At 32.8% G+C, this 64,320-nt stretch overlaps 5 protein-coding genes across 7 annotated transcripts in view; 4 read left to right on the top strand and 1 right to left on the bottom strand.

Moving 5' to 3' along the window:
- The first annotated feature begins 32,782 nt into the window (after positions 1-32,782).
- LOC130622449 (uncharacterized) lies at positions 32,783-35,372 on the top strand. The gene is made up of 2 exons (XM_057437909.1): positions 32,783-33,624; positions 33,885-35,372. Exons 1-2 carry the CDS (start codon positions 33,187-33,189, stop codon positions 34,239-34,241), a joined length of 795 nt encoding a protein of 264 aa, XP_057293892.1. The 5' UTR covers positions 32,783-33,186; the 3' UTR covers positions 34,242-35,372.
- A 6,282-nt stretch (positions 35,373-41,654) lies between these two features.
- LOC130622561 (golgin subfamily A member 6-like protein 25) lies at positions 41,655-44,771 on the top strand. The gene is made up of 2 exons (XM_057438030.1): positions 41,655-41,952; positions 42,127-44,771. The coding sequence occupies exons 1-2, from the start codon at positions 41,902-41,904 to the stop codon at positions 42,799-42,801; spliced, it is 726 nt and encodes a 241-aa protein (XP_057294013.1). The 5' UTR covers positions 41,655-41,901; the 3' UTR covers positions 42,802-44,771.
- Positions 44,772-47,990: 3,219 nt separating this feature from the next.
- On the top strand, positions 47,991-51,694 carry LOC130622560 (dnaJ homolog subfamily B member 6-like). Its single transcript, XM_057438029.1, has 8 exons — positions 47,991-48,147; positions 49,148-49,257; positions 49,393-49,440; positions 49,672-49,744; positions 49,822-49,874; positions 50,024-50,180; positions 50,368-50,411; positions 50,782-51,694. The coding sequence occupies exons 1-8, from the start codon at positions 48,077-48,079 to the stop codon at positions 50,991-50,993; spliced, it is 768 nt and encodes a 255-aa protein (XP_057294012.1). The 5' UTR covers positions 47,991-48,076; the 3' UTR covers positions 50,994-51,694.
- A 682-nt stretch (positions 51,695-52,376) lies between these two features.
- On the top strand, positions 52,377-60,083 carry LOC130622559 (glycerol-3-phosphate dehydrogenase [NAD(+)], cytoplasmic-like). Its single transcript, XM_057438028.1, has 11 exons — positions 52,377-52,536; positions 53,000-53,177; positions 53,276-53,344; positions 53,468-53,539; positions 53,948-54,086; positions 56,253-56,365; positions 56,567-56,607; positions 56,696-56,885; positions 57,488-57,594; positions 57,997-58,922; positions 59,351-60,083. The coding sequence occupies exons 1-10, from the start codon at positions 52,487-52,489 to the stop codon at positions 58,082-58,084; spliced, it is 1,047 nt and encodes a 348-aa protein (XP_057294011.1). The 5' UTR covers positions 52,377-52,486; the 3' UTR covers positions 58,085-58,922; positions 59,351-60,083.
- A 2,606-nt stretch (positions 60,084-62,689) lies between these two features.
- Positions 62,690-64,320, bottom strand: part of LOC130622558 (golgin subfamily A member 4-like) — a 15,993-nt gene continuing 14,362 nt past the window's right edge. For 2 of the 3 annotated variants that reach the window (XM_057438025.1, XM_057438027.1), the window contains 3 exons: positions 64,082-64,174; positions 63,636-63,710; positions 62,690-63,260 (listed from right to left, as the gene is read on the bottom strand). In XM_057438025.1, the coding sequence (XP_057294008.1) occupies positions 63,675-63,710; positions 64,082-64,174 (129 nt within the window). In that variant the 3' untranslated portion in view covers positions 62,690-63,260; positions 63,636-63,674. The remainder of the gene's footprint in view (positions 63,261-63,635; positions 63,711-64,081; positions 64,175-64,320) is intronic. The other variant, XM_057438026.1, reaches the window with a different exon arrangement.

The raw sequence follows: 64,320 nt of genomic DNA, 5'->3' as shown, positions 1-64,320 counted from the left end.
TCGAAATTTTTTCGTACTCTCTGCGACATTTTAAACCAATTCGTACAGAAATTAACTACAAAGGAGACGTGACTCAAGAATGGTATTCAACTGAAAAAGAAGGACCTCGCACATCAACAACTAAATGGAGATTAAGATTTGACAATAAACGAAAGTTGATTGTGCCCGTCTCTCTGGTGCGTGAAATTAAAGTCTACCAAATTGAAACTACCTTTAAGATCTTCTATTATGGTTTTCGTGTCAAGAAAATTAAAACAAGAACAGTACTACCTCAAGCATGTCAAAATTTGTAATATTAGCTGAACAGATGTCGTAGATAATACGTGTTTGAAGTCTTTAACTAATACATTGTGGCTGTATTGAAGGTGTGAGTGAGGAAAAAAACCTTGAACATAAAATAAATCTTTTCATCAGCTGATTTTTTTTTTGTTTTCAGAATATCATCCAAGTTATTTTCTTTCTATAAACAGCAATATTGTAATTTAAACTCCGGGGGTTAAATATAGCATATGACATGTTATAATTTCCATTTTGTAAATAAATGTATTGTTTCAAAAAACGACAATAAAAAAGTTAATTTGTTCTTCTACATTCCGCGTAGCGCATTATTACATGGAACGATGTTTAGATTGAAAGCATGGTTTCCTTCTGGCGTTAATTCGCGTTAAGAAAGCAGGCTTAAATATTAAAAAAACATTTCTTTTAACCCTATTTGGTCCGGAGAGGGCCCAAATTTTCTCATTAATTAGAATCCTTCTGTAAGGTTTCGACATGTTGGAAGAGCGATTTCCCAAATTTTGTCGGATTTAACCCGAAAATTGGGACAAGCCGGATTTTCGGGCAATTTTTCGCAACTTTTCATGCGAACTGTGTAAAACCCAGGAAAATATGTTTAATAACTTTTATTCGACGTTTGGAAAATCCAAACAGAGTGTAAAAATTCGCTCTAGAACTAAGTAATTAAATTTTAAGCAGAAAAATTTAGCAGAAAAAAATTAAGAATATTGTGTGTGAAAAATCATTTCTACCAACAAATTTTTTAAAATAGCGGACGAAAAAAATCCCTTTATAAAAGATTATATATTCAGTCTACTCCACATTGCCCTCGTTTTATAAAAAAATACGAATCTTTAATCTTGACCGTTTTCTTTTTTGATTTTGCCCTCTTCTTTAAGCAAATCCGTAACAAATGTTCTCCTCGATGTTATTAGACATATTTTATCAACAGCTTGTAAAGAATGCAACTGCACGACCAAATGTGGCAATAGACGTAAATGCATGAAAAGCGATCTTTCATGCGCGGAGTCTTGTGGATGTAGCGGGGGATGTAGTGGGGGGTGTAGCGGGGATGTAGCGGGGATGTAGCGGGGGATGTAGCGGGGGATGTAGCGGGGAATGTAGCTGGGGATGTGGCGGGGGATGTAGCGGGGAATGTAGCGGGGATGTAGCGGGGATGTAGCGGGAGATGTAGCGGGGATGTAGCGGGGATGTAGCGGGAGATGTAGCGGGAGATGTCGAACAAATACAACTATTATTCAGATAATACTCGTTAATAACTTTTAACTATTTTTAATCATCGCTTTATATGTCTATAAATTTGAATCTTCTTCAAATTTCCTTTTCAATGCTAAAATGATCGTATGCTGAATAGCGAAGAAACCGCAGACGTCAGCATATTTAACTCCCATCACTTTGTAGCTTGAGACATTTCTATGACATGTTTCTAATGTAAGTTTTAATCAGCATCGATTGCTACGAAAAGGTTTGGAAGTAATTTCAAACATTCCAAGTACGTATTTACCCACTGATAAGGAATCAATTATATTATTATGTATGGTTTATCCAAATTGAGGTTCTGTTAAGACAGTACCAGCGTGACCCGTAAGAGTATATTTTGAGGTAGTATTATATAGTTCTAATATAATAAAGTGAAATATGTGATACTACAAAGATACATCCATTAGAAGCCTTTTCAAGGTATCTTATTACAAAGTATGACTGAAAAAAGAATTGCATTCTAATGGTAATGTCATTTAACAGGAATTTTGTTTATTTTCTACAGGTATGAAGGAAATACTTGGTGAAGTTTCAGGTACATCGAGTACAATCAGAGTCGTAGTAGACAGCACGGTAAACCATAGGATTATAAAAGCACTACATTGAAAAGATTGGGAACCGGCGGAGTAAGCGTGATTCTTGACTGAAAGCGGCGTTAGAAAGCGTAAAATTTATCCAGGATGAATATACTACAGGGGCGCACCTAATATACGCCCCTGTGATTTATCCTGCATAAATTTTACACTTTCATTTCCCTTTCCAATTTCAAAAAGTCCTTAAACAAGGCTTTGCGACGTTTTGTTGGCGAAAATGTCCAGGGGTTAAACAAAATGGTATCACTACGACAACAAATGATGATGATGATGATGATGATGACAATAACGAAAGAGACGATGGTGATGTATTACAATTATAGGTGGAGTCAGATGCTGCACACTTGTAAACGAATGATAACAGTATTGTTACTCTAGATTGAAAAATCAAAAAGATTGAAAATATACGATAGCGATTGAAGCGTTTTTTTCTCTTTGTTAATTGGTCAACTATAAACCGGCGTTAGATGCTACCCTAAATGGCGGGTGACCAAATTTTCAGGGTAGCAGAATACGGGCTGGCGGAGAAAGTTCCGGTGATAATATAGGACGGGCTTAAAAATGCCCAAGTTAATTCATTTGACGGATTTTCATAAAAAAATATTGACAACGTCATTGCAGGTAGTCGCTGTTCTTGTTTCATACAATCCCTAATAAAACTCCATGTTGTTTTTTATTTTTACTGTCGATTGGTGAAATAATGTAGTAGGTCAAAATACTCAAATATCATTGGCTATTTGTGAAAAACAATGTTACCAAAATAATAGTGTAAGTTTGGAATTGTAATGTTTTATTACGAATGGTTTATCATTCCTTAAACATGACCTTTCAGAAGGTCTATGAAGATAAAGCAAGTAATCCAAACTGCAGAACGTGACAACGAAAGACATTTTCTATCCATTTCAAAAAACCCTTATTAGCAAAACTGAAATATAAATATACGCTTTTCAAAAATTTAACTTACCTGTTATGTTTATAAACATGAGTACACGAAACTTACTATTTTTAATTTATCTAAGCGTGGGTATCTTCCAACAACGTCCCCAGGGTGTTGTGGCCCCTGAGCCGTTATTGCGAAGGCAAAATGCCCTGGGAACGAGGTTGGGTATCTTTGGCAATGACACTAAGTACAAAATCTAAGTATAAAATAGTTTAAAACTAAGTATAATTTGGGCTGCAGAAAAATAAAATAATAGTCTTTGTAATATGAGTGATAACTTGTCCGATAAATTTTTACAACTGTTTTCATAGGTTTCATAGGTGTTTCGCTATGATTATGTCTCACAGCCCTGAGAGGGGCCTTTGGTTTTCATCTCTTTGTGTTATATCTATATAATACTTTTAGTTGAGTATTTATGTTATATATTCTTTCCACTATATGCTGTATTTCTTCCTCAAAGGTGTATGTGATGTTTTAAATTTATTTATTCATTGTTCAAGTTGTGTTAATAATACACTTCTTCATGGGTGTTCATGTAATGTGGTGTGTATCTCCTTCATTATTTGTCTGTTTATTACTTTTTATATTGTCATGGTATGATTTTTTGTATTCAGTCTATTTTCCTTCTTTATTTTTATATTTACTTTTTATAATTGTTGCATTATTTGGTTTAACGTCTATGAATTTTTTACGTTTTTCCATTTGAAATTGAAAGTCAATAAAACCCATACAACATTATTTTCTTCTTTCTGCATGCATTTGACGCAATTTTATCCAAGGTTTCAAAAGAGACTTTTTCACAAGAATTTGATCTAGTTAACAAACCCATTAAAAAAACTTTAAGAACTAACGATGCAGGGAAGATAAGAATTCATTATAAACATACAGTGTGGAGGAGAGAACTTGAAGATGACTGTTGATGACACGATGTTATAATTTATTTAGTACATCAGCTGTTCACAGAAATCTTAATTGTTTTCAGTTTTAACAAATGTTTTCGAAACGTTACGAAGTAAAAACAAATGCAAATAAAAAATTTATATAGTCAGGGAAATCCCCTTAATCACTTAAATTATACAAAGAATTAAACTTTTAGAAATTTATATCAAATGGCAGTTTGATTATAGGAAATTCCCTCAAGTAGATTTAAGCTGTAGCTTTAGATTCCGTTATTATTCTAGCCACAAGTAATAAAATGACAAATTCTGAAATCATCTATCGGTGAAAGGTAAGTTTGTAAAATTGTGGTCCGTTATCAGGGTCGGTTATCAAAAATTTCGTGTACAATCGTCTGACGAGAGTGCACGACCATGGTCGTCCTCGGGTAAAGGCGGCTCCTAGTCATCCTCGGGTTAAGGTGACAAGGTTTGGTGCTGCCTAAAAGTACTGCCCGACCCTATGCCTGTAAAAGGGATTGACCACATTTTTGCGTCATCCATTATGCTTTTTTTTAAAGTGTAGCAAAATTGTTTCAAAATGTGTTGATATTCTACACCATGAACGGTTACACTACACCATAGTTTTTGTATTTATTATACTGGTCGTCTTTCAAAAAGTGTAATGTCAATCGCCATCTTTCTCTGTCTTTGTAACTTTGTCTTTTCTCCCTACAGCTTCGCCCGTCGTGGAATGAAAAAAAGGTAAATGTTCGTCTGCTATGTAGCTATTCACAAAATGGCTTCTGAACAATTTTTAAAATTAATACGTGAAAAAGTAGAAGAAAAAAAAATATTTAGTGTTTAAGAAAAGTAATGGTAATGTTAATATCCTAATTCTTATAGACCTTTTTACTGTTTTACGCCAAAATTGATCCACAAACTAAAAATGATTGGATTTTGGCAAGATTCAGCACAGTAAACAAAAGGCATGCCGAACACGATGGCACTAAAATATGTTTTTTATTAAAAACTAAAATTATTTTTTTGCATTCTAGACCCTGAAAATACTCTTTGAACTTAGAACAAAACAAAGAATCGTGTGATTATTTGCAAATACAAAGCCATGTAAAGCATATAGAATTCTCTAAAAGCCTGTATTTCTTACCAATAATTTTTGAAAGTTATCATAAAGAGAAGTTGAATCTTAAAAACTTATGACTATGCTTTTTAAGCCTCTTTAAATTTTTAGGGTTAGTGTTTTTTCAATGATTGGCTAATATGGAGGCTAATTTAAAGATAAGGCGGTAAGTATAACTTTGCTAAATAGCGCGTGGTTTTTAATCACGTGTTCTGCGGTTCATTCCATAGCGCATTCGTGGATAAACAATGTCGATGAATGTCTGTTGTATGCATTTAGAACAGACGACTCGCTTTAATAATAGATATTCTTATTTTTAATCCGTCTAGTCGGCAGGGCGTTCATTTATAAGCAAACAAACACAGTAAAATTTGATCTTTTGTCTTTGACCTTACTACGTCCTTACTACGTCCTGAATTGCTTTGAACTAATGAAATTATTTTTGTTTTAACTTAAGCGATGTTTCATTTATCTTAGAATATCGCGTATAACCATGTTCTTGCTCTTAATTAATACTGATGTTATGTTCTTATATTTTAAAGTTAACCTCTATATGTCACCAAGATAACAAAAGAAACTGTATTCTTGAAACTAAAGAAAGAGAAACTTTTGCTTAACAATGATGCCGTTATGTTTGTTTAATAATTTTTATGTACGGTTAGCGATGAGCCTCGTCTGACGCTGTTAGGGGGTCTCTTTTTCATGCATAGGAAAACTTATAGAAATTTGCACCGCGTAACAACATCAAAATGCATAGATCGTCTGTCTTGCAAGTTATAAGAGATGTCGAGTGACTTGTATAATTTCTTAAGAGATTATTATTGTCGCAAAGAAAAGTCGAAGACTGATATCGCTTCTATAACTTCTATACGAGGCACACATAATTCTGCGGCGTTGCTAATGTTCCTATACTCAATTCATCTGCTTCTTTATAGAATTTGGTTTTCATTCTAAACTTCATATAACTCATTGATATTCTTGCAAGTCAGTTAAGGCTATCCTTTTTAACGCTGATATGAAGTTCCGGATCATTTATTCGTCTCTCAACCTCTTTCTAAACCTCCATTTCCGACGAAAAAGGATAAATATCTGCAATATGAAAACTGACTAGTTATTCAACATCCTCTAACTTAAAGATAATTAACTCCTATATATACGGAGGTGTGGCACTCGAGGGCTAAAATATGCTGATATCAGCAGCAAAAAACTGAAAATCATAAGGCAGAACCACATTTTTTCAAAATTACCCAGGGTTCCTCGACGTTGTCCGTCATATTGGCCAGCGCTGAAACTGAAATGGAACTAAGGAAGCCTTAAGTAATTTTTTTTTCATTAGATATACAAGAATTTGAGGTAGCCCATAATGAGAAGTAAAGAACAGAAACGCCTTTCTGATGTCTGATGATGAAAGATGGTCGCACCTGGATAATATTTATTTTGTGATTTTAAGCTAGCTAGTACCATGCCATGTAACATGTTATTAAACAATGACGTGATAAAGTACAAAAGCTACCTAAATATGTTATTTTTATGTAGCTAGCTACACAAAAGATTTTTCAAGGCATTCTGTTATTTTAAATAAAGATAGCTAGCTAGCTATTTGGACTTCCCATAACAGTGAACATTCAAGACTTGAGTATATAGCTAGATAGGTATGTAAGGCATTGCATGTTGGTTAAATATGTTGTCGCAACAAACAGAAACATGTATTTCATAAATAAATTTCTGCAAATGTTCAGGTTTCTTTTATCGAACGGGAACCTATTTTTCATAAATAAATTTTAACCTAACGGTTTCTTTTATGAAATAACAAAATTTGGGAGAGTAGTGATAGCCAGAAGTAATATTCGCTTGGAGCGGGACGACCCAAAGTCTCTGTCCAGGTTAACCCTATTCGGTCCGGGGTTTTTCGAACATACTATGACCGGGGGGGGGGGGGGGGGGGCGGATTCCGCCCCCCCCTCAATAACTTTTCATAAGGTTGTTCAAATTGAATCAAACTTGGCACACTTATAGTACGTCATAAAAGGAACAAAATGGCGGCAAAAAAAATTTGCTTGCGTCAGCACATTTTCTGTGACGTCATCAAAAGCTTGAAAATTGTTAAAAATGCCACTATCTGCTTAAAATATAATTACTTTTGTTCTAGAGCGAATTTTTACATTCTGTTTGAAGTTTCTGATAGCTAAATAAAAGTTATTTAACATATCTTCCGGTTTTTACATGGATCGGATGAAAAATTGCCAAAAATTGCCCGAGAATCCGTTTTTTTCCGATTTTTGGGTAAAATCCGACAAAATCGGGAAATCAGATTAGTCACGTGTTCAAATTATTCAAAATGATTCTTCTTGATGAAACAAAGTTGTGTTGCAAGTTTCAAGTTCTAAGGATAATCCTAACAGGAGTTATTATATTTTCCCCATTATAAGGATTTCATAGAGATTTTTAGGGGTAGTTTCGAGTAATGGCCAATATCAAAGCCTCTGAAAGGTATGGGACCTAAAAAATTAGCATGCAGGTGTCTAATAGATAAATGTTGAAACTCAGTAAGTATCATAGCCATATAACAAAGCAATCAGGAGTTATTAAAAAAAAACCGTCAGGGGGGGCGGAATCCCCCCCCCCCCCGGACCGAATAGGGTTAAGACTCAGTAAAGGGTAAACTGTGTCACATGGAGGACACTTAGTGTAATGTGTTACAAATCAAGTGGAGTGCTTATTGCATTAAAGATACAGTATATTTTTCATAAACCAACATTCACAGGACTTACGATGAAGCATATTGGTACTTCTGCAAAGCAAATACAGTTGAGCATTTTTCATTTTGCATAATAAGTTCCTGTGGAGATTCAAAAATTAATTGTGAGTGGCACTAGGCTGAGCGATTAGTGCAAGTAAACGTGTTTCAGATCCAGGTGGACAAAAAAATAACTTTCTAATCACTTTGTATTTATACGGCATAAAATTTAGATTATGTATATGGCACTGTGCTTTAGAAGCACATTCCTACTTTCTCTGAGCTGGATAAGGTATTTGGTCCTAAACCTGGGACACATTTTATCTGTTTGAATTATTTTTAATCCTGAGAATCACTTTGAATGTTTTCTGTACACATGGCTTGTCAAAATTGATATACTGTCAAAAACAGTTTATCGGCATCTCCAAAAATGGCTAAATTCAGGAACTCAGAAATTATGATAGTAGTAAAAAAAAATATTTGGGTTCATTTCATCAAACTGGTCTAAAAACATATAATACCAAGTTTTAAGTCATTATTTCAATTTTTACTGAAGTAATAGGACTTTTACTTAGTATAGTTTTAGCATAGTTTTTCACACCGCTTACACCAAAATGACTGCAGGGACTAATGGGTTTGAAATTAATTTATAATATTTTAATAACAACCTTTTTTTTCTGATGTGTTTTTATTTTCCTGCAAAAGTTGTTGCATAGCTTATGTATATGACATTAGGATAAGGATGAAAAAGTTACTGTGGGACATGGTTTTTAAACCTTAAAAATTTCCAGCGAGAAAAGCGAGAAATTTGAAAACTAAAAAATATGTGTAATATAATTTTAAAAACTTTTCCTTTTAAGTTTTGACTTTTAACCCAGCCAAAAAGCTCAGCCTTGTCCTTTCATACTTAGTCTAGCTAGCCAGGGCCAAAGAGTTTAATATTCAAACTATTTTACTGAGTATTAAGTAATAAAGGCTAGGACAATCCTAAATCTAGCTATAGGGTAGCTAAGCTACCTGTAAGAACAATATCAAACAACGTCGAGGCGGTTCTCCTTTATAAACAAACCCGGTGGTATTTTGTAATAAGTACCAAATTTTATGTGTGAATTTATTGCACTAATGATTGTAACCAAAGCGCCCTGTACGTAAATCCTAAAAAATTATGTCATTGGCTCACTCTTTACGACTGACACGTAACAAAGACGCCGTACTTTGCTATTTTCCGTAACCTACACCGAGATTTGGGTGTGATATATATCAGAATTAATTGTCTTTAATTTATTCACTAAACATTTATGAATAATTTAGTAGTGGTTGTAACGATTTGTTTCAGCTTGTTACTCACAAACCTAGCAATTTTGTAAAATACAGAGCCTTGGGTATTAATAAGTCTCACTTTAAGTAAGTTCTTATGAGCTTTTAAAGTTGGTCTAGCACTTTATGTATTCGGTGTTGTCTAATTCCGAATAAAATTTGGTAAAATTACTTATTAACTTTATTTGCTTTATTTGTTTCTTCTTTACTGTTTCTTTCATCTCTTGGAGTGGTTCTTGACAAGTTTTTTGCAATATTTTTCGTGTAAACGGTGATGGGGATCTTCATCGGTAGGTGATTTTAATAATGAGTTTTATTTGAATATGTAGTTAGGAAATAAAGAAATTTTTAACTGTACTTTAACAAGCTTTTTTAACAATTTCGTGAGATATGATCGATAAAAATTTTCGTATCAAAAAATCGTTTTTTCCATTAGCAATTTATAGAAGCGAAAAGAAGCGAAAAGAAGCAAAAAGAAGCAAAGAAAGGGAAGAGGGGCGGAAAAAAGGGGTAAATACTGTTTCCCTTAAAATGTCAATTGTAAAACTACTTGGTTGTGTGAAAGTAAAGTCAAGGGATATTATGGGGCCAAATTTACTTACCGTTGACGGTTTTTTTTTAATTCTCAATGAAACATCTTTTGCTAGAAATACTACTTCTGCACCAGGCACTGAAAATGCAACTCTGGGGACCAGATAGGTTTTTCACTACGCCATCTTTCACCCTTGCTCTCATAAACACAAATACTTTTTCATAAAATTGATATGAAAAATTGTTGACATAAATATATAAAATTAAAACAACAATCACTGCATATTAAGATTACTTTCCAACACCCTACAAATATTTCATGCACGCCTTAGTTTTTTTTATCATTTTCTTCTCTTCTGTTTCAATTTCAGTTATAAAGTTTTTACGTCAAGCTATACCGTGTTGCCACACTAGAACAAAAAGTTGTGTTAAATAAATATACTATTTCATACCACCTGGTTTAAAGCTAGTATTGAATAAGAGTAACAGTGTGACTCGGTGTTGAACGCCAGGTTGAGCGCTTAAGTACAGGTAAACAGTTCCAAACATCAGGGTGTGGATTTTAGTAAAGGAATACGGTATGTCGTAAATGCAGTGTGCCGCTTACTTACAGCGATAAATCTATTTTATATAGTTATAGTTACAGCTCCAAAGTTTATAGTCAGTTTAAATAAAAAATACAGCTTACTGTATGCGGGATGTATGTCAACTTTTGCACAAGTTTTTATTGGAATAAAAGTTGTAGTTACATAAGTGCATCACAATTAATGAATCATATATTCGATATTAAAATTTGATATTACTATTTAAAAATTTTGTTCCATCCAACTGTATTTGGTGTTATACTTCCACTAGCTGTAAAAAACGTGACCGGGTGTGGATAAACTAACTCCCCGTTTTTCCAATTATTTTCTGATAATTATGGATTTCGCGCCGACAGACAAAATAGGGCTATTAGTACTCGAGTTTTGTCAAGCTTTTGCCAAACGTTGTAACGACCTAGCTGCATTTAGCATAAGAACTATAAATTAATAAATTTGTTGCAACCAAACTGTATTTGGCTACTTTCACTTTTTAGCCAGGGAGGTAAAAGAGCTAAATATAATGAATAAGGCCAGCTACCTATCTGGATAACTTTAGGATGCTCCCACAATATCTACATTTGCAGCCAAGATCAAATTAGTTTGTTTGAGATTTATATATCATTATAGCGTCACAATATATTTCTTAATATATAGGAAACAAACACTACAAAAATAAAAATAAAACAAAAAGATCAAAAAGCGACCTACAAACCTCAACTCAATACTACCGCACCACTTCCAAACTAAAATCATCTAAGGCTTGCTTTGGAAAAAATACTTTTTTTATGCAGTAATATTCAAATTCCTAATGAGCTAAAATTTAAAAAAGCAGCTTACAGATATTTTCGAACATTGTCGATTCTAAATACAAAATTTAAGAGACGCTTTATGTCTGTAGACTAGCTCCATGCCCTTGGAACCTTTGTATTTCTCATACCATACATAAGATTTAGTCACTAAAAATGCTATTCCTGCATATTAATTTATACAAAATAAAGTTTATCACAGAATTTCCAGAATATGTAATAAAATCTATTAAATTGAAATGTGTTATTTAGTCCAGTGCAAGTTTAGAATCTAATTCTACAAAACATCAATTCTTTCGCCATGTTGGATGATTACTCAAATAATCCTTACTTTGTCAAAAATCGCAGTTTGAACCACATTAAATTTACACACAAAATTTCGTACGAACAAAATTTGGCGATTTGTAAAAGTCATGACCTTGTGGAAATTTCAGATTTTGCAAAAAAAACATTAATAATTCGTGAATTTTAATTTGAAGATTTTGAGAAAAAAACGAAACTTCAGAATTTTCTTCCTGCAAAAAATTTCAGACAATAAATCGCATGCAATTTATACCAAATATAAAGAAAGGGCTCACAAGGTACGAAAATTAGTTCTTTCGGTATACTTGCATATACTTTCCACATAATTCAAAAACAATAACACATATATTACACATATTACAACAAATTTATGTAATGTATGCAATATAAGAACAACCATACCTTCCTCTCCTGCACAGTACTTGCCCAAATTGTCAGAACCGGCATAAATTTGCAATATAAGAATTTTCAAATTTGGAACATTAGATCCTATACTTTCTCGCAAAGGTTCAACACGAAATGACAAAAATAAAACATCTAAGTCGTAATATTTAACACAAACAAAAATCACATCATGTTGCAAGCTGTCCTTTTCCATGTAAATTTACACAAAATGCGAAAAAACTATACATAATATCCTTAAAATTTTAGTTACTTTTTTAGTAGACACCCGGTAACTCGAACACCGGTTAACTCGAACTTTTATTAGCTCGAACTGTTTTTACGGTTGCTTGGACATTTCTGAATAGTTTCTTATAAAAACTACTCGTTAACTCGAGTCCTGGATAACTCGAACATATGTTTTCTCGAACCATTTTTTAATCAACCTTATGTTAATTTCTTCGGATAACTCGAATCTTATTAACGTCTTTAATGAAAAACATCCTGCAGAAGAAGACACAGTTGACGATGCTTCAGACAATTCGCTTACAATCTAATGGTGTGTGTCAAGCTCAGGAGTTACTCCGGGAGTATATATTGTTTGGTGAAAACGGAGCCTGTGTTTACAAATACATCAACCTAATAAGTCGAGTTGTTGAACAAGAACTATCAACAAGGTTAAGTCAAACCGACATACCAAATTTCTTAAAAAAAACTTACTAGATTGTAACATTTTATAGAGGCTGAAGAAAAAATTGCCCAACTCGAACTAATATCTCATTTTTGTCTAAGTTCGAGTTAACGAGAGCTTCGCTTAAGTCGAACAATCGTTAAATCGAACTGCTTTTCCTGGTCCCTTGGAGGTTCGAGTTACTGGGAGTTAACTGTAATGTTTCGCAAAAATCATCTTCAATACTTCATTCTGCTCGATTCAAACAATTTATAGCTATATTCTTAACAAAGACTACTATGATTATCTATAGGGGAGATAATAGCCGAACACATTAGGTTAGCCGTAGTGGAGATGTTAGTTTAAGCTTACATTACCTACAGCAGCTAATAGCCAGCCATCCAAATATAAAACTTAGCTACAATCTTAGACAAAAATATTGAGATTAATGCAGTTTTTCCCTCATATTAAATATGGAAAAAAGTGTCAAACAGCCAATGCTTTGCAGCCGATAGGCTGCAAAGTCGCTGCGTTTGCACGCACGTAGGCCAAGCACACAGCGTTAAAAATTTGCTAGTCACATTCTCTATAAAGATCGTACACCGAATCTTGGCTGTAGACAAGACAGCTAATTTCGAAAACCGCCACCACAAGTACCTGAGTGGCCTATTTTTCTATCACAACCAATGATTGTAGGTAAATATATTTTAGGTTTGGTGAAAGTTTTAGTTTTAAGTTCGGATAAAAACGGCTTTATCATTTGACCAGAGCTTTGAAATTTCGCCAATTTTAAGTGAATATCTCTTTTAAGGAATTTCCTATATTACTGTAGTCTGTTGTTTATATTTTCAATCTACTAAAATGCATGTGTATTTTCCAAATGCACAATCACAACATCAGGTTTTTAATATAACCAACACTTTTTACCAGATTGAGATGTATTTGTAACATTCAACAAGTACAAAGTACATGAGGGAAGGTTCAAACTAAACAAAGAGTATAATTTAACATAAAACTCACAAATATTTAAGAAAGGTTAAACAAAAAAGAAAGAAATATAAATATTTTACCAGCTGGCCAAATATACTGGTTAGCTAATGATATTGTAGTTAATATAAACTTTGACATATAGATTATAATAATATTTTACCTAAAATTTTATTAATATGTTATTTATCAAAGTAACTGTTTTGAGAAGTGATTTAATACTTGAGAAATGGCTTTACATTTGAAGTTAAAACAACTGAACTCACTAAAGTCTATATGCAAGTTTTGTGAACTTATCAAAGCTTATATATGGTAATTAACACAAGGTGCATTATACTATAAATCCCTAATGAATACACTATATAAAGACTAAATTATAAAAGACTTCGACTAATAAATACATAAATGAAACTGATAATTTACAGAACAGCTGTACAAAAATAAACTTGGGGCAACATGAGGCAGTATGGAACAAATATGGACTAACATAAAACAATAATGGACCAACATGAAACAAATATGGTACAACAAGAAACAAATATAGGCTAATATGATACAACATAGGATAACATGAAACAAACATGGAAATCAACTGTATTTGAACATGAATTATGAAAAAATATAATACAAACCCAACAACGTTGATAGAAAGTTATCTATGCATAAAATGAATGCATAAAGCCATATATCAAATCTGCATCCGCCCACCCCTGACGTTCTTTTTAATAACTCGTTAACTACCGCTGCATGGCTTTTGATACTTACTGAGTTTCAATATTTATCTATTAGACACCTGCATGCCACATTTTTAGGTCTTATGTCTGTCAGAGGCTTTGATATTGGCTATTACTCGAAACAACTCCTACAAATCTCTATGAAACCCATATAATGGGGAAATTATAATAACTCTTGTTAGGATTATCCTTAGAACTTGAAACTTACAACACTACTTTGTTTTACCAAGAAGAATCATTTTCCATGTTTTGGACACGTGATTAATCCGATTTCCTGATTTTTTTAGATTTTACCCGAAAATCGGAAAAACCCGTATTTTCGGGCAATTTTTGGTAATTTTTCATACTATCTATGTAAAGAAAAATTTTGCTATTTTTCTTCTTTTGTGACGAAGTATTAGTGTGCCAAGTTTGATATAATTTGAACAAGCCTATGAAATAATATGCCCCGGAGCGTTCAATCAATAATTAAATGATACTATATCATTTCTTCTCAATCTTTGGGCGACTATAATGAAGCAAAAAGGGAGAATTAACATGTCAAAAACAACAAAAAAAGTGAAAACAAAATTATTTTAAAAGTCTTTGCAATTAAGTGATCAACTCTAGGAGCAGGAAATTTTGTAAAATGGACTAGAACACCTGAACGTGATGCAATTTATGTATTTTTAAGATTTTTAAAACATTCCATACTCCATATGAAAAATCCTTTTACCATTCTTTATAACTACTTATGGTTAATTAAACTTAAGAATTCCGAAGCTTAGAAAGTAACCATAGTGGACATAAAAATATGTACTTTTTCTATTTCATTTTTTTTTTTCAACTTTTATAAATATTTACATGAGACAGAATTTATCATACAAAGAGAAAAAAAAACATATTTTTGTTATAGCCTATAAAAAGTGTTTTCGATGTTCTGTTGCGATCGATTAGATTATGGACAAAAACTTGGAACAGTAAAAAACGATTCATCTTGTGGTCCTGTGATAAATTCTTCACCATTTAAAATACGTCTGAAGAAAAATGATGTCGAGCCTGGAAATTGAAATGTTGTATTTCTCTGTAACGGTTCTACTTGATCGTTTTTCGAAGTAAATTTTAAACGCCAAGTTTCTGTTATCGCCATGTCAATAGCTGACCAATCTTGAACAACCTCTTTGTCCTTCTTTTGTTCTACTGTCGTCGGTGAGAATAACAATTGACGAAGATTGGACAAGAAACTTCTAAACTCAGGAAGTATAGACTTCGTGCAGGATTGTATTACATCGAGTCCAATATACTGTAAAATTAAGTTAAATGCGTTAATAAAAATAAAATAAAATATTAATTATAGTTTCTTGTGTATTAGAATCACTTAGATTCATACAGATATTTATAAATAACAGTTTTAAGTTTAGTTTTAAGTTCGGATAAAAACGGCTTTATCATTTGACCAGAGCTTTGAAATTTCGCCAATTTTAAGTGAATATCTCTTTTAAGGAATTTCCTATATTACTGTAGTCTGTTGTTTATATTTTCAATCTACTAAAATGCATGTGTATTTTCCAAATGCACAATCACAACATCAGGTTTTTAATATAACCAACACTTTTTACCAGATTGAGATGTATTTGTAACATTCAACAAGTACAAAGTACATGAGGGAAGGTTCAAACTAAACAAAGAGTATAATTTAACATAAAACTCACAAATATTTAAGAAAGGTTAAACAAAAAAGAAAGAAATATAAATATTTTACCAGCTGGCCAAATATACTGGTTAGCTAATGATATTGTAGTTAATATAAACTTTGACATATAGATTATAATAATATTTTACCTAAAATTTTATTAATATGTTATTTATCAAAGTAACTGTTTTGAGAAGTGATTTAATACTTGAGAAATGGCTTTACATTTGAAGTTAAAACAACTGAACTCACTAAAGTCTATATGCAAGTTTTGTGAACTTATCAAAGCTTATATATGGTAATTAACACAAGGTGCATTATACTATAAATCCCTAATGAATACACTATATAAAGACTAAATTATAAAAGACTTCGACTAATAAATACATAAATGAAACTGATAATTTACAGAACAGCTGTACAAAAATAAACATGGGGCAACATGAGGCAGTATGGAACAAATATGGACTAACATAAAACAATAATGGACCAACATGAAACAAATATGGTACAACAAGAAACAAATATAGGCTAATATGATACAACATAGGATAACATGAAACAAACATGGAAATCAACTGTATTTGAACATGAATTATGAAAAAATATAATACAAACCCAACAACGTTGATAGAAAGTTATCTATGCATAAAATGAATGCATAAAGCCATATATCAAATCTGCATCCGCCCACCCCTGACGTTCTTTTTAATAACTCGTTAACTACCGCTGCATGGCTTTTGATACTTACTGAGTTTCAATATTTATCTATTAGACACCTGCATGCCACATTTTTAGGTCTTATGTCTGTCAGAGGCTTTGATATTGGCTATTACTCGAAACAACTCCTACAAATCTCTATGAAACCCATATAATGGGGAAATTATAATAACTCTTGTTAGGATTATCCTTAGAACTTGAAACTTACAACACTACTTTGTTTTACCAAGAAGAATCATTTTCCATGTTTTGGACACGTGATTAATCCGATTTCCTGATTTTTTTAGATTTTACCCGAAAATCGGAAAAACCCGTATTTTCGGGCAATTTTTGGTAATTTTTCATACTATCTATGTAAAGAAAAATTTTGCTATTTTTCTTCTTTTGTGACGAAGTATTAGTGTGCCAAGTTTGATATAATTTGAACAAGCCTATGAAATAATATGCCCCGGAGCGTTCAATCAATAATTAAATGATACTATATCATTTCTTCTCAATCTTTGGGCGACTATAATGAAGCAAAAAGGGAGAATTAACATGTCAAAAACAACAAAAAAAGTGAAAACAAAATTATTTTAAAAGTCTTTGCAATTAAGTGATCAACTCTAGGAGCAGGAAATTTTGTAAAATGGACTAGAACACCTGAACGTGATGCAATTTATGTATTTTTAAGATTTTTAAAACATTCCATACTCCATATGAAAAATCCTTTTACCATTCTTTATAACTACTTATGGTTAATTAAACTTAAGAATTCCGAAGCTTAGAAAGTAACCATAGTGGACATAAAAATATGTACTTTTTCTATTTCATTTTTTTTTTTCAACTTTTATAAATATTTACATGAGACAGAATTTATCATACAAAGAGAAAAAAAAACATATTTTTGTTATAGCCTATAAAAAGTGTTTTCGATGTTCTGTTGCGATCGATTAGATTATGGACAAAAACTTGGAACAGTAAAAAACGATTCATCTTGTGGTCCTGTGATAAATTCTTCACCATTTAAAATACGTCTGAAGAAAAATGATGTCGAGCCTGGAAATTGAAATGTTGTATTTCTCTGTAACGGTTCTACTTGATCGTTTTTCGAAGTAAATTTTAAACGCCAAGTTTCTGTTATCGCCATGTCAATAGCTGACCAATCTTGAACAACCTCTTTGTCCTTCTTTTGTTCTACTGTCGTCGGTGAGAATAACAATTGACGAAGATTGGACAAGAAACTTCTAAACTCAGGAAGTATAGACTTCGTGCAGGATTGTATTACATCGAGTCCAATATACTGTAAAATTAAGTTAAATGCGTTAATAAAAATAAAATAAAATATTAATTATAGTTTCTTGTGTATTAGAATCACTTAGATTCATACAGATATTTATAAATAACACATTGATAACAAATTATATCTTTGTCTTATAATCTACAACGTGCAACTCAAAACATATATAAATATACGGTGGCCGATTACTATATACAGGATACAACATAGATTAGTTCTGTCTCATGTAAAATAGGGAAAAACATACCCTGCAAATTGTTCCTGTTGCATTTGGTCGAATAATGTCGAAAAACGTGGAGCCGTTTATTACGTCTTTCTGAATAAACATTTGCTTATTAAAATCCTGTCTCACTTCCCCTTCAACTATGCTTATTGATCCTGAAGCAAATTCTCTAACTCCAGAATATCGCCAGTAAAAACTTTCATTTGCTGGAAATGGCGACACATTGTCTCGACAAATTGATGATGTGGGTACTTCGCATTCTTGACCAAAATAACAAGTACATCTCGTTCCTGTTGGACATGTGACTGAGTTGCTGAGATTTTTTGATTTACAAAAATGATAACTGCTTAAATCTTCTGCACAGTAAAATCCTTTCTGACCAGGTAAGCATGACGAGCCATCCGTAGGTTGCAGAAACATTATAGCAACGACAGTTACTAAATAATAGACGTCCATGGCTGTTTTAAGTGATGTTTTTCTTCCCCTTGTTATGTTTCAATATTTTGTCCACTCTGTTCACTGGCAAATCAAACATTTTCCCTTCATATATATACTCAAAAATTGGCGCCATATCCTAATTGAGGTCAACGCCCTTTTATTTGTTAAGGATCAGGTTACCTTATTAACTGATTCATCATTTGTTTCCTCTTCTTATTACGTGCTGGTGTGTGAGGTTTCGTTTCCAAAGGCTTAGATCAGTGTGTTTTAACTAGTGGTTTCACAACCATAGTAATAATTTCCAGTAATTAGTTAGAATTTTTCTATAAACTTCATCCCGGAAATGTAGCTTCCGTTATCATATTACTTTTTCTTGCATATGAAACCAACAAAACATGCATTAAAAAAAGTTTAAGGCTACGTTTTCTCTGAAATAGCTGAATTTTTACCCGAAACACTTTTAATGTGTTCTTCTTTTGGAATTAAGAAGAAAGATAAAATATTTTCAATAAAAACGTTTTCAAACAAAAAATCACAACAGCATAAACCTTTTAGTTGATTGGACAGCCTCTAGATGTGGCAGAGATATTCGTTAGATGATGATTAAAAATGATTGATTAAAATGATGATTAAAAAACCACAGTCTTTTCCTGTACAAAGCTTATCATGCTGAATACGTTATTTTGTTATTAAAAATCATTATTTACAGAAATAGACCTATATTTTTCACAATACTGTTTTTATTTTCTGTTACTGCCATCCCTGCCCTCCTTCGTCCTTCCTCCCCACCCTGTTTTTCTCACCAAATACAAGGTTGACATTTGTTATATACATTCTTTACTTTCCGATCTCGTTTCACATTGAGGTGGTGAAACGAGGGGAAGAGGGAGAGAGAGGGGGGAGTGACATCATACAAAAGCACAACTTATGGAACAATTTTTTAATTGCAGTCTTTGAAATTCTTGTGAGAGCTAGCTGCTAACTAATTGTTTTAAACTTTTTATAAACATTGCATGACATTTTCTATCAGAAAACATCACCAACTGTTCCATTGACCCGTAACTTATTGAAGATTAGAAAATTGATGCTAAATTAGATACAAAATAAATTCAAAGTCGTGTGCTACATGACGAAGCAGATGATCTTATCGTTAGACTAAGTGAACAATCTGATAGTAGACGTAAGGCTGACCCCCCCCCACGCGTTTAATTCTCTGGTATGTTCTGCATAATTACAAGTGATTTGAAGGAATGTAAAAGTGGTTTTGGTGTATGCATGCAATGTATTGACGTTTTGGGAGGGTCATGACTTGTATGCAGGATCATGCACGACTTTCTATCATGTTAGATGTACATCCATTTTTGAAATCATACGTGACAGTTGCTTTTTACCTCAAGCATTTTTGCGGGAAGATGTTTTAGCGAATGAAATGTTTACAATTTTTTCTCACGAATTAATTTCCGCAAATAAAAAGAGGGAAAATGAGTAATGATGCAAACACTAGTAGTGAGAAAAAGAAAACTATTTAAATCCCAAAATGTGAATAGCGTGATTGTATTGGATTAGTATGGTTAAGGAGATATATTCGCGTGAGTTATCTCCGATCTTCGCAATTATTACGAATTTGGCAATTTTAAAGGTTTTTATCGCGGGAATTAATTTTTGCGAATAGCGGACTTTGGCATATTTTGCGTGAAGAAATGTTTGCAAATCATATCGACAAATCATAAAATTTTGCGAATTCTTAACATTATCCACCTGCAAAAAATTTCTTCCCTAAAATTCTTTCCTCCTTCTGTTCGTTTTTAAAAAAGAAAATGCCATCGCGTGACCATTAAAAACAAAATGACAAACTTTAACGAAGAAGTTGTATTTATTTGGATAATACCACCAATATAAATTAGGATACTAGAAGCAAAAACTATTACATGTCTGTTGTGAACATATATATATTTCTTCCTGATGTTGTAAAACATCGCAAAGAATTTTTCATTAAACTAGACAAATTATTTAAAATTACAGTAATTTTTAAAACAGATTTTCACACGTGAAATCGCTTTTCATTTGTAAGCAAAAATTGAAATGCTATATTGGAGTGCATTCATTTAAAACAACCCTCTGCATAAAAATGTTGTGTGGATGGTAGAAAAATTACTATTTAAACAAGAAAATGTTGGTTAGAAATGTTTAAAAAAAAATCGTTTCTTTTGGCTTATGTTTTTACTTCGTTAATTTCTAGTTTAAAATCTTGGCTGATATACTTTTTTCCTACAACCACAACTCTTTTATTGCATTTTCACATACTAATTTTACACAATAGAAGAAATAAATTAATGTCTCATAAGACTGGTAAAGATAAAGAAAATCACAGTGACTCAATATTCTCTCTAATTAACAAAAACACCAAAAAGCGGACTGATCAAGTGAAATAAGTATTTTCAAACGTATGTTCTTCTAATTAGCTAGCGAACATCCCCAGAAAATTCCTCCTTAAATTGCTTTCTGGAGAGAAGTAACGAGCGAAAAACAGGGTTTTTACTAGGATTTTTATTATAAAAAATTTTTAGAAATGATTTCCTTCTTTTTCTTATTTTTTTAGCTTTTTGGTTTTTAATTACTATAAAAACGATACTGAACCAGTAATAAAAGGTTCACATTATTATTGTTATCTGGGTTTTTTTTGGAACAACTCTACAGCTCCTAAAATCCTCGAAAAAAGACAGAAATACACGATTTATTAATAATAAAGATATCAACCTTCCAAAAGCAGACCACATAAGATAGTAATTTCCTACATCGTTCATCGTATCCAGTTACGAAAGTTTTCTGTCATCATTGAACCTGCGTCATTTCAATTTTGTGCAATGTGGGGGCGAAAAATTCGTAAATTTGGCCATAATCATTTTAACCTGTCATGAGGAAAACGCTTACGTAACTCAGACGAGAAAGTCTTGCCAATTTTTTTATTTAAAAAAGCCTGTCCCCATAACGACTAAAAATATAATTAAAGAATTTCAAACGAAAAACAAGTGGAATTCTAACTACAAACTCACTAGCCATGTTTGACAATTTAATGGCTAATAATAAGACATAATTGCAGTAATAAGGACATAAATTGATTATTAATCCAAACCTTCCGTTAACTATAAATGCATCTTGTTTAAGTAAACAAATGTAATTGTCACATCCTGAAGTTGCTTTTTTTTAATATAGGGTGTTGTTTAAGAAAGAGCTAAACGAGCAAAGCACAGCAAATCTTCGCTAAAATTAAAGAAGCAATTTTGATGGTTGCATTCCCACTCTAAGTGACAGAGATTATTTTTTTTTGGGCTTATATGTTTTAAAAAAAACATTTTTTCAAAGTCATTCATGCTTTTAAAGAGATTTAACGTTACCTTTCACGCAAGTCAGAAACATCTTCACATTGTAAAGTCAAAAACACTTGAAGTTTGCAAAAAAAAAATTCTTTCGGTTTATACAAATATTTACAAAATATATAGAAAGCAGAAAATAATCGTGTTCAATATTTATATACAGAAAGCTGGAACAGTAAAAAATGATTCATCCTGTGGTCCTGTGATAAATTCTTCACCATTTAAAATACGTCTGAAGAAAAATGATGTCGAACCTGGGAATTGAAATGTTGTATTTCTCTGTAACGGCTCTACTTGATCGTTTTTCGAAGTAAATTTTAAACGCCAAGTTTCTGTTATCCCCATTGCAATACCAGACCAATCTTGAACAACTTCTTTGTCCTTTTTTCGTTCTACTGTTGTCGGTGAAAACAACAATTGGCCAAGATTGAACAAAAAACTTCTAAACTCGGGAAGAACAGTCTTCCTGCAGACTTCTGCTTCATTGTTCCCGGTATACTATAAAACAAAAGAAGAAAATACATCAATAAATATGAAAAAGATTAGCACTTAAAAGTAAGGAAGTGAATATTTTGCTTCCTGAAAAAATGTGGAAAAACATACCCTGCAAACTGTTCCTGTTGCATCTGGTCGAATAATGTCGAAAAAAGTGGAACCGTTTATTACTTCTTCTTGAATAAACATTTGCTTATTAAAATCCTGCCTCACTTCCCCTTCAACTATGCTTATTGGTCCTGAAGCAGCTTCTCTTATTCCGGAGAATCGCCAGTAAAAACTTTCATTTGCTGGAAATGGCGACACATTGTCTCGACAAATTGATGATGTGGGTACTTCGCATTCTTGACCAAAATAACAAGTACATCTGGTTCCTGTTGGACATGTGACTGAGTTGCTGAGATTTTTTGATTTACAAAAATGATAACTGCTTAAATCTTCTGCACAGTAAAATCCTTTCTGACCAGGTAAGCATGACGAGCCTTCCGTAGGTTGCAGAAACATTATAGCAACGACAGTTACTAAATAATAGACGTCCATGGCTGTTTTGAGTGATGTTTTTCTTCCCCTTGTTATGTTTCAATCTTTTGTCCACTCTGTCCTGAGATGCACTGATAAACCAAACTATCCCCTTTATTTATACTCAATAATTGGCGTATTTATACTCAATAATTGGCGCCATTTCCTAATTGAGGTCAACGCCTTTGTTATATAAGAAATAAAAATCATCTTTCGTTGGCAAACAACCTATTTATCATCTTTTAGATTTTTAAACTTTGTTTCCGTCTCTTATTATGTGCGGTTTTAGGTAGCCCGACGTTTCAATTAGCATGTTTTAATTTGAGGCTTGTTAATCGTCTCATTAATTTCCAGTAATTAGGTATAATTTTTTTCAAATTATATCCCGGAAATGTAGCTTCCGTTACCATATTTCCTAGATGAAAAATGAAAACCTTATCTTGTTTGAAAAATTAACAGAATACTCATCGCATTTGTTAGGAATCAATATTTTTGAATTCATCTTCAAGTTTATAAAAAATTTCATGTGCATTGATATCAAAATCCTTTTAATTAATTGCGCAACCTTTCCTATTCTTTTAAAGGGGAAGAAACTGAATATATGTAGTATCGTATGTATGTTATTGGTAAAACTGAATTGAAGTAAAAATGTGACATTTAATTAAATATGTAGCTATGATTTTATATAATATATAAAGGGTTTGTTGAATCTTGGAGGAAAGAATCCGTATTCTTTCCTCCAAGGTTGAATACAAATGAAATGTTGACTAAGGTGAGGTAATTCTATAAACTCTGCGTTGAATCATTTTAAAATATCTACTTTCTAATAATAGTCATCATCTGTCTGTTACGCAACCATTTTCGTGCTAAAAATGCACGAAAAAGGGATGCCTGACTATGTGCGTCGTTTCAAAATCTGATCCTCAAAATAAGTAAACATGTCGGTCATTCTTATTATCGTTTAACGTTCAGCATGTTAAATTCTTTCTTTCACTTTAAAAAATCACATGTGATATTTACAATAACATTTATAAAACACAGCTAATTTTAGAGGAAAATAGAACAGCACTGGGAGACCTTGGAGGCCTCCAAGGGGAGACCTAGTTTAAAGTTGACACCGTATATAGCTATTAATACTAGCGGAATTTCTGAAGAGTGGCTGCTGTTAGCGAAAGCTATAAACTGGTAAGCTGGAAGAATCAAAACGGTCAAAAAAAAAATTAATGTTATATTTTGAACGTTGGTGTAAAGAAATCTGTAAAAACCTCTTATTTTTTAACTTTTTCGGCTGAACACTAAACAAACAGTGTCTCTTTTTTTTATTTTAGCTGTATCAAGGTTTTGGTTGCTTTTCCTATTTACTCAATTATATTTGCTGTTGTCCGCTAAAGCCATATCCGGTAATTACTTGTCTGCTTATTAGAAAGCTTCAACAGTAATTTCCCTGCGAAAAATTTGCCCGCTAAGCAGTTTCTCTTAATTAAAAAGAGTAATATTTTTATACTGCATACCATTTTGTGCACTTTCTATCTATAATAATAATAGTCCTATTCTGTCTGTCTGTTTGCAAGAAAAACGCCGTGCTACGGAATCACGAAATGCAATTAACCGTCGTCTGTCTGTCTTTGCGCAAAAATGTTACCGCAAGAAGCGAGACACAAGAAATGCGATATATAACAGGCGACCACGTGGATTTATCCAAGGGCAACCGGTTTGTATTTAATAATAACCATCTCTCCATCTCTGCGCAAAATAGTATCGCAGTAGCAAGACACTTGAAATTCAGTATATAAAGGACAGGCGATTAGTTTATCTGATATTAGAAGAATTAACAGAATTAACTCAAATGAAATGGGATAGATGACAAAGCAGATTAGTCTATCGTTGAGTTGTCAATCTAATAGCACACCTTCCCCCACTCGGTTATTTCTCTGTGTTCTGTGTAATTGGAAGTGATTGTTGGGTATGTGAAAATGGTTTCATGTACGGAAGGAAAAGATTGTGCTATAACCATATTTTTAAAACTCCTATTGCTAAAATATTTATACGTTTTTCGAAACATAATATATTCTTTTGTTTAGGGCTCACACACAAAGCTTTTCACCTGTTCAGAAAAGGTATATACAAAATCGAATATGAAACTGAAATAAATTCTAACATTTTATCGCAAAATATGGAAAGACTTAAAAGTCTTGAGGGTTATAATAAGGTGTATTGGACATGATTTTTAGGCCAATAATGAAAAGAAGCATTGATTCAATGTCTGTTTTCTTAAAAGCACGGAATAGCATAAAAATACCTAATACTGTAAACAAATTCAATATTTAAACGAACGACAGCTGCATCCATCTTTATTGTTAGGCTTGATTAGGTGTCGTTGATATGTAACGCTTTCAATATCATTAAATACCTGTTAAAAAATAGGCAGGAATTTGTCCGTCGAAACATAGGCGGGAATTCGTCCGTCAAAAATAGACAGGAATTCGCCTATTTCTACTCGATTCTACAATTTATGTAGCGAGCATCATAATATAGGTGTTGAGGATTGCAAAAATACTGACGCCACTAAGCAGGAGTACTTCTTCGCCAATATTCTCTGTTTCAGGAACGTAAATGTGCTTGTCGATATAGCATGCATTACAGCATGGGCAAATAATACGGTAAACGACCTTGTCCCGCAGTGTAATAATAACAGGTGGCGCTTGTAATAGCAATGCTATTTTCAGGTTTCCTAACATGTGACTAAATCTTTACACTGCTACACCTGCCTATTTTCTGTCGCCTTTTCGAATTTTTCTGTTGCTTCTTCGCCGCTCTATTGTGCAAACACCATCGTCTTTTTCTCGTGTTGGATGTATTAACAAAAAACGACGGGTTTCATGTACGTAAGGGGCACTAAAGCATGGAAATTCATAATCGATTATGTGTCAATTATTTTTGTAGACACATTAAGCTTAGAGAATTTTCTAATCGTGTAATATTTTTATATCTAGGAACGAAATCAACTTATTGATTTCCTCTTGAATAGTAAACTTCAGTGATTGATAAAGGCTGTTGATTTCATTGTTTATTTTGTACATCTTTTCTGGTAATATCCTGAAAATTGTTACATACCCACCATTTCGATGTATGACGCTGGCGAAAGCAACTGATGATGATAAAGATTTTGTATGTCACAATGTTTTTGGCTCAAAGATTATTTTTTTGTTTATTTATTTTGATACTAATGCTGCACTGTTCCAATCAGAAGCAATATAATTTATTGTGGAAATATATAATCTGCCTTTCTTTAATAGAATTCTTTAACGTATGAAATCTTTAAGGAAACAAAAAAGGAGCAAGAAAGAGAACGGACCTCAATATGCTCATAGTTTAGAATAATTCTGTAATTTTTCTAGCGCATCCTACAGGAAAGGTCCTAAGATTTTAAGTTTTATGTGTACAAAAAATCTTTCACCTCTTTATCTGCTTTTTCTTTGGTGTTGGCATCAATGTGTCTGTTTTAGCATTGTTACTGTTTCTCCTGGTACACTCTGGATAAACTAGAATAGAAATTTTTAAAATTTGGGTATATTTTGCTTTTTGCTACATTTTATCAAAAATATGAATATGAATTTAGTATTAGTATTTTTTTTGCTTATCCAAGCCCTGCACGATATGCAAGTTTATACGTAAATCACGTTGTAAGGAAAAGTTTCGCTCAACTTACATTCAGCCTTTTTTTAGCTTTTTATTGCAATAGTGTAAGCTTAATTTTTGTCAAAAAATCATCTTTCCTAAAATTTATCTTAAAATAAATGATCATTACCAAAGGAAGTTGGAGTTCAAAACAGTGTGTTTACTCATTTTAAAAACTTCAGATCTTTTACAGTGATTTTAATTATTTGCAAAGTCGCTGTAAGTGAACTCGCGTTTTTAGTTTTGTTCAAAGCTGCAGCGAAATCTTTTTACTAGGTATGTAAGATTTGAAACAAACCAAAACCGATTACCATAATTACACCGCGGCATAGGATGAGACCTGCGGTTACTACGTCGATAATAACCAGATATTCTCCACAGACGTCTCATCTTGTTTCCGCCATTTTGATTTTGTTTGAGTAAATCAAAACAAGATCTTCATTTTCAGAAATGTCAAGTATGTCTGATTTAAATATGGCGACAATCGTTTTAATTTGTCAGGAGAAAAATGCTGAAAAAAATTGAACGGGAATTGCTTTCCAAGAGAATATATTCTAAAAATATTTTTTTAAATGCTAAATTAATATAAATAAATGCTAAACTAAAAACCAGTGAAATATTAACTAATACACGAAAATTTAATTCCATTATTTCTATCTCATTTGTAATTATGAATATTGAAAAGCATGATAGATAGTTATTTATTAATTTAAAGATGGCGACAACGCAGCCAGACATTTATGATTGAAATGATAAGAATGTTAACCTATCCTTTATTTATAACACGCATGTTTGAATTATAGAAGTCACAAAAAACATGTCAACAAAAATAAAAATACAGGTGTTTATCACAGCAAAAAAGGATAGCATACGTAAAATAGGCATCCGGCCCTTCAGCGAGAATAATGAAGACAGGAGAAACGCAAAATGTGTAAAGTGTTTTAAAAAGCCAATTAGTGTAAACGTAAATTCTAGTAGTATATTTTTATAAACTTTTAAAAAAAAATATTCTTATGGTGTCAAAGAAAAATCTTTTTAAACTGGGTAAACCCAAAGATCTGTTTGAAAAGTTGTTAAGGCAAACTGCAAATTTTCTGTACCACCAATATCACACTTCCTAAAATCAAATTGAATTTAGTATTTCTAGACCTGGATATAGTAAAAACATTTTTTATATCTTTCTACTTGATGGAAGAGGTGGAAAGTACAACAAAAGTCGGTCAGACTAAAATAATGAGCAAAATGCGTCTTTCCTTTTTCAAACGTTTGTGATATCACAAATAAGATCTATAAATCAAGATGTTGCCTTGAAATCAAAATGAATCGAAATTTAAGTGAAAGACTCGTTTCATTATGTTAAAAAGGTTAACAGGTGAGGACTGGGACGTATTTATAAAAGTGGAGGGTGAAGTGACGAAATTGTAAGTTCAAAATCTGAGGGGGTGTTTTTTACAACCGCAGAGTCATTTAATTCTTTAACGGTCAGATGAAGTGGCTTTACTTAAAAATATTACTGTAAGCATTCCTAAACAAATAATAACATATAGATATCATATGCTTCTTTGTGGGTGCAATTCAGAACATAGCTGCAAATACTTTTTGTAATAGCTATCTTTTTTCTCCAGTAATCGAAACCAGCAATTAAGACCAATTGATGTAAAAGTACTAATCCATACAGACGTAGAAAATCGCCCAAAGAGCGGATGTTCTACAAATGGTGTCACAAATTGCAGAATACCACAAATTATTTCATTACGCTGTTTAGGTGTCATTAGATGTCTTTTGAGATTGAACCTTGGATTTCAAATTTTCTGTTGACGCATTACAACTATAATTTGTCACATTAATCGAACTATCGTTTTTAAGACAAATAGTTTTGCACAGGTTACTCTTATGAGAAGTTTTTTTACTAAGGCAGAATGTTGGAGACGTATTTCAAACTGTTAACTTGGACAATGGCGTAAAACATCAACCCTAGTGTCATTAAACTGCAAGAAATCAATGATTATCATCAACAAGATAAAAAACCTCATAACTAAAGATAAAAGCACTAGAAACATTCTCTTTTACAGGCACTTTGCAAGCACGACCTTTATCCATTTTTAAAATGGCCATGCTCCATTGTCTTCTTGTGCCCGACCTCGCAAGTTTTGTTGACATACCGACATTCAGTATGTTCTCAAACTTGAACCTAAATATTGTGTTGTGTATATATCGCCCTACAAAGTAACAACAAGAGACTGATGCGCACGATAAATTTTGTATACTACCTTGTAAAATATTTTATCACGGCAAAAAAATCCTAGTGACAATTTAATTCATTTTCCATTTCGACACCATGTGTTTGAAGAAAGCATAAAACATCGTCACAAGTATATATGTAAAACAATATCCCTTCATTACAGATTGTACCTTTCACCTTTTGCTTATAGCCCCTGGAACCAAATTTACGGACAACTATGCGTTCTATTTTCTAATATCAGTTTTTTGAGCAATAAATAACCTCATTTTTGTAAATAGTTTATTGTTTTTATTGTTTTCCTTGAAATATGTTTTACTATAATGTTTTATTATTTATTACTATCCCAAATTATTAATTTAGGGTAGCCACATCAGGTCCTGTTAATAGTATTATCAATGATGGATTCATATAAATCCGTTTTTGTATATTTAAGTATGATTGTCGTTACGGATTCAAGTGTTTACACTATATGCTGAATCCTCTCTTTATTCTTATCGGTTTATCGTTTTCAGCTGTTTGCAATTAATCTTTAGCTTCACTCCACTGTTTTCTTGCAGGCACAGTAAAAATGTCATTCAAATTCTGCCTTATAACCATTATATATTTGTATCTTATAATGATTTGTGTTGCTCACAAACAAACTTAATTGTTATATCCTATAATGATTTTCAGAACTTAATTATGTCTGTTAAATGAAATGAGGGAGAAGCTATCAACAGTGTAAAATATAGATATCTAATGCACACAATTACATGTACCTGCTTGTCCGAAAAGGTACTTAATGTCATTAAAATTGGGTTCAAATGCATTTACATTATTTGCATTATTTACATTCTAACGTTTTTTTATAGTGCTATAAACAGTGATACTTTTTTATAAGAGTGACCACTCATATAGCTTATGTAAGCAAATGACAAATACAATTGCTCATTCTATGGTCACCTTTGTGCAGTTAAAAATCAGGCAACATTTCTTCTGATGTTTGTTGTTTTTTAACCACAGCCTTATAGAAGCGGAGTCTTTAAAGACAAAGGTGTGTGTATGTATTGAAGAAATGGGCGCCTTAGAGAGGTAACCGTTTTTTAGGGGTGGCTCTTTCGAAGAGGTTTAAGCTTTGGAGAGGTAGCGATTTTTAATAGGTGTCCGTTTTAGAAAGGTATCGGCTTTAGAGAAGCGTTAAATTCAAAGAGGTGGCCACTTTGGAGAGGATTCATCTTACTTAAATTTTTCTACATCTTACTATTTTCTGCTTAGTCATTGCACAAAATTGATTTAGTTTTTTAATCTATTAATACCAGCACTATCACGCTATTTTAACTATTGCTTAATAATGATTATTTTAATTGACAAAATTAACTTGATAATGTAAGAGAGGTGATAAATTAGATGATCCTATCGTTAGATAAGTGGACAATCTGATAGCAGACGTAAGGCTGACCTTCACCCCACTCGTTTAATTCTCTGGTATGCTCAATGTGATTAGAAGTGATTTGAAGGTATGAAAATGTAGATTTTCTGCATGCAATAAATAAATATGATAAGTTGACCTATTGAATGGATATGTATATGTGTATAATTTTAGCAAGACCATAAAATTGCATTTTTGCAAAAATTATCCCATAAAAATTCATATTTTAATAATTATTTATATAATTTTTATAATTAGATTGGCCAAATCACTCCCTTCATACTTGATCAAAGTTTTTTATCGTCCAAAATTGAGATATGTGGTTATAAGAAAAGTTTAGGAAGAAAATCCTTAACCTAACAAGTGTTTCCAGTGTTTCCCCTTTTAACTTTGGGTTGTTTTTCATGTTTTTTGTCCCAAAAGAAGAAACGTTAACTGCAACTTATTCGCGTCCATGGGTTTAGGAATAAACAGACAGTGTGGTTTTATCCTAATAGATATGGGCTTGGTTAAGATAAAATACTAGTGCTGGCGTTGGAGTGATTTTCGCATACACAGCTTATCAAAACTATACAAACAATAATATATAAAAAGCATCTATAATTTGCATGCTTTCAACACGCCCTTTGGTACCTTGTTCAAAAATTAGTACTGAGGATAGATGAACAAATGGATTCAGGAATTGAGTTATGTGTGGTCATAAAAAGTTCAATTACAATATACCTAAGACTTCACACGTGGTGAAATAGTTAAGCGTATATAATAAAAATTGACTTTCTGAGTATTGTGTACAAAACTGGATTTTATTAATCCTCTTGCATGATCATAAATGATTTTTGCGTGTTTTTGTCAGAGTCGCACTAATTAAAAAAAACTGATAGAAAACTGTGAATCATACCGATGTATGGTATCACCCATCAAGCGGATATGTCGCGTCTCTTTTTGATGTACACCACAAATTGATGTTATTAAATTGTCATTAGAAATAAGGAATTGATCGGCTCAATTTAACCGTTAGCATGACTTGCGCGTGACTGAAAGATATCTACAAAATCAAAATATTAAGACTATATTCGTTCAAGAAAATTGTCCCGCGATTTTACAGAATTTGAACCAACTGATTGCTGTTTCAACTATAAGTGTCCAAATTGTATCCTTCTGTTTTCCTTCAATGTTACCTTGCACGTATTACCAAAAGAGGAGAGTGATTCGTGTCATACATTTACAATAAATATTATGTGATGTAAGATTTGAAATATTCTGAATTGTACAGGATGTATTTTTATGTTTATTTTATGTAGAAAACCATACTGAGTCCACAATCTTGGATAAAATTGTTGACAAAGGCAGTTTTAAGACGGTTCTTGAAATATGACTAAAAGCATCAAATAGCCGGTAATATAATCGAAAGATTTGTGGATGGAAATGTCACGTAGACAGCGTTAAAAATGATAACGGGAAACGGGGAAGTTTAACATACTAAGATCTTATATAAATAACTTGAGGGGATAAACATTTCTTGTTTCAAAACATTTATTAGCAAGCATTACAGGATAGTGTTCGTTTTACCCAGCATTTTCTGGCGCCGGAGCTTAAAGGCTATAACTCTCTCACTCACTTTGTGCAGGAGACCGGAGTTCAATTACTATTGGCGGCAATTTAATATGGGCGAGTGAATGTTACCAGACGCCTGGGTTAACCGAAGCCATGTGAGGGGAATTAGGGTAATGGCAGACTGTGTGGGCCGTGAATGTTGCAGGGAGTTGTCTGGTGGAGCGTGGACCCTAATTGGTCTGCGTAGCTCAAATTGAGCATAAAAAACTTTAAGATTCTCTATCTAAGACATCTCCTGGAGATAATAAACAGGGTGTATATTCCTTGATATTTGTGAGGCTAGCCATGTTAAATATGTATGTGAAAAGACAGACCTTGATAGAAAGCTATGGAAAAAAGGAAGCGACAAATTAAGTTTCAAAATTCTTCTTGCTTGCAAGAAAAATATTTGCATGTTTGTTTAATTTAATAAGATTTGTTGATTAATCCAAACAAACCTTGATTACGATTTCCTGATTTTTAACAAGATCTCCGACCTATGACCCTACAATGTCTTCGTACCCTACTAAATATATCTCGTACAACTCTCTCATCAAAAACAGATCTATTATTCCTATTTTGAAAATTGAATTTAATTATCGGAAATTGATGTTAATTAAGTTTGCTATGATCTTTCTAAACAAGAAACGATTTATGAAATTTAACTGCGCGATACTGAAAAAATGTAATCGTTTTTTTTCCGAATTGATGATTTGACAATTTTTTAAATGTGTATCCAAAAATAATAATTTGAATAACATCATCTTTAATTTCAATAGAACCTCTTACCCAAATTTTATTTTAGTTAGATGGCGGGAAAAAGGAATCGAATTATTATGCCACTGCACAAGACTAATAAAAAAATTACAAGACCACATTTATAATACAAAAACATTTGTATCCAAGATTCTCTTTATACGTTTTTAGATAACGTTGCATCTGGTCAAAGGAAGTTAATTTGGACGATTTCATTTTGCAAACTGTTAAAAACATAACTTTAACTTTGTAATTTTACGATACTTAAGAAAGAATGTGAACTCGTCAGCATTGATATGAACCCATCTAAATGACATTTAGGTAGGAGGTCTTCCTTAAATTTGTTATGATCTGTTGCTAAAATCACATGGTCCAATCCATTAATAAGTCACTCATTTGACGTTAATTAGAAACTGGTAATTGGATCAACATATTATAACCTTGGAGTTTTGCTCAACAACCATGCGACAATATGCACAAACAAAGTGTTGTCAAATTAGATATATTATTGATAATTTTCGACATTTGAACTCCACATCAATGCTACTAAGTGTTCATTACGTGTATCCTCATCAAATTAGCTGCAATAACAGAAAAGAGACTGTTCGGAGTAGTTCTTAGGCGATAGGAATAATGGCAACGTATTATTTTATCCTATTTTCCATGGTTATTTTTTGTTACGCACTCCCAAAGCCACCATCTACGTGTTTGGCTGGTCAGAAAGGATATTACTGTGCAGAAGATTTAAGCAGTTATCACTTTTGTAAATCAAAACGTCTCAGCAACTCAGTCACATGTCCAACAGGAACCAGATGTACTTGTTATTTTGGTCAAGAATGCGAAGTACCCACATCATCAATTTGTCGAGACAACGTGTCGCCATTTCCTAATGATCAAAGTTATTATTGGTCCGCCTCCGGTACTCTAAGAACTGACACAGGAGCCTTGTGTCTCGTCAGAGAAGAAGTCAAGCAAGATTTTAGTAAAAAACTCTTTCGTAGTGATCTGACGCAGAATGGAACTAACTTTTTCATCGTTATTCGTCCAAACGAAAATGGAACATTTTGTTGGGTAAGTCTGACTAAACATATGAAGTGTTTGAATTTGGTGTGAAAGCTAGAGATACTAGTGGTAGCTGGATTCTACTAATTATCTTGCACTTTATTGCATCATCTCCCTGAAAGTGAATTCTAAATAAAGTGTTACATATCTGGCCTTGCTAATATTTAGGGTTTTTCTTATTATGTCTGCAAAATAAAATTTTGAGTGACGCCAGTGACATAACATGAAAACAAATAATAAAATCTGCTCGGTTGTTTCTTTATTTTTAGTTCAGCGGAGATAACGTGACGAGAAGTTGTCGTAAGGATGTTACACCAACATTCGACGCAAACAGACCCAATTTAGGAAACATTGCATTTTCGCCAACCACTGTAACAAACGACAAACAAGAAGTCATCCAAGATTGGATGGCTTCTTTTGTTGCTAATTTTGTCTTGACAGAAACATGGCGACTAAAGTTCACTTCTAAAACCAATCAAGTTGAGCCTCTGCAGAGGATTTCAACATTTCAGTTCCCAGGCACGACTACATACTCGTTCAAACGTGTTTTACAGACCGACTTTTTTGCTTTTGGAGCACCAGATGAATCGTCTTTCGATCTACCTGAGTTTTGCAATGACGTTTAAATATTTGACTAGTAAACCAGATTTGGAATTACTTCAACTTTTAAATATATTTACAAGCAACACATGGAGTTGTAATCACTGGCGCCTTGTTGAATAAACAACATTTCACATTCTTCTTTTTTGCTAATTAACAAACATACGATATTAAATCAATTAAGTAACGGATAATATAATATTTGTTTGTTTGTTTGTTTTTGTTTTGATTTCAATAACAAGAATAATTGTCATCGTTTGAACTCTGTCTTAATGTAACATAATTATAATTGATTTACATGATTTAAAATAGTACATCTTTGATCCTTAATGACATCTCTTTAATAATAGCCGTATTATGTGAGCGTGTTTGTGCGCGAGAAAAAAGTCGTGTTATGGAAACACGAAGTGCAATATAAATAAGACGGGCAAACCCGTGTATTTATGGACGGGCTACGGTCTAGTCTCTTTAATGATAGCCGTATTTTGTCTGTCTGTGTGTCCGCGAAAACCGTGTTACGAAAAAACGAAATGCGATATATAAAGAACGGGCGACCCCGTGGATTTTTTTACGGGTTAACGACTAGTCTCTTTAATAATAGCCGTGTTTTGTCTGTCTCTGCGCAAAATGGTACCTGAAGTAGCGAGAAACACGAAATACAGTATATAAAGTAGGGCAAATCTGAGGATTTATTCACGGGCTACGACTAGGCTCTTTAATAATAACCGTATTTGTCTGTCAAAATCACTAAGATATATCGGACATATATCGGACGCACGATAAAATTACGCACAAAATAGCAAATGCCATATTATTTACTGGCTTTGTTGTAATTGGCAAACTCCTGTGGATTACTCCATGGACTATTCTCCTATAGCTAAACCCGTATTTTGTTCAAAATTTGGTTGAATCGCTACTCTGTGCTAAGGATGCACGAAATAACAATGCGCAGGGCATGCATGACGTGCAAACCGTTTATTTGCGTTGAACTAGTCTGTATCAAAATTCATACATTCAACACCGGCCATTTTGACATCAAAATATAAAAATCAACACCATAAAGCGTACTAACCCTAGGTCTTATGTTTTTTGATGAGCGTAGGTAAAGCAAGCTTTATAAACAACCGTTGTTTACACAATTCATCACTACATTACCACAATGTAAGTCCGTACGTGTTGGGACACCAACTGACATACTAATTAAACTATAATTAAAAACACTTCCGCCGTATCCTGTTGTCGAGTCGTCTAGAATAGAAGGGACATTATTATGGATCCTTCAAACAAATTGATAGATCTCGAAAAGGACTTTTAATTGTACGCAGATCTCATATGTATTTTATCATACATTCTCCTGACACAGCCACTTTGAAGTAGCTGTATTCGCAGTCAACAGGCAAAAGCTAGATCTATGGCTTATATAGTGTATGTTTTTACTACCCCATAAGGAGGTGGCAGCATTCTCGAAGCGTAAGATAATTACGCATTAGTGTGACAGAACAGATCTCACAGTTTGTTTTTGCTTCCCTTGCTTCCTTATTCAAAACATACTTCAATCTTTCGACAATGGAGACAAACGATATCATCCCTAACTAACTGTTTATGTGTGTATATTATAGCTGTTCATTAATGGCTAGAAGGGTTTTTTCTTTACTTCTTGCAAGTATGATACATTTTGAAGCACTTTTAAATACTTTGAGCTACATATAAATGCAGAAAAAGTTTATTAGGTTATTTACCAGCTAGGTATCTACAATCGTGTGCATAATATATTGGGACAAATTCAGCTTTTCCCCCATTTCTCAATGTTGGAGATCTAGGGTACCCCGTAACGGTATTTCAACATTGAGTAAGGGGGAATGGGGGTCTGTAAAATATATATAAAAAAATCCATTTGTCCCAATATTTATGCACATAATTGTACCATAATCCATACTGCTGCAAGAATCTTGCCATTAGCTAGCTGGCTATCGATTTTTGTTTATAGGGGCGCCTTCCATACTCATGCTGCCACGTATAACGTCGTTTTTGCACGTTATTTTTAAAACACCTTCTTCACAAAACATCTGTTTCAACGCAATACAAGTTGTTTTTTTACTATAATGTGATAATTGAAGCCGTCGAAATTATCGTATGCGCGGTGAAGGACCGCCATGTTTTCTGTTTACATTTTTCCGTTCAACTGAAAAAATAAAAACAAGGCTTGAAACCCTGGAACTGACTTTAAACTCCTTTAAAGCATGGGCGGCGGATGCTGGGTTTCTCCAGCCAGTATTTTATCGATAAAATTTACTAATGTTTACCTGCAATGTTATCGCTACCTACTGTTATGTTTACCTTGCAAAAACGTTTCCATATTGTGTTAAATTTACACATTTAATTATGAAACTAGCGAACTAGGCTTCAATATTTTTCACTTATATTAATTTCTAAAATACGTTTGACTGTTTCAGCTATGATTAGGTATGTCAGACCAAGTTTCTAGTCTATGTAATTCGTAAGAGACGCCTGAAGGTTTTTAACTCCGTAAAATTGTTTGACTGTAAGGCGATATATATCCACAACCAGTTCTCTGTTTTTATTTTTAAGATAATTTCATATATGTATCACCCTTTTTTTAGGCTCGGCGGAGCAATTTTGAAAGTGGAGGGGCTAAACTATTCAGTATTAAAGGAGGCCCAACCATGTTTGGTCCGACGTGGTAAGAAAATTTTTAACTTTCGGCCCCCTACATTGGCTAAAACATACTTCAAATTCCGAAATATTGAACAACAATAGCACAGAAAAGATCTTGCATTTTTTTAATAAACTTGTTACACACGTATTAGAAGCCCGCCGATTAACTGAAAGCCATCATACACCTCACAATCAGTAATTACAATGGAAAAGACAGCAGTATGGACAGGTATGATGTCCCGTGCAACACTTGATGCAGTTGGTCAGGGTGTAATCCAGCGTTCTTATCCCCCAATTGGAATTTATCCTACATTTACCAATTTATTAGAGGAACTATCAATATACATTAGAGAATATGGAGCTTATTTTATGCAAGTTGTAAAGAATTAAGATTTAAATAATACCTAAGACAACCTTAACGAAATTCCCATTTAAGATTTCACAGCCCTTATTTTACATTTCTGGATTACACCCTGTTGGTGCAAGAGAAATGTGTTTACAAACAACAAGTCAAGAAAAAGTGAGCATATCTATGTGTCTTATTGCAAAGTACCGATGGTACAAAGCTGAAGCCCTTTATAGTTTTAGTGGAACGAAACGGGAAGCAGCTGCTTTCCATAAAGAGTGAAAAAGACGTTGTATTGTTACTTCGTCCTCAAATGCATGAATGAAAGAAGATCTTACCCTTCAGTATGCGGAAAGCGTGATCTCGACCTCGACTTTTAGCCTGAAATTTATTTCAATGTCACTTAACGGGTTTTGTTAAGAAACAGTTGGAAAGCAAAGTTAATTCGTTAATTATACCAGAAAGCTGCAGTACATAAAAGCATCAGATGTATCGTGAAACCAACTCTTTAAGGTTAAGCTGACTGAATTAGACGATGAATGGATGTGTAACAGAATACACATGGTTACGGCAGCTGGAAATCCAAAGTCGCCCCCAAAACAAAAGATGGGTAAATGCGTTCTCAAATTTTGGGTTGCGCTGTCTCAAGATATTATCACAAAATGGAAGCGATGATAGTTTGAGCCATTGTGCAGCTGGTGTTGAGTTGTTTCAGCAACTGTTTTTTCGAGGTAACCCAACTCTTACGTATAACACATTTAAGAACGTTGCAGAAGATATAGAAGAAACTTTTTTAGTGGATCAGGATGACGATAAGGACGATTTTATTAGGATGATTTTATTGACATTTTATAGTGTATTATGTTGTGTTATGTTTTTGAAGACAGAAAGAGAAAATTCGTTGATTTGTCATTTTGAAAATTATTTTATTAGCGCCGCCCTCCTATTAGCGTCGCCCTCGAATTAATGTCGTAACACTTTTTCAGCCAATTTTTAAATTAAAAAGAGGTAATATGATACTCCACTTCATGTGTGGAAAATATACCGTAATGTTGTAAATGTTTTATAAGAGTACCGGGCTGAAATTTCAGAATAATGACTAACCTGGTTAGAATTTTAGTATTCTTATAAAAAGAAAGCATGTATTGTATTTTTTTTATTTTCTCTTGTCAATGGAACCTAATTTTTCGCATAATAGTCACATCATCACCAACATCATCATTATCAGTTACACACAAAAAATGCAACAGTATTAACTATATTTTTTAGGTAATTTGATTTAGAAATTTAAACAAATAAATACTGTAAACAAATAAAAATAAATAAATAAATGTCCAAGTGGGTTGACAGTTAATTTGTAACTGTAAGCTAAATATAACTTCTTTATTACCGGCGCAGTCTGGGCATTAGTAAAGGAAGTCATAATGGTAGCACAATAAGAAGAAGCAACAACATTAACAATGATTTTCCCTGGTAGTTGCGAATACGTACAGGAGTTTGTTTACGCTTTTGCTATGTAATAATTTTAGCACATTTTTCGCACGCAAGTCAGTTTATGCTCTCCAATATTGTTCTCCACCATTGATTAAAAAGCATTCACCGTTTTCAGGTTATATTGTATCCTCGCCCTAATTATCAACCTGCTACTGTACTGCTTTAACTAACTGGAAAGCAGGAATCGCGAGTAATATTTCTCCTTATTCATGCGATATATGTGAAAACAGGAAGACATGTTAAATAGTTTTTATTTGAGGAACTATAGGAACTTTACAAGGAATAATAAAATTCGTTCTAGAACTAAAGTAATTGAATTTCATGAAGATAGTGGTATTTTAAACGAAATTCAATCTTTTGAGGACGTCACAGAAAAGTGCTGGCATAAGCAAAATAATTATCGCTGCTTTGCTGTTCCTTTTATGACGTAATATAAGTGTGCCAAGTTTGATTTAATTTAAAGAAGCCTATTGAAAGTTATAGAGGTTCATTATATGTTCGAAAAACCCAGCGGTTACCATATCCTCAATCCAAGTATTTATGGCTTTGAACGTCGAAAACTTTTCTAATGCAATAATAGACATTAAAAACGGTAAAAAAAAATGTTCAGCTCTATTGAAAAAAAAGTAAACAAACGAAGTGCCAGTTACCATTCCATTTTATCTTCTTTCTTAGTATTTACTTACAGAAGAATATCTTGTCACACAAATAAAACATCAAAGTTGAGCAAAAAACGCCTTACAATCCTTTAACGTTTGATTCCAGGCCATCCGCAGTTTGTTGATTTTTTATTGACAGAGTTTTATGTTTCTATGGTATTTGTTATTTTTTTGCATTTGAGTTACTTGCAAGACAATAATGAAGTTCTTAATGACGACCTTAATGACAAGCATTGGAACTTTCATCAAAAAATAATTTGTCAAGATACTTCACCACGACATACACGCAAGAATGCTTTCACAGAAGGAAATGTTAAAGTGGAAAAAGATGCGCATATCGTCATATGCCCGTTTTTCTGTTGTTATACTTTTTCATTGGCTTAAATTTGGGTTGCGTCAACGTGACACTTTGGGTGTACGTGTCAACTGTTCTTAAAACTAACAATGAAAAGTTTTATTATGGATTGATAAACGCTGCGTTTTATGTACCATTCATGTTTGTTCCAGCCACGATTTCAAGGTTTGTAGACAAAACGAGACGTGTAAAAGTAAGTTTGGTATCTATCATGTTTTTATCTGCAGCTGGACGTTGTTTTTATGCAATCCACTTCTCACCATTTTTTCTACTAATTTGACGATTTTTAGGTGGCTTTAGCATTGCCATGACTCCAGTTATTGTTTTGGAAGTGGCGAGGTCGTACACAAAAGAGGAATTAACGCAGCGAAGCCGTATGCTGGGTTATGCCTTTGGGCCTTGTCCATCAGCATTTTTTATGAAAACTGATTTTTGGATTGGACTAGTTCATATTACATATGCAAATATTGTTGGGTTAATTCTTTTTGGAATATGTGTGTGATTTTTACTATAAACGTTGTATGTTTTTGTTACGATTTGTCACGTGAGTATGATATGAAAGTGGACACAATGATAAAAGAGGAAAAAGTTGTCTACCAACTTTCAAATCAGCAATCGACTCTTTACACAATAACAAAAATACTACAAAGTAACGATGCTTTGCTCATCATGGTGTTATCAACTTTTTTGTGCTTGAACAAGTTATATTTCGAGTACTTATATTAATTCTCAACGCTCTACATTTCGGCTACGAATTTTTAAATGGATCATTTGTAGCTGTTCTTGTTGTTTTTGTTTACTGGATTTTGTCTGATAAGCATATTTTCTACGCTGGTATTGTGGGATTAATATCAGTAATGGTGTCCACATCGCTGTTATTTCCACGTGGTATGCGCTGATAATATTTGCTTTGGTGATGTCAATTCTCTTTTTAAATTCAGATCAAACTTTTGCCGTAGTCGCGTGTGCTAAGCTGGCTTTCTCTTGCAATCAAGCATTTGTGGAAGGTTTTCGTATTTTTTCTATTCAAATTAGTCGTATAATTGGAGGCGTACTTTACCCAGTTCTAAATGTTGCATCAATTTATTTATTTTTCTCCTTTTCTCCAGGAAAAAAACCTTATCAAACCCGGTACCTGTTATCTAGTAGTAATGTGATATGATGTTTTGTCATTTTATCACAGTACGGTTTTTGAAAGTATTCAAAGCAAACAAGAAAGCGAAAGTTATTATTATATACTGCGTTGAAAAAACATCAAGTAAGATTCTCATGAACTTATAAACTGAAGTAAAGACTAATTCGTTGGCAATGGAATGGGATGCAGGGCAAATGGAAATTGCAATGTATGAAATTGTCACTGTTTTTCATGCTGTTGTAGAAAATTTTTATTAGATGACACCTTTTGTACTTCATACTTCATACTCGATAATTATAATACCCGTAGGTCTGTCTGTCACGCAAAATGGTTACCGCAGTAGCGAGACACACGAAATGCGGTAAATAAAGGACGGGCTAACCCGTGGATTCAACCACGTGCTATACTCAATATTATCCGATGTAGTAAATACTTTATTCTTGCATCTAGTAAACTATAAATAAATAAAAATAATAATGTAATAGAAACACCAGTTTTAAGATTGTCTCGAAGAAAAAATGGTGAACCATTAAACTGAATATTAGCTAAAGGATTTGAAAAAAGAACATATCCACGGAAGAGTAAGTGATCGATGCGTTCGTTAATCTCAATGCTGGCAAAGTCATGACCTTTGTAAATATATTTATAGATGTATTTTGCAGATCTATCAGGCATACATACGTCCAAATTAATATATTTCCTACAATGTAATTTTAAATAATACACTTGGCAATACTTTTAACATGTCTCAAATATTAACAAATTAACGAATCTGGAGGTTTCACAATTTAATAAACTTTAATTGTCAATTGCAGTGCTAATTTGGACAATAATCCCCAAGTTTTTCTGCATGGCCGGGTATATTTTATTATTTTCCTGCACATTGTACTTTAAGCTCGCTATTTAAAGGTACGTGGTAGCCATTTTGAACTATTGCGTCAAGGTAACAAATTTGACGTCAAATATTTTTTATACTTTGTACAATAGTCACTGACGGAAGGAAGTGACACTATCTCTCAGAATGGAATATAACACTGATACTAATATTAATGACGTGGAACCAGTAAAAATGGTAAGGAAGTTTGAAAAAGTGCTAACATATCTCCTTCCACGTCACCCCTAATCTTTTCGTCTCATTGTGCGGCACGTAGCAAAATATAAACCAATAGAGATCCAAAATAACCCACGAAATAAATTCATGTGTCTGACTACAGTTTGTTAAGATATGTTCACTCTTACTTTTCAGGAAATAAACGAAGCTTATGAAGATAAGCTTACAACATTATCTCAAGCTATTCAGAAGGAACAGAAACTTCGACAAGAAAGCGAAGAGACAGCAAAGAAGCATCTAGAGAAAATCCAACATTTGGAGAAAATCATTGAAGATTGTAAGAAAAAATGTGATACAACTTTCGATCAGCTAAGCACAAAAGCAAACGCAATACCTGAAATGATTCAGGAAGCAATAAAACCAATGGTAAAAATGGCTACTGACGCCGTTGAACAACAAGAGAGAGAGAAGAGGAGAAGAATTCAAGTTGAAGAATTGCTGGAGAAGGTGAGACATGAAAATGATGTTTTGACAAAGGAGAAAGATGAATTGAATCGATGTGCCTTTAACATGGAATGTAAAATTAAAGAACTTGAAGTCATCAATGCTTATCAAAAAGATGCGGTGGAAGATCTAAAGAGAAAAATGGCTGAACAAAATGAGCAGTACAGTCAATACAAACGGCAAATAAAGAGTTTCGCCACCGTGATTCGAAGCAAGTTTGATGGCATTACAAAGATTTTGCATAAAAATTTTATATGCAAAATCTTCCCAAGAAAGGTTTCCAAAAAGAAACTGAGAGTTGTGGCTGCAATTGAAAAAGTTGAAGAACTGCTTCAATTGCATGTTGCAGAAATACAAAATTTTTAATTCTCCCTCCCCCATCCTACCTTTTTTTATTTTTATTTTTTTCTGGATTTTTTTTTTCTAATTTCTATTTCTGATTTTCATTTCTAGATTTTTTTTTCAAAACTTTCTGATTTTTGTTCCAAATTTCTTTTTCAAATTTTTTCATGAGTTTTTTTTCTAATTTTTTTTCTGAACATTTTTTTTTTCCAAATTTTTTTTCTGTTTTTTTTCTAGATTTTTATGGCCAGTTACTTTTACAAGAGTAAATGGCCACGCTATGGTCAGGCACAAATGACTAGGGCGTTAAATACTGTCAACAAGTATTTCAGACGGACGCGTTTTATTTCTTGGTTTGATCAATTTTAAGTTTCTTTAAACAGGCGGCCACAGAAGCTTGAGTTATCTTGCTAAACTAAAGTCGAGTTCTGATGATATGCTTGTTCTGATAAAGTAGCCCTTCTAATTTTTTTCTTTGCTTTCAAAACTTTCTTTGGTTCTTGCGAGGTTTTACCGGCCATTTTCTTTTTTACACATGAAGACTGGAATTTATATGAAAGCATCTGTATGATGTCGTCGTGGAAAGGCGGCAAATACCCGACGACGTCATACTTTGTTTTCAATAATTTCAGTCTTTTAATTCTCATCTTATTAATAGGTTTTTTAAGGTCTTTCTGTGATAAAGGTAGGGTGGGGTCTACGTCTATTATTCTTATTGTAAATAATGTTTTGTAAATTAATTCCAATTTTATCACAAAGTTGTTATGACTTTCCAGACAGTTGTTTAGCGCTTCGTGTTTATATGATAGTGTTGAAGAAAAATCATGTAGATCAAGAAAATCTTTGCCTGAATTTGAGCCTCGCAGCTTTAACAAAGTTTAACAAAATTACCGAGATACAATGATTGTTATATACGTTATATACACAAACTCTTCGAACATATACATATGAAAAAGAAGCCTTAAAACGTCAGTGACAATCTCGTTTACCAGCGTTCACCTTCTTACATTCACTGCTTACTATGTTCTCTAACCTTGTCCCTAAAGCTTGTTAGGTTTTTGATATTTGGACAAAATTTAAAGAACGCCGTGACAGTATCGGTCACAATCATCTGCTAACCAAACCGTTTTCTGCAAATCATCAGCAGCAGAATATTTGGAAATTTTTTTATGGGAGCTATGAAGTGGTATTTGGATTCAAAAGTTCTGCTGGATTTTATTTTTATTTACCATTTTGAGATATCCAGATTCAAATTTAGAATAGTACATCTTTTTCACCACAATTTTTCAAAGGGTAGGTGCCAATTGATGTAGCGAAGGTACATAACAGGGCCATCTGTCTTAAACAACCACAGTTGGGTCCCAATGGGTTTTATGGTCATTTCCCACTCTATAAGGCGATCACTTGCATAACGCGACTGCCCTTTTTTATCTCCAGACAAGATGACATCTGTGTGAGACAAACATCCCCCACTTTGCTGCCGCAAAATAAATGCACAGTAAAGCATCTACATTTACCAAGGGAGTAAACTAAATTCCCGAAGGATTTCTAAAATTATTCTTTCACAACTAAAACGCATGAGACATGTAGTTTTCAAAAATGTTTTCATTTTTTATGAGACGCCGAATAAAAGCAGTTTAACCGACGGCAAACGAAAACCCGCAATTTAGAACTGTCAGGTTAAAACCAAAAAGGCAATGACGCGTCTCGTGGCGCTTTATTAAAAAAAAAACGTTTGCTAATTTGAGTCAAAAATACCAGTCCAGAATAACAAAGAAAAATATGCATCATATATAAAACATAAATACAGTGTTACACCATTGTCGTTAGCATTTTTATAAATCAAAAATTTGTTCTTAATCTATTGCCATTATTATCTTTGCTAATATAAGAAAATGCTGACGAGTGTCAAAAGTATATTCAATAGTCATAACAAAAAATGTCTTTTTAACAAATAGAATTTCCCTGTTGTAAAACGGGAAAATATAAATGTTCACAGTATTACTACGGAAAAGCCACAAGTAAAACGGCTTGAAGTTTTGAAGGAGTTCATCACCGAAGCTTCCACATCGGTGTTGTGGTACGTGTCGGAGTTGGTTATCAAAGAATTCCAGTGTGGACTCAATGAGTTGCATTGGCCTATGTCAGCCCAGGGTAAAGTTGACAGGGTTCGGTACTACCTAAAAGTGCTGTCCAACTCTGAGCCCGAGAGGGATCGACCACATTTTTGTCAAGATGATTTTTTTTTAGTTCTACATTTGCAGAAGAGAATGTAGTGCTAGACAAATCCAACTACTGCTTTTAGAGTTAACAATGAGTGTGACGCTTAGCATTATTAACAACTGAGACTGAAATTAAAATTTTTAAAACCCTAACAACTAGGCTAAAATGAAAAATGGAGTTACTTGTAAAGAAAGTGTTTAAATTAGCGAATGTGTTCGATATATAAAAAAAATATCAGGAGGCCTGTAACTACTTCTCCATTTTCATCAAAGTTTTCTTCTATACATATGTACTTTTTCTTAAAAAAATAAAAAGAAGGAGAGGGAGAAGCTAAAAGCAAGAAATAAAACGAAATATCCAGAGCAACTACATTTTGTTCGGCACGCTCATCGGCACCCGCAACAACAAGCCTTGCGAGCGGAGCGAAAATTCTGGAACCCCGTCATAACAAAACAAAATGATAACGGCTAGCATAGCTCAGACCAAGCAGAATTTTTTGTGTAGTCTTGTTGTCTACCTACCAACAGGACTTTTATGTTTATTACCTTTATTTAGAAATTATAACTGCGACTGACTATATTTTTTATTTAGCTAGCTAGCTATATTTTCCTCTATATTGTAACTCCTGCAGGCAGATAGCATGATCAGAAATATCAGGAAATTTTGTAAAGTTTAGCTAGCTCAAATGGCTTAACGTTTTCAAAAACTCTCTAGCTAGATCAACCTAATATTTCTTTGAAAAAGTAGGTAGCTAAACAGGTTAATATGTTTATAGTATAGCTTAGAAGCTATTCCTTCTTTTTTTTTCCTTCTTCTTTCCTTGTAACAGTCAGCTGCTATTGGATGCAAAATCAACCAATACACCTTTACGATAATTCGGGGAAAAAAACACTCCATCGCAGCTTATTTTGCGATTGAAGAAGGTATAAACACCACACTTTTATAAGAGTTTATTAAGGAGAAAACACGTTTTTTCGTGATAACTTTTCTTGCCGCGTTTTGTTTTTAATGAAAAGTGCACATATAAGTTGTATCTTATTATTATTAACGTTTCCTGAAAATTTGAAAGAAATTGATTTGACGGAAGTTAAAAAACTGGAGAAAACACACTTTCGTCTCTAACAAACTGTCATAAAAACACAATTTTTACCTCCTTTTTTCCGATATTGTAAAACGATGGAGAGCCGTAAGATTGCATGTACAGTTGAATTATCATAAAGGTGTATTGTGATATTTGTCTCATAGCTATACAATGGCAAAATCCATAAGGTTGCGAGTAATTTAATTTTATAAGAGTTTGGCTCTTTATAATATTCAACTGCAGTGGATGTGTAATGCCAGTTTGAGAGACAAGAAGGGTTCAAATGACTTAAGAAGCATGCTATAGCCATCCATAGCATTAAAGATGTTATCCAGATAAGAAGATTGAGTTTTTTGGGACACTTAGAAAGAATAAAGGAGGATAATTGGGTAAGAAAGTGTAGACTTTCAGTTCCCGGGGTAAAGTCCAGAGGTAGACCAAGAAAGACTTAACAGGGAGTAATAAGGACAGACTTGATGCAGAGGAATTTGAGTTTAGATCTAAGCCGGGATGATGATGATCATGATGATGAAGATGATAATGTAATGATGATGGTGATGCATTGAAATATGTTTTTTCATTTCACTGCAGTTGATTTGCTTTGTCATTTCTTAATAAAACATCAAATGTTTGTCTATATATATAGAGGTAGTTGTACTTAGTGTATAAAGTTGAAAATTTGCACGAAATGCTAAATCTTAATATGTTGTAATTTTTTTTGAAAATGATCAAAAAATTTCAAGCATGTTAATACGGATTTTACTTATATATAATATAACAATTGTCTGGTCCATTTCCAATCAGTTTTCTTTGTCAGTTTGCTTGTGACTTTACCCGTACAATAATTTATACCAAAGTACCAGTACCAGTCACAGTAAATTTAAATCAGCATCAATAAAATTCCCAGCCGGTGAAATCTTTATTTAATAATGCGATTTGTTTTAGTTAATTATGTCATAAACAAAACGTTTATAAAATACAGAATATTTTTATAGGAGATGTATATATAATTAAGGCTTTTAAAGAAAATTGTAAAAAATATACACTTTGCCTGTCGCCGAAAGACGAACGCTCTCTTTGTATTATTATTACATTACTCCTTGTCTGTATTATTTCGTCTGCTCCAAGTTTAGTTATTTTCTTAGGAACTTTGATAGCGGCTTTTATATTACTTGTAATACTCATTAACAGACTCTCTGATGATAGTCATTATGTTTATGTGTGTTATAATTATCTGTTTTTCGCTCCTGCTTGTCATCAAAATTTCATTTGATTGAAATATTCTTTGTTCAAATATATTGGTGTTGCATTGGCATAAACTTTTTGGTAATATTTTTTAGGACATTAAATTTGGAAACCAAGCTTAATATTATTCTGGGTTGAAAAATGCTATATAATGCTTAAAAAAACTTTTAAAGATGCCAATAAATTAGAAAAAATATCTCATGTCATAATACTCTTCTTAAAAAAAAATATTTACTTTCCACAAGAGCAAATCTTGACTTTTAAATAATGCATATGAGCTTAGCCTATCCATTATGCTTATTTTCTGTAAGTGTGAATAAACTTATAAAAAGCATGTATGTATAATAAATTAATGTAAAGTTGTACATTTTTATTGCCAAGAGATAAATGAATTGAACAAATTTTGACACCATTATGGAATTTTCAAATGTTTTTTTTGTTGCTGTTAATTTTTTTTCTTACAGCACTCAAAAAATCGCATCCTCTTATGAAACAAATCTTCACAGTCATTGTAATCAAATAAAAATAGCTGCATTTTGTACAATTTTCTTATGGTGTGTATGTTCTATCACTGACAATGTGAAATATATGTAGAATGGTTTTTTTCTGCTTTTGAGTTTTGTGTTGTTTTTAATAGGGATACAAAAGGCTTTTATTTGCTAATTACTATGGAATTATTTTGCAGGTGCTTTTACATTGTAGGACTCCAATAAAAATAGTTATGCATTGATACATTCAACTGAAGACAATATGGCAGAGGATGATTTTTATAAAGTTTTGGGCTTAACAAAGGATGCATCTGAAGCTGAAATAAAAAAAGCGTAAGAATATAAAATTGTAATTGTAACAAAACTTTGCAATAAACGTGAAAATGAATAGTATGTGTCCCTGTACCTTATTGCTTGACTAGGTATTTTCAAACATTGTTAAGTTAAAATGCAGTGCATGAACACAGATATACTATTGCTTGTTCATAAACAGTGTGTTCATTCATTATATATTCCGTCTTTTTATTGATTATGGTGACTGTGTTCTCAGTTTACTTTTTTTAATATTCTATTTGAAGTGACTACTAATTTGATTTTGTTTAATAAACTATCACTTTTTAGTTGTTGGGCATGTTTTTCCATCTTTTTGTTTTTCATTAGCATTTATTTCTTGTCTACAATTTACACTTCAGGATGTCCTCCAAAAGTTTTGTTTACTATCCACAGGGCAGCAAAAAAATCAAAACCAGGAGTTCAAAATAACCTTTTGTCAGTTTTTAAAAAAAGCACTAAGGATTTTAGCTATATGCATGAAGTTGAACCATGGTCGTAATTAATAGCTGTAAAAACTGATTTTTTTTCTGCATTAAGCTGTCGTATTCTGTTCTATATAAAACTGTTACGACTGAGAAATTCTGACTTTTTGAGTGGTCTGTTTGTTACACAATGTTATTCAAAATGTTTGAGGATGTTGAGTACAATGACAGAGACCTTTAAACAGATTTGTAGCCCATTTATTAAAAAAACAAACTATTTCACCTGCAAAAATATCAACCTTATCATCACTGTGGCAGAATAAGATAAGCAAATAATGACTGAAGTATTGCAATCAGGACCAGGAAACCTTCAAAATTAAACAGTGCATATGCACAGTAGTTACATGACCTATATTAACTAATAAATTGAAAGTAAAATTAGTGGCATGATATAAACAGGTTCGTGACAGCAGTGAATTTATTGGAAAATCACTCAAAACACACAATTTATTTTTTTCTTTCTTGATTGTTCATTGCATCCTGATCAAATCTCTGAATTACATATTTGGCTATTTTAGATATCGAAAATTGGCATTAAAATGGCACCCAGATAAAAACAGTGAGAGAAAAGAGGAAGCAGAAGAGAAATTTAAGTTGATATCTGAAGCATATGAAGTGTTATCTGACAGTAAGTTTGATAGTCTTATATATATGACTACAATCTCAGCCAATAATTACTAAAGAAATTATTTCTTAGTTACCAAAATATAACAACCAATGAATACTTATCTTTCTAGAACGCTTTTATTTTTTATTTTTTTAGATGGGAAAAGAAAAATATATGACCAATATGGCAAAGCTGGTCTTAGTGGTATGTTGACTTAAACTAAATATTGACATGTTTATATTTTATTCAACTTTGGTTTTAAAGATGTGCATTTGTGTTAAAATTCAGTTTTCAATTTGTTTTTAATCATGATTTTTTTTTTGCATAAGATTGTCTGCTTATGAACTTATGACACTTAAGTATCTTTTATAAAGCAATCTTTTGGGAAAAATGCAATGATAGGGTAATGAGGCTTTAACTGCACTTTTATTTTAGGTGAAAGTCAAAGGGGCGCTTCATACGATTTTGGTTCACACTATACATTTCGCCATGCTGAAGATATATTTAGGTATGCACAAGTTTTTGTCTTGACTAGCTTGGCTGATTTTACATGTCTTATATTCATTATCATCCTTGTACATCTAGGGATTTCTTTGAACATGATCCATTTGGTGAAGACATTATGAGAGATTTCTTTGGTATGTTTCATTTATTTTCTATTTTCAAGTTATTTCTATTTCTTTTTTTGTATCTAATATGGTTTGCATAGCTTTTAAAAGTTTTTTTTATTGCTTACCATATTTAATAAGATATCAAGAATTTAGTATTGTATTATTTTTATGTATAGGTCCAAGCGCTTTTCATGCTAGAGGAACACGAAATGGAAGTGCAGCTTCAAAGAGAAGAGATCCATTTGCGCACTTTGGTTTTGGTGGAGGCTTAGGTGGTGGCTTTGGTGGTGGCTTTGGTGGTGGCTTTCATGATGATGCATTTTTCAACTCAAAGTATTTTACTGTTTTTTCATTTATTTCTAAGTTGAATAGACCTTTTCATAGTGCTTCCCTGCTGCAGATATTTCTTTTAATGTTCAAGCTAGCATACCAAAAAATCGCTCATGCTTAAGACTTTAGAAAGACACCCTTGGCAGCTTTATTTTGGTACAAGATTTTTGCAGTCAACCACTTTTTTTAGCATGTCTTCTTCATTTTCGAGTTCATCATTTGGAAGTGGGGGAGGTATGTTGTTATTGGTTCACTATTTGTTGTACAACCTGTGGAATTGTTTATTTCTGTCCTCCCAAATGAAGTTTCTAAATAAAGCATGCTATATATTTGGTAATTCCTAAAGTATGAAATTTTCTGAAGCCTAAAAAAATATACCTTTTTAACTATATATATATATATATATATATACAAATGCCACTAACCAAAGCATTATTTTGAAGGATTAATATGAGTGCAATTAGTTTCGTTAATAACTTTTAATGCCAAAATGCAATACCTCAATTCTTCTGCAACATTGTGTAACAGTGTTCAAGTGTTAAAACAAGTGTTTTAAGAGAGGGAAAAATTTGTTATATAATAATACACACACAATAATTTTTAGGATCTTTTAAGTCAACCTCCACGTCAACAAAAATTGTAAATGGTAAAAAAGTCACAACAAAGAAAGTTGTAGATAACGGCAAAGAAACTGTGGAAACATTCGAAAATGATGTATTGATCTCAAAAACAGTCGATGGTGTCCCACAGCTGACCAATGGAAATCGAGCAGAAAGGCGCCCACTGGAAGGGAGGGAAAAAAAGAGAAAAAAATAATTATACTTATATTAATCTGCACACAGTTGTTTTTGTTTTGTTTTTGTTTTGTTTTAACCCTTTGCAATGCCTGCATTGTTGTTTTTAATCGTATTGGATGTTTTCTGAAAGAGTACGGGAATAAAAGATGAGTGTTATAAAAAGAACTGTTCTTTACACAGCGGTAAGAATATTGTGCAATTGGATGTATCAATTTGTTGTGTTAAAAAAATAAACATATAAAGTCAGATTCAAATTAAAGCAACATATCAATGCAAAGTCCAAATATTGCTCCTAAATTAAGGAGAATTAAGGGAAAGAGTAAAATCTTTTTTTAATTTGCACTGATGATCTTCAATCAACAACAAAAAAATTTCAACCACATCGACACATAATGTAATTTTACATGTACAACCTTCTTCATAAAGTTGTTGTTGCACCTTCTTGTAATTGTGACCGGTCTCTTTGTCTTATTGGTATAGATTTGATCTTGGATCGTTTTGAAAGAAAAATTTTATTTATAAAAACTGTTATCTGTATGTTTGAGGTAGTGTATGATAGTTTATAATGAAAACTGTATGAAAAATCTATGTTGGATATATAGCAGTTTTTGAAATGTATGCAATATGTGGATCTTGTATTCAGCAATCCATATAATATTTGGGAAATTTCCATCCTATCTTGAGATGTATGTCGATGAAAATATATTTTTAACTGTAAAATTGCTCCTTGTTTTAGGGTTTGTTAATTTTCATATCCTCTGGAGGATATACACCATAGTATATTTTGTCTCATTTCTTCCTGATTCACATGAGTAAAATGTACTTACTTTTGTAAAGTATGCATACTAAACTTTAGTTTTTGTGAACTTTGATGTGATAACAAAGTAAAAAAGCTATGTTTGAAACAGTTGTTTTTTTTTAATGGAGCTAAATTAGTTTAGCTCATGTTAATTGCAGTTCCCAGTAGGTTGCTAGCTGGTGGTGTAAGCTAAAATATGTATAAATGTTTTGTCTACCCACATTGGGTTTTGTCTGAATTAGCCAGGCTACTAAGCCTTGTCTCTCTTACTAGTCTGTAGTATATAAATTCAAGATTTCAAATCAAATTGGCCTCTGATATAGGCTTACAAGATTGTACAGCAATTAATTTACAGTTCATGGCTACAGCCTTTTTGTTTGATTTCTACGTAGGTTAATAATTGTGTCATGATGCAAACACTAACGAGGCATGATTATAAGCAGCTTACTTACTTGGAGAAAATTAAAACATTTTGTACACGTGAAAAAATTGGATCTGTTCACAAAAATAATTTAATAGGGTTTCATAAGTTTCTAAAGAGCATTGTTTTTCTCTCAAAGTGCTTCAACTGTCAACAAATAGTCAGAATGTTTGACCATGTGCGATCACCTGGAAACCACAGGAGTAAACTTTTGTGGTGATTTTCAGGCACTTTTTGTGTTGCAGGTTAGAATAAATGTTGGAAATTTTTGGTGGTGCTTTGACATGGTAGAATGTCACAACAAGTTTTACGCAAAGTTTGCTTGGTAGGCTCTGGCAATTGGTAAGTACTTTACTACTCTTTTTGTTACACTTACCTGTTACTTACAAATATGAAAATATTTAGACATTACCAAGTAAATCAAATGACTACGAAAGTTAAGTAATGTTTCAGCTTTAATTTGTATAAAATTCGTAAAGAAAATCAAGATCGAAATTTCATCTTATTGGAAGTTTCTTGTAGCAACCGGCTAAGAAGTCTTTCTGAAATTTCTGAGTTCTGAAAATCTAAAGTTGTCTTGATTTGCTGATTTATTTTGATTTATTTGCAAATTTCCATGTTGATATCGCTGTTTTTGTTGTTGTTTGTGTTGTTGTTGATTTTGTTGTTATTGTTGTTGTTTATTTTAATTTTACTGTTGTCGTTGTTGTTGCTATTTCTACTATAGTTTTTTTTTTTTTTGCTTCTGTTCTTGTTTCTGCTTGTGTTTCTGATATGCTTCCTCAACCTGAGCTGTTTTTCCCAGGGGGTCTGCTATAGCAAAGATCATTGGCAACAATGTAGTGAGATTTCCAAATTTCGAGAGAACAGTCAACATGTATGTGTATGAGGAGATTGTGAATGGAAATAAGTTGTCAGAAATTATTAACACTCAACATGAGAACGTGAAGTACTTGCCTGGAGTGAAACTTCCTGAGAATGTGGTGAGTTTCTCTATATTCTGTTGAATATCGCCGTTTTCAGCGGACTCGCGTATATTGCATATCAAACACAGTAGCTGAGACTAATTTGTTTTTTTCAGTATGCTGTGCCAAGCTTGATTGATGCTTGCAAGGATGCAAATGTTTTAATATTTTGCATTCCGCATCAGGTTAGACATATTTTCAGAAATTATAATTCATTTTTGTTTTGTTAATCATGTCGAAGATGTATTAGTTTGTTCTGCCTACATCTGTTAGTTCTAGTTTGTTTTGCAATAATTTAATACTTTTAGTTTGTTGTGCCAATTTGTAAACAAATGAAAGGCAACTTACAACCTGATGCTGTTGGAATATCACTAATCAAGGTGTGATTATACATTTATTTTAACAAAAATCTACCTGGTATTATGGGTGCTTTGATACTTCTTACCCAGAAGTACATTGTATTATACTGGAATTGGTCTGTCCGGTTGTTAAAAACTGTTTTTTTATATCTTCTGGTATTACCAATGTGACTAGACAAGCTTCACTGGATGCTGTTTCTTCTCATATTGGTTATGTCAGACATTAAATGAATCAGGTTGACCTATGAATGGTGATACCATTTTTAAATCCATTAAATAACTCAACGTTGTGTGGTCCTGTAGAGGCTCATTTGCCTTGCTTAATATTTTGAAATCTTTCACAATGATGAGTTTTTTTGGAACTGTAAAAGCAAGGGTAAATACCACCATTTATATCTTGTTAAGGAGTCTTTACTTTTTGTTTCACAGGGATTAAGTCATGTTTCTGTTAGCATGGAACGAATGTCTGATGTTATTGCACGCGCCCTTAACATAAACTGCAGTGCATTAATGGGAGCGAATCTAGCACACGAAGTGGCTGATGAACAGTTCTGTGAAACCACCATTGGTAAGTCTTATGTTTTATCGTTTCTAGCGAGATTGTAGCATGTTTACCAATAGTAAAAAAAATGGTTCTGATCTTTTCATGTTTGAGAAGTTTATGAAAAGAAGATTGTTTTGTATGGCTTATTTTGTGTTTTTCCTTTTTTCTTTCTCTTCTATTTTGAAACTTGTATAAATGCTTCTAAGAGTAACCGAATAGTCAGAAAAGTTGGTTAGCTAAAATCGCAGCCCTGCATCAATTTAAAGCATGCCTTTCATAAAGCCATCGGGTTCATTGCTATAGGAACAACGGTGCGAATATGAGATAAGCGAGCGATCGTGGGTTTAAAGTCCGATTCGATTCATCATAATTGCAGCACTTGAAAAGATAATGTGCAGGGTTACTTGTACCCCGGGTTCTTTTCTTTTTCCAGATTTTAACACTTCATACTTCTACTTAAATGGTAATAATGGCTGCCACAAGCTTTCGCAAGAACAAACAAATACAGCTTTTAATAGTATTACTTTTTTGTTCGTTGTATAGATTGTTGTACATTTTTTTTTTTTTTTTGCTCATTTGATTTTATACTTCATTGGAATAAGAGTCAGAGAATTATTGTAGGATCCTCGCCTAGAACTCATGGATAACACGTCTTGTTCTTTGAAAAAATCGAGAAAAATCCTTTCCGACTGTTGAAGGCCATGTTTACCTTCTTATTGGAGAAAATGGATAACAACATCATTTTTGGCTATACTTTAAAATAACAGTTTTATCTTTCCCCTGAATGTATAAATGTGTGTGCTAAGCCACAAAGTCAACAGAGATTTTTTCAGTGGGAAGGGCTGTCCATGGCTGAGCTGTAGCATAACCTTTTATCTTTCCGCAGAAGAAAACAGCTGACTACACGTGGATTTTTTAATTTTCGTTCGTTTATGAAGGAAATTTACAAAGAGGTGAATCCACGCGAAGCCATTAAGATGTTAAAAGTGTATTTTTAAATGCCAAATTGTAAATTTGTTCCGTGTTTTTATAAACCGCATAATTATAATTATTAAAATCTCAATGAAGTTATGAATTTTTTACTTCAAAAAAACTCTAATTTATATAATTTTTGTTTGGCATAATCCTACGAATACCGATATGTAGTACAACCAATGATGTATGAACTAGTAATGGAAACCGCTACATATTACGTAACCTGTGAAATAACCACATTAAATCTATTTTTCATCAACCTTTGACGCGATGCTTTTGATAAGTTTATTTGTGCCGAAACTGTATTCATTACCGTCAACCATTGTAGCTTCGTCACTCACGTTAATCTCAGTGTCCTTGTCGGGCAAGATGACCATTGTATCAAGACGGATCCTTTTTGTTAATTTTTTCCTACCAGATGCGTCATGATCGCTTGATTGAGCCATTTTGTTGTCGTTGTTATTATTGTCTTCGATGTCATTTTCACATAATATTTCGTCGCTGCTTGAATCTAGAATTTCTGCAATAATGTTTTTCTTTTTTTTTGCGCTGTTTTTAATTTTATCTTTCCCTGACTCTTGTCTATCTGGCTTTTGACGCAGCCTCACAGGAAAAGATCTAGGCGTCCGTTGGTAACTAACAATATGCACATTTTGTCCAACACTTCTGACGCTGTACTCCGTTGGAGTGTGGACATTTTTAACAGCGAGATGTTTGTCTTCGTTGATTAATTCTGTTACTCTTAACTTGCTTCCTTCTTGTCCTGTGCAAACTTTAACAGGGCGGGTTCTGTTACGTATCATGTTTGCAACTGAAACGTCAGCCGTTACAAGTTGAGAAGAGACGATGCCATTGCAGTGCAAGACACTTTATTTCCTCGTAGATGCTTGGTTGACACAGCTCTGGATGAGGCGAAGCTGTGGCAAGATCGAAGAGTGTGTTTATTGTGTATCAGTTCGAAAATTAATCAGCACCCGTTTATTTTTCAATACACTTAGTAAAATGAACATTGCAAGACTTTCTTTTTTTTGAAAAGTACCATACCACAATGGTAATAATACCACAAAGAACACCACGTAAATCATTGTTTGCAATGTGAAAGCATGTTTAGGAATTAAACATGTGTATCTAATAAGTAATGATAGATCTGTCTAAGTAGCATATCATCCTAGGTATAATGATGCATTCAAGGCTGTACGTAACATTTTATTTTAGGTTGTACCGATCCATCTCTGTGGCAGATGTGGAAAGATTTGTTTCATTGTGAATACTTTAAAGTGAATTGTGTACGAGATATACTTTCAGTGGAATTATGCGGCGCTCTCAAAGTAAGAGATTGTAATTTGTTCTCCTACGCGGCTTGTAATTTGTTCTCCTTCGCGGCTTGTAGGGCTATTTTATTCATTTATTGATTGGAGAGTTTCGTACAAATAAGCTCTGCGGTGTAAAGTAACAAAATTACTGTCATGGTTGACGCTCTCTTTCACTTTGTTTTCTTATGTTATTTTTTCATTAATGTCTATTTTTAGAATGCTATTGCTGTCGGTGCCGGTATTATAGATGCATTAGAGTAAGTTTCAAAAGCTTAACTTCATTCATTTTTAAACCTTGTTTATTATTTATTCGTTTAAATGCGTAAATAAAATTTTTTGTAATAGTTACGGCGATAATACGAAGGCCGCAATAATTCGTCTCGGATTAATCGAAATGAAAGAATTTGCGGAGCTCTTTAATGATGAAGTAAACGATGATACGTTTTTCGAATCGTGTGGATTGGCTGATTTGATTACCACGTGTTACGGTGGGCGTAACAGAAAAGTTGCAGAAGCGCATGTTAGGACGGGCAAGGTGGATATGTTTGTATAACGTTTCTTGGTCAAAAAATACCGAAAACTAGGAGTCAAATGAAAACATTAAGTGTACCAAATGTTTGGATTTACACGAGAAATGATATTTTTGTGTATAATAAAGGATAAAAAAGCTGATAATCATGTGTTTTGGTTTTTTCATTTTCAGGATAAAATAAAAAATATTCCCATGTGACCTTATGACATCATTATTAATGATTTTTTTTTTTGATTTAACTATCTTACAGAGCTGAAGAACACAAAATGAAACTTTCTTGCAGTGTGGACGTATATTAGTTATTATATATTGAGATGAGCATAGTTTGGCAATTTAAAAATGGTCTTGTCTTCAATAACAGGTGGAAATATAAAATATTTGTCAAATATTTAAACTTGAATATCTTAAGAACTAAAAAAAATATTTTAAGAAATTCCAAGGACCGATAAGTAACTTTTTACGCTTAACGTGATGTGGAAATATTATTTTTGTGTTAGGTTCACTTTATGTTATTTCAACTTGATTGTATTATAAAATCTGCAATGAATCTCCCTCAATATATTCCTGATTTAATTAGAGAAAATGATAATATGTTTTAAATTTAGTCTTTTGAAGAACTAGAAAAAGAAATGCTGAATGGACAGAAGCTACAAGGCCCGCATACAGCTCTGCAAGTTTATAAAATTTTGCAGGAGAAAGGTGTGGAGCAAAGGTATTATTGATGTTATTATTGAAAGTGTTTACCCAGGATATCCTCTTCAGTTCCTATTAGTACTGTTATCAACAAGGGTCCTGCGAAGGGGTTCTAGTGCATTTAAAGATCCTATTTAAATTAGGAAAGTCGTGCAAGCAAATAGAGCAGATATTTTAAGTTTTTTCTAACTTGCGGGAAAAGTCAGTGGTGATTTTACTTTTCGCTATAGGGTAAAAAAAACATACGTATCGCGGAGATAGGTCGGTTTGTTCTTAGAAATTTGAATTTTTATTTCTGTACGAAACGTATTATTTCTTGCGATTGTTATCTTTGAGCTGATGCAACATCGTGTAACAAATGTGCTGACTATGCAAAAAAAGGGAAATATCCTATAACTCAGTCATCTTATTTCCATTTTAGATTCCCTTTGTTTACATCCATATATCGTATTTGTTACGAAGGGGAATCACCTGAGCATCTTGTCAAGACATTGAGAGATCATTTCTAGGAAATTCTTTGTAAATATATTTTTGTAAATAATAATAAAACCATATTTTAAGCGGTATGTTTTAATTTATTAGTTTCAAATAATTTTTAAGTCAGGAAAATGACCCGCAATTGTAGCCATGTTTTTAATGTATTTTTTTACTTCTTAAGCAGCTGACTCAGTATTAGGTAGGTCTTATTGGTACTTCACTTCACGACCCTAAATGTTGAGTAGCCAGCAAAATAAATGTAAGCAAATGTGTTACGAAGTTAATTAAAGCTATGTATTTGAACTACGCTTGTTCAAAGTACATGTTATTTCGTGTCAAAAGATTTATTTACAGTGGTCTTGACTTTCATTGAACATTTTTTTTTTTTTTTGATTTGTTGTTTTTTGATGTTGTTTTCGTTGTTTTTATTGTTGTTGTTTTTCCCTTGTGTTTCTTTAAATGCTGTCTACAGTGCGTTAAAATATTTTTAAATGCTGCTTTCCATTTTCTTGTTTGTAATAATTTCTAGTGCTTGTTTGTTTGTTTATTTGTTTGTGATTGGCTGAGCACAGGTGTGTAAGAGGATGACAGTGGTGTACCACCGCTACAATTAAAAAGAAAAGAATTTTAGTGAAACCTCTACAATGTTACAAATGCATAGATATAACTAAACAAAATTATGTTTTTTTAAAAAAATTAATTTTTCTGAGAAATTAGAACCTCGCTCTGCAACTGGGATATGAGGAAGTATAAATTAAAAAGAGGGAATAATGTACAGGTGGAAATTCCCTCATTTCAATGAAGTGTATATAAAGGGCTTGTTGCATGTAGAGCCAATTGTGAGATTATCTGGCCGACAGTTGATATTAGGTGAGTTGATATAATTTTAAAAAGTTTATAGAAAGAATAAATAATTTATAAAGGGTGGCTTTAACTACTTTAATATATTGCAAACAATAGCATCTACTTGTACAAGAATTAAATCAGCATGATTTGAAGAAACCATTGATAGGCTCCTAATAAATCAATTTCCATAATAGAACACTTCTTGTTTTTTGCAAATTTGTAACTTATCTAAGTTTTGGAACAAAACCTGCTCTTTTTTAGCAGAATTGATTTCGCGAATTAAGCAACAAAAAATTTGCGAGAATTTATTTTCACGAATCAAGCAAAAAACCTTTTTTCGTGGGGATTTAATTTCACGAGTGAAATGTTTATTCTAAAATTTCTTTCTGCAGAAATTTGTAAATTTAAAGTAATTCATCAAATAATAACATTTTGCTTTTGTGTTTTTATAGAATTAACATCGAAACGATAATTAAAATGTCTCCCATACCGCTGTTGTTTGAGAGTGTGCAACCAAGTGCACCTCCGTTACTGCTGGATTATGTCTCATGTAGGACCACTTGTGACACATGTCAAGATGAAGTTGACGCACCATGGTTATCTCCTTCGTATCCTTCAACTGAATTACCCCCGCAACATCGTCAAGTACTTCCATTTGTGGGCCCTTCATGTGCACCGAGTTGTCACTCAAATGAAACACTGTCCTTACTATCGCACCAAGCACAGCCGTGTACAGAATCACAAGGAAGAGTAAATGGCCGGCCCTATTTCATAAGAGAGGTTCCTGTTTCAAGAAATATTAAGCGAAGTCGCTCAAGAAAAATTATCCAAATGTTACGCTTGATTAAATGCGGAAAAATGTCAACTGGAACGACTTGTATTGTTGCATGTGCTATCGTGTTGATGGTGATTATTCTTTAATGTTCAATGGATAGTGGAGTTTCCACTTGTGTATAAATCTTATGTATGTATTGTAAGATAAGTATTGACATTATGATATTATGTCTGAATTATTGTTTAAATTAAGAAGAGTTCTATTCTTTAAATTGACTTTAATAATCTTGTAAGCGCATCCGCGTTATTTTATTTATGTTGTATTATTCTGTATTATCTTATATTTATTTGGATTATTATATTCAAGTTCATTAGTATATATTTAATGAAAAATAAATGTCTTTTTTTCAATTATGGAGGTTTAAACTTTCGTCTGATCATGGAAGTGTCGGATCTACTGGAAAAAAGAATACCGCAAACTTCGAAAACGAGCCTTGGGTTTATACAAATTTATAATCTTTCTTTTGTGGGTTCAAACACGGGCAATTGGTTAAAAAAAAAATGCTGGATTTATACATAGGTGGACGTATACAGGAAAACAATAGCATCCAATCAGGGAATATAATATGTTACACAGAACAAAAAAAAAACTTTCCCATTTATTGACTGTAAAATCATCTTTTACATGAAAAAATTAGCAAATAATTGGCTGACGCTAGAGTGGGCTTATATTTAAATGTATACGTCGCTGCTTCGTAAGTTGCACTTATATGGGGTGAGGTGCTGTAAAATGTGAAACTGAGACTGTTTCTTCCTCAATGTACTATTGGGTATTTTACTGGTGCAAATGTTCAAACCGTTTGGCTTCATTTAATTGACTTGATGTAATTAGTTTTATCCATTTTTCCCTGATTGAGGGAAAATTAATGCGCCTACAAATTTCAGTGTTACAAATAATGAAAAAAGAACATTACAACCTACGTACTACTAATTGCTTGGCATTAAATTTTTGGCCAACAAAATATTTGTCACTTATCCATTTCTAAAAATCCTTATTTCGGTTATTTTTTCGTTTTTCAGTAACTTTTCTACGTAAATGGATAAAGTTGTCAAATATTTTGTCGGCAAAAAATTTTTTTGGTGCAAAAACACTTTAAACAACTTTACGCTGTAACTTTTCAGTATAGACGAAAACTCGATGAAAAGTGTCGAGAATTTTAGTTCAGTGACCAACATCTACAATACTAAAATTTTCAACAAACTCTTTTTTTTTACCAACCAACTATCTTCAACCAACTTATTTTTTCTCAACTAAGTTTTGTCGCCGATTGTTGCTGTACATTAAGAACAAAAACTCCCTAAAGGATATAAAAGTTGGATATTTTCAGCTTACTGTTAAATTTTTACGAATCTGCTGGTACTTTTTAGCGATTTTATTTTATACCTGGCCTATTGTGATTAGTTAGCCTTTAATTGAACTTGCTGTAATCACAGAGCCTGATTCGTACTCGACCCCAGATCTCTTTAAGATAAACTCGAAAGTACTTTCGAGGTTTTAATCTTAAAGAGTTCTGGGGACTAAAATGAGCCTGACCATTATTTAAATCAAGTAACAAAAACGAATGCAATCAATTAACAAATATTGCGAAATTCAGTATCCATTTTTACCAACAACAAAAAGATTTGTAAATTACAAATTTTTATTAAACAGAAAAAACAAAGAGCAAATAAGTAATTTCCAGTAAATGTTATTTTCGCAAATTGACATTTTTAGGAGTTTTGGCGTATTATTTCACGCTTAAAAAACATATTCGCGGAATCATATTTGATGTTTTATTACTCAATACCCTTAACGTGACTACCTTTCTCTTTAAAATATATTATTATCCGCAAAAAATTTTCTCTTCAATTTCTTTATAACTAGAGCCTCGTTTCAGCGTCAAACATTGTCGTCATCAAATATTTATTTAACATCTGCGCCAATAAAGAACTTAATGAACCAGCCTCGTGTTAAATGCTTCTTGAAAACGAGTTTCCACTCAATATAAAAACTGAAAAAAGTATCGACGAATTAATATCAACGGGGATGAAATCTCTTCGTTATTTTACTATTTGTTCGTATTTAACTAATTAGCCTGCTTATCTGTTCTATTGTTATGTTATTTTTGTTTACTTATATACACCTTACACGCCTCACCCGCCTACTTCCTTGGTCACACACACCGACACGACTTTTATCTACACTTTAAAAACAAATTGGTTAGCTCGTATAAGCAGGAAAAGGAAAACAGTCGTGATAGATCTTGTTTCGAACGTTTATCCGCACGGGTTGGTAGCAGATGTCAACAACGAACATAAAATATATTATATGAACGATAAATAATAAACAAAAAATGTTAGATTATATCAAACAAAACATTAACAGCCTGGTGCCCACTATCTTTTGTTGTGATTTGAGAAAACTAAGCACAAATTAAAAAAGAAATTTGCTTGATACTTTAAATAAGGTTAAACACGAAAAACGTTTAGTAGGCTGGAAGAGATTTGTTGTAAGAATGGCTAATGAAAGCCATGCTGTACACCGATGTATCACTGCACGAAGATTATCACTGGATTACGAGATAGAAAAACGTCATATACACATGGCTTGGAACGAAAACATCTCTTTTGAAGTATTCGAAACACCGTTACCGGCAGGCGTAACGTTGCAACCATCCGAGATAACGTTAAAATGTGACGAAAAGTCGTTGTTAGTAGATTTAAAGGTTAAATGTAAAAACAAGTTGAAAAAGAAATCACAAACGAGAAAAGTGACACGGAAAAACTTCCGAGATTACGTGAAAAAATATGGAAGATATAAACAGTACGTAAAAGTAGCATTCACAGCGAGTTGGGTAACAGGTTGCACGTTACTTATGATATGCTTACTTTAAAATATTAATTGAACGAACATAATAACACACACTGTAGGGAATACAGTTAAAATTGTTGAACAAGGAAAAAAAAAATATATACCATTTTCCAAAAACCCCAATACAGAATTATCATTCTTTCCATTACTTTTATACAATATTTATTTAGTGATATAAATACACGATAAGAAAATATATTTATCTACAACAAAATTTAAAACACAAAATCGCTGCAACGCAGCTACGAGAAGACAATGATATCACATAAGAGCAGGACGTTCGTCGTAAAGATTACACCTCAAAACAACAACAGCGAATGCGTGTGGGAAGACGATGTAAACAAAATCTCACTGCCACAATCAAACGCGTGAGAGCACAAATACAGATATTGTAAAAGATTAATATTGATATGTATAATAATAATAATAAATTATATACTGAATAAGTTTTAATAAATCCTAGTACGTTTGAATTCATTTCATAATTCAATATTTTTCATTCAATAAATATAATGCTGTTTCTTCTTCGTTGATACTTGTACAAGATTTAATTTAACGAGTATAATTTACAGACCAGAACTAATGAGTGTCTTTTTCACAGGGCAGATACATACTTCGTAAAGACTGGAATTTTAGCCGTATTACCATCGCTATAGCCATGAGTTACTTTTTCTCTCCTACAAATAAAAATAATAAAGCGTAGTATGAAAAAAAATTCCAGTATTTTCCTGATCACTAGAACAATGGCACTCCCAACATTGCAACTAAAAAAAAACTGGCTGATGATTTGCCTACCGACGAGCAGAAAAATGTATTCCGTAAGGGTAGAGAAGTCCATTACAAACAATAGTGTCGATTTTTTCCGCCTATGCGAACGAATCCCGTCAAAAATAGACATTGAAACACCTTCTGTACGGAAAAGTCACAGTCACAAAATTCATCATGAATTACGAATGACTGCATTTTTTAGCACAGAACGGTACTTATGAGGAAGTCGTAGCATACATGTCAATAGTGTCATACATGTCACATTAGTCATCAACGTCACTTACCAGAACGTTTTAACGTGTCAACATTCCGTCAAATTATCGTCACCGTCCAAAAGAAAAATAACCGCCACCGCCAACCTACAGACAAAAAACACATTTTATTTTATTTATTCATTTATATTTAGGTACCAGATCCCAAAAGTTTACATAAAAGAAAATGTTGTGGCATAGGTCGATAATTATCGTCATTGTGTATCACCTGTTTCAGCAACTAACTACTGTTCATGTAAATTTTATTACACGTATTCTGTTCGTCTCTGTACAAACCTTAAGTCGCACGCAGCAAGTAATACTGCACGAAATAACAAATGTGATAGATTTTTCCTTACCCCCTGCAGAGTATATCCTTTCTGTAGTTCATCGTTGAAGTTTCAGTACGTTCAACAAGATCGAAAAAACTTATTAAAGAATTTTCTACTATCTAAAAATGTATGTTTTCTCTTTCTTACCTTTTGTGCTTCTTGTTCATCTACCTTAGCTAACACTTGTGCTATCTGTGACGGAGTGAAGTGTACCAACGCAGTCAAAACTTTCGCCATTTGCTGAAATTAAAATTAGCTTCATAAAACAACAGGGCTTTAATATGAAACAGATCTTTTTAGATTTGCTGTAGTAAAGGTTTTAACCTCAATTACTTTCTCACAAAAATAATGATTGAAAAATTGATAACAAGAAAAAGGAACCAAGT

The sequence above is a fragment of the Hydractinia symbiolongicarpus genome, chromosome 12 (assembly GCF_029227915.1).
Source record: "Hydractinia symbiolongicarpus strain clone_291-10 chromosome 12, HSymV2.1, whole genome shotgun sequence".
In the NCBI taxonomy this organism is placed as follows: domain Eukaryota; kingdom Metazoa; phylum Cnidaria; class Hydrozoa; order Anthoathecata; family Hydractiniidae; genus Hydractinia; species Hydractinia symbiolongicarpus.
Note: the sequence above shows the minus strand (reverse complement) of the source record. Positions and strands in the feature narration are given on the sequence as shown.

What these genes read in the sequence shown, in the direction of transcription:
- LOC130622561 (XM_057438030.1), top strand. Translation starts at nt 41,902, where the DNA reads ATGGAATATAACACTGATACTAATATTAATGACGTGGAACCAGTAAAA. An exon ending in ACGTGGAACCAGTAAAAATG is followed by an intron (nt 41,953 to 42,126) that starts GTAAGGAAGTTT and finishes CTTACTTTTCAG; the next exon opens with GAAATAAACGAAGCTTATGA.
- LOC130622449 (XM_057437909.1), top strand. Translation starts at nt 33,187, where the DNA reads ATGGCAACGTATTATTTTATCCTATTTTCCATGGTTATTTTTTGTTAC. An exon ending in AAAATGGAACATTTTGTTGG is followed by an intron (nt 33,625 to 33,884) that starts GTAAGTCTGACT and finishes CTTTATTTTTAG; the next exon opens with TTCAGCGGAGATAACGTGAC.
- LOC130622559 (XM_057438028.1), top strand. Translation starts at nt 52,487, where the DNA reads ATGTCACAACAAGTTTTACGCAAAGTTTGCTTGGTAGGCTCTGGCAAT. An exon ending in TTGGAATATCACTAATCAAG is followed by an intron (nt 53,540 to 53,947) that starts GTGTGATTATAC and finishes TTTGTTTCACAG; the next exon opens with GGATTAAGTCATGTTTCTGT. An exon ending in GTTCTGTGAAACCACCATTG is followed by an intron (nt 54,087 to 56,252) that starts GTAAGTCTTATG and finishes ATTTTATTTTAG; the next exon opens with GTTGTACCGATCCATCTCTG.
- LOC130622560 (XM_057438029.1), top strand. Translation starts at nt 48,077, where the DNA reads ATGGCAGAGGATGATTTTTATAAAGTTTTGGGCTTAACAAAGGATGCA. An exon ending in ATATGAAGTGTTATCTGACA is followed by an intron (nt 49,258 to 49,392) that starts GTAAGTTTGATA and finishes TTATTTTTTTAG; the next exon opens with ATGGGAAAAGAAAAATATAT. An exon ending in GATGCATTTTTCAACTCAAA is followed by an intron (nt 50,181 to 50,367) that starts GTATTTTACTGT and finishes CACTTTTTTTAG; the next exon opens with CATGTCTTCTTCATTTTCGA.